We start from the raw sequence: 72089 nt of genomic DNA, 5'->3' as shown, positions 1-72089 counted from the left end.
TCGAGCACGCTGAGGTGGCTTTCGTGGATGAGTCATGTTCTCACTGCGGGAATATGACCATCTCGGAGCTGCGAACCAGGCTCCGCTAGCTTCAGGGGGGCGGAGTCCCGGCTCATTCTGGCGGCCGACAGACGAGAACCACTTCCGGCAGTAGCGCGGATGGTTTGAGGGTCACAGTGGTGGCAAACCCCGCAGGGAACCAACCCTCTGGGGCCTACCACTCCTCTTGCACCTCCGATCCAGTGGAGCAACCCACGGAACGCACTGGGCCCTCTACAGCGAGCGTACCAGTGGTATCCAGTGGGCCTCCCCCCGACCGGATGTCGATCTCAGCATCGGAGGGAGAGCTGTCGGACGAAGATTCGGCTGCGCTGCCGCCCTCTGGGACGGTGGCAAGGCCTGAGTCGGACCCCGAAATGTCAGCTATGCTTTCCCGGGCCGCCGAGAGGGTAGGGCTCAAGTGGAATCCTCCACCGCGTCCCGAGCCCTCGCGGCTGGATGATTGGTTTCTCGGGGTGGCGCGCGCTGGTTCTCAGCGCCCCACCCCAGTGCCTTTCTTTCCGGAAGTGCATGACGAGCTCACCAGGTCGTGGATGGCACCTTTTACTGCCAGAAACCGGCCGGTGGGCTCCTCCTCCCTCACCACCCTCGATGGCGGTGCAGCGAAGGGGTATTCGGGAATCCCGTCGGTGGAGCGGGCGGTAGCGATGCAATTGTGTCCTAAGGCCGCCTCCTCCTGGCGTGGAGACCCGGTGCTTCCTTCCCGGGCCTGTAGGCACTCGTCTGGTCTGACCGGCAGTGCCTATACGGCTTGTGGGGAAGCTGCTTCCGCCTTACACGCCATGGCGTTACTGCAGGTGCACCAGGCTAAGGCACTGAAGGACCTGCACGAGGGTGGTCATGACCCGGAAGTTCTAAAGGAGCTCCGAACCGCCACTGACCTCGCGCTCCGAGCGACGAAGGTCACCGCGAGTTCCCTGGGTCGTGCGATGTCAGGAGCGCCATCTCTGGCTGGGTCTGGCAGACATGAGGGACACCAACAAGGTCCGGTTTCTCAATGTCCCTGTGTCCCAGACCGGCCTCTTTGGCCCAGCAAGTCTCTGCTGCCCAGAAGCAGACTGAGGGGATCCGACACATCCTGCCCTGGCGGGCAGCTGCTGCCTCTACCCACCCGCCGGCCGCAGTGCCCCAGCCTGCTCGTCTCCAAGGGCAGCCCCCTGCATCCGCCCCCGCTCATGCGCCGCATCTGCAGCAGCCTCCAAGTGGTGCCGTGGAGCTGGGCGCAGGCAGGCTGCCCCTCCCGTCCCGGCCCCCGTCAAACTTGGCGGTGAGCAGAAGAGCAAGAGGCCCCGGGACGGGTGACCCGGAGAGAGGTAGCTGCTTTCTGGGGGATGGTGAAGGCACCTCTCCCTCCCCTGGAGGAGGGCCAGGCGGAGAATCTGGAAATCTCGACAGGAGAGCAGTTTTCTTCCTCTCTGGGTCCCAGGAGGGCACGGAGAGTTGCGGACGGCCAAGCTCCGGACCTCACTCATCCTCCTCCTTCGCCAGATGGCAGCAGCGGGCAGTTCGAGAGCGTCAACAAAGGCCCTACTCACGCACCCTCTGCCAACCCGTGGAACCAGGTGAGCCACTCCGTGGTCAGATCTTGCATTTCTCCGGGCAGGGGTGCCCCTAGAGCAGATCTCCAGGCATGCTGTGGTTTACACGGATGCCTCCACCACCGACTGGGGGGCCACGTACAACGGGCATGCAGTCTCAGGGGTTTGGACGGGCCCGCAGCTGCAGTGGCACATCAATTGCCTAGAGTTGCTAGCAGTACACCTTGCCTTGAACCGTCTCAAAGGTCTCTTGTGAGGCAAGCATGTGCTGGTCCGAACGGACAACACTGCGACCGTTGCGTACATCAACCGACAAGGTGGTCTGCGCTTCCGTCGCATGTCGCAACTCGCTCGCCACCTCCTCCTTTGGAGTCAGAAGGTTCTGAGGTCACTTCGTGCCGTTCAAATTCCAGGCCTGCTCAGTCGTACAGCCGACGAGCTGTCTCGAGCAATGCTCCCGGAAGAATGGCGACTCCATCCCCTGACGGTCCAGCTGATTTGGAGATGGTTCGGAGCCGCTCAGGTAGACCTGTTTCGAGCCTTTGCATTCAGTTGAGCTAAAGTTTCTTTCATTGAAAACTCTGCTCCTGCTTGCACTGGCCTCCATCAAGAGGGTAGGGGACCTGCATGCATTTTCGGTCGACGATTCGTGCCTACAGTTTGGACCGGCTGACTCCCAGGTAATCCTGAGGCCCCGGCCTGGCTACGTGCCCAAGGTTCCCACTACACCCTTCAAAGACCAAGTGGTGAACCTGCAAGCGCTGCCCCTGGAGGAGGCAGACCCAGCCCTGGCTTTGCTTTGTCCCGTCCGAGCATTAAGGTGCTACGTAGACCGGACACAAAGCTTCAGGACCTCAGACCAGCTCTTTGTCTGTTACGGAGGCCAGCAGAAGGGGAGTGCCGTCTCTAAGCAGAGGATGGCCCACTGGATTGTGGATGCCATAACCCTGGCTTATCAGGCTCAGGATGTGCCCTGCCCGTTCAGGTTGCGAGCTCACTCAACTAGAAGTGTTGCATCCTCCTGGGCGCTGGCTCGTGGCGCCTCGCTGACAGATATTTGTAGAGCTGCGGGCTGGGCGACCCCTAACACGTTCGCTAGGTTCTATAGCCTTCGTGTAGAACCGGTATCCTCCTGTGTTCTCACCTCAAACGGGTAGTGGCACTGAGAGGCCCCGGTTAGTGTCGGCTTGCTTAAACCGCTCCAGAGTGTCCGTATTGTAGACCCTGTTGAGATCCTCCATCACCCTAAGCAGCTGGACGCAGTGGAACGTCCGGCGCCAGACCTTCATGATGAATCTGTGAGAACCATGGAAGGGTGGGTTCCATATTGAGACCTAAGCGGTACTCATATGTGTATAGTCCACGGTATAGCCTTAGAGCCCGTGCTTCCCCGGCAGACTTCTGCCTTCCCAAGAGGGTTCTAATCACCTCAAATTTCTCTGTTTACTCCTAAATGGATGCTATATGTGTATTTGCCTCCGAGACCTCCTTCAGGAAGGATGGGGCTTCCGCAGCGTCCCGGCTCCAAGCGGACCGGGTACGTTTTCCCAGTGTTATCCAATCTCACCCAGTAAGGTAGTGCTTTGACAATGGTGAGTGGAGCTACTTGTTCTGAGCCCCGGCCTACACCTAATAGGGGCGCAGGTGGCTCGCACAGGGCACTGGAAGGGGCAGCACCCATGGCGCTTTGATAGGGATCCCATATTCGTCGGTCACCGACGTGGCGTCGAGAGTGACCGACTGAAAGGGAACGTCTCCGTTACGTATGGTAACCCTCGTTCCCTGAAGGAGGGAACGGAGACGCCACGTCCCGTCGCCATGGTTGCTGTACCGTCGCTGAGCTGCCGGGTCCCCGGCTCGGCTCCTCAGCGAAAAACTGGTATGCATTGCACCTGCTGCCCTCTTATACTCACGCAGTGATCAGCGGCAGCTGGATGCAATAATTGCATGCCAATGTGCATTGGCTCGTTTAGTTTACACTCGAAGTAGATTGGTCTATCGAAGCGATATCCCATATTCGTCGGTCACCGACGTGGCGTCTCCGTTCCCTCCTTCAGGGAACGAGGGTTACCATACGTAACCGAGACGTTACTTAATGTGCCCTTTATTTAACGGTATTTTTCCGGCACCCCAGCTGCCGGAATTTTACCGTTTTTTTACGGGATTTTTTTTTACAGTGCAGTTAGTTTCTACTCAAAAAAGTTTAACTTGTAAAAGTGCCATTACTCTGTGATCGAAATGGAAGCTTTAGCACTTATTTGGGCATTGCAACATTTTGCCGTTTACTTTATTTCTAGTGTGCCTATGCCTGTATACACAGATCAGAATTCTTTAACCTTTTTAAATTATTTGCAGTGTCCGAACCAAAGACAAAGACTGGTGGTCTTTGTTCCTGCAATCTATTTGTTTGGAAATTCGACACATCCGAGGATCTGAGAATGCGGTAGTGGATGCGCTGTCACGTGTATGATGTGTATTATGGCGCAGCTACCGGATCTTGTATGGTCTGGGAGATGTTCTTGACTTTTTTTTTGTTCATTGTATAATTAGTTATTTTTTTTGTAACAGGGAACTTTGAGGGAGTCCCTGTCTTTTGGGGAGGGGTGTGACGATCCCTACACTTTCACTTTGGAAGCGTGGTGATTGGTTGCCCCACCTATGACTTAGCCTAATGGGCGATTTATTGATTGCACCTGTCATTGTGGCCGGGGGGCACCTCTTTTAAAAGAGATTGCTGGATGAGTTAATTTGGGGAATGAGACTTGGGGTGGAGGTCATTGGAGCTTTCTTTGTTTGTTTAGTTTTGGATTATTTTTGTTCTTGTTTTGATTTCCCCCATTTTGTTTTGGGTTGCTTACAGACACCCTGCATAACATACTGACGAAACTGATGTTCTTTGAAGTATTCTTTATATATTTTTGAAGTTATTTTCTGATTATTAAAGTTTTTGAGCTCAGCTTTGGTTGTGTGTGTCCTTTTTTGTTGCTTCCCCTTGAGCCAGGGGTCATAACAAATTCCACAAACAAACAAACAATAAATAAATAAACAGTAAGCAGCCCAAGTGTTTTCAAATTTAGAAATGTCTCCTGAGCAGCAATTCACGTGATACTTAATATATATATATATATATATATATATTTTTTTTTTTTTTTTTTTTTTCAAATAGAAATCAGTTACTTTAAATTGTAATTATATTTCACATTACTGATTTTACTGTATTTGCGATCTACTAAATGCTGCCCAACAAGAGACTTAAAAAGAATAAGTAATCACTCATCATACATTTTTTCTGTAATTAATTATTAATTGCACATAACATTCATTTGTTATTATATAAAACTGTATTTTTAAACAGAAAAACAAAGTTTGTCTTGACAACTTTCAAAAACCTTCAAGTGAGGGTTTATTCACCTTAAGTTGAAACAAAGACGCTAAATCATAATTTATTTTACTATATAATAAAACTGCACTTCAGAAATCTAAAAAAAATCTATCATATGACCCCTTCGATCTTAAATACATTTCAAGAGCAACTGTTTACATTATTATTTGTATACATGTCAAAATCATAAGTGCAGTCTTTTTATGTGAAGTCCAGCCATGTAATCTGAATTGATAGAGAAAAATCATCAAAATCGTACAGCCCAATCCACCTGTCAACAGCTTTGTGTTCTGTTACATTATATGTCTATTGTATAGCTATTATTACAGCATAATCTGAACAGCTGATTCCCTCATGTGCATTTTTCAGCATTTGTGAGAGGTCACTGTGAACCAAGCTGTTCACAAGTACATGACTCAACTGCTTGGTAATCACTAAAAGGTTACTATCCCCCACGGTTGCATAAAGTCTTAAAATGGTAAGCGGTTTGGTCATACTGCATGCAGACATGTTTCCACCCTGTCTTTTTGATAATGGAACACTTCTGAAAGGAAAAACTTTCCCAATGGAAAAATCTCTGTCAGGTATTTGTACATTTTAATACCTTGCGTCAAAAACACCCTCCCTAGAGAGGCCGCTTGACGTTACAATACATTTTCTCATTATTCAGACTTTCTTTTCGACTCTGCTTTTGACACCACAGGTTATTCTTTCGTCTGGTCAGGACTCTGTGGAGACACACTGGACTTCTTAATCATGTCGCTGACTTTTCTTCAAAAGATGCTGGCTAACCGGGTTTGCTTCTGCTATGAAGGACTGTCACGTCAGACTGGAAAGTTCCTCGATTTGACAGGTGTCAGTCAAGGAAAAAGAATACTGTAGAGGTTAGATAGAATGAAGTGCAGCTCTGTCTCCGGTTTCATTAAAATTATCATAAGAAAGAAGTTATGAAATGTCTAAGAATTATCATTATTATTTATTTATTGTTTTATTATTTATTATTTTTTATTGTTTAAGAAGTGTCTTATTTGTTCTCGTTAATATAAAAATGACAGACTTGTGTTATTTGATTAATGGTGATTTTAGCAGGCACTGGATGTAACGTCACTTTGACGTTGGACATGATGTCATATAGATGTTGCATTTTGGTTGAAAATTAAAAGCGGGCTGACGTCAATTTGACGTTGACTTAACATTGGATTTTGGTTACCAAACCTAAAAACATTCTAAAGAAATGATTTTTAAGACCATAACATTCATTCTTAAAGGAATAGTTCACCCCAAAATAAAAATGTACAAAATGTACTCACCCTCAGACCATCTGAGATATTGATGCTTTTCATGGGAACACATTTGGAGAAATGTATTATTAAATTACTTGCTCACCAATAGATCCTCTACAGTGAACGGGTGCCATCAGAATGAGAGTCTAAATAGCCAATAAAAATATTGTAATAATCCAGAAGTATAAGCAAAAACAGTTCAAAACAAATATGTTGGTGTGAGAGGACAACAAAAGATACTGCTTTTCACAAGACATTATTTGATGGACTGGAGTGCTGTGGATTACCTGTGGATCACTGTGATGTTTTTATCAGCTGTTTGGACTCTCATTCTGATGGCACCCATTCACTGCAGAAGATCCACTGGTGAGCAAGTGATGCTATGCTACATTTCTCCAAATCTTTTCAGATGAAAAAACAGTCTCATATACATCTTCTATGGTCTGAGGGAGATTAAACGTTCAGCAAATTTTCATTCTAGGGGGAACTATTCCTTTATGTTAGAAAATAAGAAGAAAATTGCTGAATTTTATGTTTGCTGAATCTCACTCGTGTTGTTCAAGCAACTGTCAGGCAACATCTATTGACACAATTACATCTATTAGCAATGTGCACCAGTGCATCACAGCAGCCATTCCCACTGCCTTCTTTTTCATTTGTGACAATGCACTATCCCTCTCAATACCCGTTTAGTATTCTGACCCATTCTGTTATTGTCAGCTCTGCAGTCTTTTAGGGAGCGCTGTCCTATGCAACTGTCACTTAGCCTGAAAAAACTTTAAGCATGCCACTGCACAAGTATCTATTTGTCTCCACCTCAAACACTTCCTGTGGAGCAGAATACAAGATGTCTCATCTTTTGCAATAGGAACAGGGGCCGTGAAAGATGAATTATTTACTTTGCTGACTTGTGCAGTGCCTAGGGAAAGAGACTACAGTCGCTGAACGACAGGGGCACAAAAACCTCCTACCTGAAGCGACTCCAGCAACACTACATCTGCAGCCATCTGAACATAGCTACCCTTTACATCTGTGCTCTGCGTATATACATTTGCCAATCGTATTGCTCCGCTCACTCTTGGGAGGTTAAAGAAAGTTCTGAGCAGCTGTTTCTGTATTGTTCACGGGCTTTGAATACAATATAAATATTGAATCACAAATGAAAGGCCTCATGCAGTGCTTCTATTCGAGGAACACTTTTCACTCGCTTGTTTGTTTGCTATGCATTTCCTGAAAGTTTTTTTTTTTTTTGGCAAAAGTTAAATGAACTGTTGAATATGAAATCTAATACAATCAGTGATCCATATATGGAAATAAATGGAGTTTTGCTATTTAATTGTTATGTTTTTAATTTTATTCTGAAGTTGCTCATTCCAGACACGTGCAACTTAAAGGACTGTAAGTAAACTTTGCATTACTTTATATATTATTACATTGTAAAATGTTGTGAATTAAACAAGCTGTAAATAATAATAATAATAATAATAATAAAACGATTATTTGTTGCAAAACGTGTAATGCAAGAGTAAGACTCATTTTCTCTCCATTCAATCTCGATGTTGTCTAGCAGAAATCTCATTTTGTATTTTTCTTTCCTATGGGAGGCATCGATTTACATTACATGAGGATCTTGTGCTAAGCATGGAAGGGAAAGAACCTGTTTATTTCTTCACAATGTCCTGCATAGGTTGATAGGCTACACAATGCAAAGCCTTCCTGTTGCTATAATATCGCCTGACTGAAAGTAGTCCCATAGGACACTGCAACCACAACAGCTGGTGGATTTTTGTTTATAATCTCTCCCTCGGTTTGATCTATGCTCTGTATCTGCCGTCTGCCTGCGAGTTTAAAATGAACAATAAAGCAGGCAAAGATTTAGTCGTGCCGGTGACCTGAGATTCAGGCGAGGATTTTGTAAACAAAATTACTTGCTATTCCTGAAGGGCGCACGGTTCAATTTTTGAAATAATTTTGTGTGTACTCCTACTTTGAATACATTTCCTGGGAGTGGAAGGATTCACTCCCTGACAAATATGACCCAATTTATGCTGGCTTTGAAGTGGTGCAGAGGCTGAAAGACATTCAAAGATCAAGTCAGGATTTAAAATTAGGGTCTATTGAGAAGCAATTATGTCTTCATACCAAAGCTGCATTTTCTGCATCAAATCAATGTTCCAAATCAAAAAGTTGATGTTGGCTGACATATTTTCCGTCCACTTAATTACATGCTTCTAATATCATAAGACGCTGAATGTGTAATGTGTAATCTCCCGCAGGACTCCCACACTTCCACAGAGAGCAAACCACTAGCCAATTAACTCTCCATACATCTTAAATCATTGCCATATGGCAATTTCACTCAGTCTGCTCCTCATTCTTAAGAGTAAAAAAGATTATTCCCTAAGAGATTGATTATAGAAAATTAGCAGCCATACCTGATTTTACAAAGCAGCGAATCTCAAAAAACCTGCCAAGAACATGTGCAGGCCATATTTCACTACAAAATCAAAAGGAACCATTTTTTTGTGCTTTTGTGCATCACTTGTATTGTGACATCTTTCAATTAATAGCATTATTTCATTACCATTTTGGTTGGTCCTCGTTACTTTTTACTGTTTAGTTTTTTCTGCATTTTTCTGAGTTTGAAGATTAAAGATATTAACCACTTGTAGTCTCAGTGTACATTAGGTCAGTGAAGCACAGTTTCTAAAAGCGATATGAGGACATTTATTAACAGAATCCAGCAGGATATAGTTTGATAGAGACAGACATATTAATGAATTTAATATTGCACATTCCCTCACCAGAACTCAAACCCAGGCCATGCTAATGAGAGCACCAAATCCACACCACCAGGAACTGCATGCGTGTATTTCATCTATGAATGAGCTACATATATCTTATTTAAAAAAATAAACAGGTCATACAAGTCATGTCAGAATGTACATGCAGTCTTAATATATATCTTCTGCATTATTTATTCCTTCACACTCTATTTTGTACATTATGACTTCTGAATAGTGTGGGTAGTGGAAGCTGTTTCCATATTTAGAGGACTCTTTGATCGCTATAGAATTGGATAGAGCTTATTTTATTCGCAATTTATAATTCAGGAATGATGTCCATCTTATCTAAAGCACACTGACCTTGTACATTTCCACATGCTTTCACGAAACAAACTGCAGTAGTCAGTCTGGCATCTACAAATGTTCTCTCCAGTCTGACCACTTACCAGACAAACAAACAGTCTGAGGTGAAGAACATCAGCTTACATAATGCATTTCTTCAGTGGCCTACAAAAGAGCAGCGTTGCATAAGTAAAAAATCCTGATCTGCAGTAATGCAATTGTTTGGTGACAGTAAGACATTACTCTTGCGCTCGCCTTGCAGGCTCGTGTTTTTCTACGTTCCCTCTCTGCAGTCTGTCCTGTTTCCAAATGCTGGAAAGGCTAAAAGGTGGAAAAAGGAAACAAACGCATCCATTTAGGGGCACAAATGAAATGTGTATGATGCATTTTGAAAGTCACTCTGTGAATAATTGGTAAAGCACAGGCTGGAGGAGAAACAACAGGCAAAGATGATGTGAGATCAGCTTTGGAAATTTCCTTGGCTTCCTTGAACACTTAAGTTCTTTTTCTTAAAAATTAAGTTATACTTTTCTAACAAAAAAAATAAAAAAGGCACTGTTTGTTTATATTCATGTGGTAGGCTTCATTAATCAGGTCACTGTTCTCCCAATTACAAGATACCACATCAGAAATTATTGCATATGAAACGTGATCTGGACTTAATCTCCAAAGGTTTTGTGAAATGCACCAAAAGACACCACCCTAAAAAGGTATACAGCCTATAGTATATTTCAATTAAATTAAATTAAAAATTAATGCATTTAGCAGACGCTTTTATCCAAAGTGACTTACAGTGCATTCAGGCTATCAATTTTTACCTATCATGTGTTCCCGGGGAATCGAACCACCAACCTTGCGCTTGATATCAATTGCAATTGATAGCACAATGCTCTGCCAATTAGCCTTTCGCCGAGCCCCGCCCCCCTTAGTTACTGTTGCTACTTCCGACAAACAAATGGTCAAACACGACCAGCACGACAGATTGCCATGACGGGAAGAGGTATACCCGTGCGTGTCAGTGACCTTTTTTGTAGTAATACCTCCGCGATATCCTCCAGATCGAGGCAAAAGGGGTTACAGTATGCCGTGGAGGGAAAAAAAGCGAAATCTGAGAAACCCCATGACCTGTAACGTTACCTCAAATGCAACCAGCACAGCCTTGTGTAACAGTCATGCTCTTGCACTGCCGGGAAAGTTCTCTTTCATATGTTATGGTCTATTATTGTCTATTGCGAATAGCTATTTTTATTATTATCTTGGTGAGTAAAGGTTTTAAAAATGATAACTAAATACTAATTGAGTCTTAAATGCATAATGTAGACATATAGGCTAGCCTATATAGGCTAATGTTGGCATTATTCTTTTATTAAATTTCAGCTGCTATGGCGAAGCAAATAAGGCAGTCTTTATCTTAATTAAATTCGTTATTGCCAAATACCCATCTTAATTTAGACTTTATCTTAATTAAAAATTTTAAGAAAGACTCGTTTTTATTGGTGCGTTGGCCTATTTATAGGCTAAATGAGTCTACACCTAGGGCTATTTAGAGTTCTGAGATATTACGATGTCACAGAGGACTTATTTTATTTCTTTGTTCAAACTTCCAAGTGGCCTATTACGTTAGTCATGTATAAATTATGTTAAAACATGTATAAATGACTCATTCTTGACAAAAGGCAAAAGAGCTGTGTGCGTGCGTACATTTGAATAATGTCGGGCTGTAAACGGGTTCGGGCTTTTAAAAAGCTGTCAATCAAAATGTACTTGTCTGGCTCGGGCCGAAATCTGTTGGGCTCGGGTCCTGTTACAGCTCTATTCTAGTGTCCGATTTACAAACGCCGTGGGCGCACCGCTTCACCATCTTGCTTGGAGTCAAAGTTTGTCGGAACTGCCTCACATAGTAACGGTTGCTATGATGTGTGATTGGACAATGGCCGTTTTGGGGGAGGGGCCGGCGAAAGGCTAATTGAGCTACAGGAACACATATATATTAACTTATTTGTTTTTATTTAAAACATTTCATTATAATTTAATTTTTCTATTTTCTATTGCCATTTCATTTTCCTTTATTATTATTAATTATAATTAATTAGTTAGTGATCTGGACATATTCATGATTGTTAGTTTCGTGAAATTATCCAAAAAAGAGATGGCATTATTGACTTATTTGTTTTTGTTATTATATCATTTATTGCATAGTTATTTTATAATTTAATTATATTTTTCTATATATTTGTGATATTTATTATATTATATGTATTATTATTATTTATATTATTACTACAGTGAAATGTGATCTGGCTAGATCATGAAAGTCATCAAAAGAATATATATTCTAGAGCACAAGCTATTTTTCTAATAAAAAAGAAAAAGTAACCCTATAAAAACAAAAACAATTAAAAGTTCAGTTAAACATGGCATAGTGCTTTTTATTCAAGTGACATGCTTCATGAATCAGGTCAGTGTTCTTTTTACCAATTACAAGATAAGCAGTGCTAGCATGTCTTTGATAAAGGACCCTTCATTACTGGTTCCAGCACCCTCTGTTCTGTGTTGTATTAAAACTCTAGTAGTCAGTGTTAGACCCCCAGTGCTTTCAGCAGCACAGCAGTGCTCACACAGGAATATAAATGATGAGAATCTGGGCTGAATGAAGATCCAGGTCATACCGTCTGAATTTAGGCACATCAAGGCCACAGTCTGTCTCAGGCAACTCTCTTTTTTGCCATTCACTTTAAATATATTAGGTTTATAAAAAGAGCTAGACACAGTGCAATGATGGCCCTGTCCCAAACTGCCTATCAATACATCATAATGTACTGTAGATGCACTCCAGTCAATCCCAAAATGCACCGTGACATCCATCTATACATTTTAACCCAGATTTACATCAGACAGTACAAAAACTGTTCAGTATGTAAAAGTAAACGTCATAAAAACCAAACAACAACAGCTATTAATGGCAGCATTTTACAATAAGGTTTAATTTTTTTAACATTAGTTAAATGTAGGATAGATGATTTTAAAAAAGGCTAGATGTAGCAAACTAGTTTTGAAAGCATAAGATCAAATCTTCCCAGGAAATCACTCTCTAAAGCGGGGGTGCAATTGATAATGGGGTGCATTGAAACATGATGATTATGTATCGACAATAGCCAGAGATATTGTCAAAAGCATAAAATTATATTGTCATTATTAAGAGTATTTGGCATTTCTAATTAATGTAGACCTGTTATATTCTGGCTATTTTTATAAGGTTACTTTTTTTTTATTAAATTAATATTATTATTAATTTGCTCCGCAATAATTTCATAGTGCATCACGGCATAACTGACACACAAGGATAATAAAAGATTAGGCTATTAGCTTAGGCTGCTACTCATTGAAAATGTTTTAAAAATGTATTTTAAAACAGGTCCATTATAGCCTACAAAGAAATATAATCCTGTAGCCTATAAATACATTTGTTAACACTTCAGTCATCACTGAAACTTAAGAGCAGCTTTATTTTAAGCACCTACTTTCAAAAACAACCTGTTCAGTATGAAATACGTTTCTTCTCATTGTTTTCACTGTGTTTGGGCCACAAGATAAACATTAAGGAAATAAAATGTGGTATATTACTGCTTTAATTTAAAGTGTAACTAAACCCCTGCTCATGCTCAGAGCCTGACTCCCCTAAAATGGAGAGTGACTGTAGTGACGCAAGTAGCTTTGCAACAGAGCGATCATTTGAAGTAGAGGACTTTTCTCCCCCACTTTCACTTGAAGTGGAGGGTGTCGAGGTTTCTGTTCATATCAATTCGAGCCGCTGGCTCAAACTGCGCTCTTAACTCCCGCACCGCGTCGCTTTTCAGCGCGAGCTGTGTGGAGAAGCCCATTTCCACCTCCATTGCGTTGGAGAAGCAATCCCGTGTAAAATGCAGTTTGCACACTCGAGCTCTAGGCGGGAACTTGCGGTCTTCCAGGCCAAGTGCATGCAACCACTGGCGCTTAATTTTAAAGTCTGCCTGTAAACTACGCAGTCCAGCAGTGCTGTCGCAACCAGCAACACACCTCCGTACCATCCTGACCACTGTACTAAATACAGATAAATCTACGCTAACTTGAAGATCTAAATAACTATATAATTGCTATGCTGAAAGATGCTATAATAGTCTATTCTGGTCGTTACCAATACTCGCAATTCCAGCGCCCGACTCACTACAGTGATTTTGACAGAAAAAGATGGTTTTATACTGCCAAGGGCGTGGTAGGTCGTACCAAGGGGCGTGGTGAGCTGGAAACTGCTTACGTCACCTGCCACAGCAAAATCTAATAGGAAAAATCAACTGCAGTAGCCACCGTTCAACCTGAAGAGGGCAGCACTCAGACGTTTTTACACCATATATTGTAGAATTAAAACACTTTATACTCAAATGTCAAAAAAGTTACTCGAATGAATGAACAGCACTATAAAGCCCCATTCTTATAGATCAGTAACTAAAAAAAGTTGGTTTAGGGTTTAGTTACTCTTTAAGTAGGAGATTTGTCTCTAATATTTGAGAGAATATGCGGCCTAAATATGTGCATTGTTAGATGGCGAAAAAACACTGCAGTTTTTACTTTCAATTTCATGGTGAAAGATGTTCACCGGCATAAGTCTTGCATAAAGTTTGCAAGTTGTTTGTATGATCTCCACTGGCTCACCTTCACCGTTTAAAACAGAAACGCACCCCACAACATTAGCTTTCTATGATAGCTTTGTTTGAGGAACATATATACTGTACAGCAGTTCACAGTAGAATTTCTTTATGTAGGCCAAATGCCCCAGTAAAGAACCAGAAAAAAAATCTTAGGAAGAGACTCAAAATGGGCGACCTAATTATGTCATACATTCAAACTCATTTACTAGATTATGTTCTTCCTGTTTCCTAAAAAAGTTTAAATTAATGTAAAGATACAGCTTAATATAAGTTACTTACATAAAACAAGCATATTCTGAAATAGGCCCAGGTCATTTCATTCCAGCGATTAGATATGAAATAACACAGCATACAGAGCACAATAAAATACAGATAGGGTGTCCTCTCCACAGTTGGGCTGCATCGTCATCAATTTTGCGGTTTCCTTTTCTTATTTGTACATCAAAGGTGACAGGGAACCGTGAAAGAAATATACAGCCCACTTTACATACAAATAAAAAGCCAATGACAACAAATAAGGCATGAGAAAATAACACTGAAAAGAATGGACATTCAGCGACGGAGCAAATGAAAACACAAATAGCCGGCTCAGTTGACTTTGACTGCATTATGCATGTGCATCATAAAGAGATGCAAGCTGAAGTACAGCAGTGAAAACCATGCGCTTTCAGAACAAAAAAGGGCCAGTGCCTTTTCAAAAGGTAGCCTACTAATGTGTAAGGTAATATGTAACATTTAGAAGTAAATAAGGTGCAATGGTGTACTTTTCACTTTTATAGATTAGTATTACGGACACAAAATAGATGAATCAATTAAAATCATGTTTCAATATATATATATGTGTGTGTATTTATGTATACATACATATGCAAATACACACAATACACACACACATATATTATCTAAACACATAGTTTTATTTTAATAGCAATTAATCACGATTAATCGGTTTTACAGCCCTATACTTAAGATACTGTCCCTAAGAGGGGGCATTTACGCAACCCCATTTTCAACTAAAAATGGAAACCTTTGCATTTTGAATGTTCATTTATATGACAATGGTGTTTTGAAGGCCTGGAAATGCAGACTTATGAAACAAGGTGCAATTTTTTTTTTTTTTTTCTATGATGATGATACTATCATCTCTGTGTAAATTATAAAAATGTCAATTGCCAACTACTCCCCTGGCATGAAGAATACTGCAGTTTTAGTCATTTTGCTGATCTGTGTGAAAAGGGATTGTTTTGACAGATTTGTCTTACATATACAAAACCTTTCTGTTTTTAGTGCAACGTAGTCATGTAAATGTACCCTAAGTGCGCTCACATGCACAGAAAGTAGCTATATCAAGCTTATTTCTAATTTAGCCTCTATATTTCCCATCCAGCTCCTGATTTATGAAAGCAGCAGGTGGCCTTAAACACAAGTGGTACAATGAAAACTCCTGCCAACTTGTAACAATGCACGTCTTCATGGAAGACCAATTGGTTCCTAAAACCCAATGAACGTCTGGTCTCTCACCACCAGAACGTCTGCTGCTGACTGACAACAACACTATTTTAATGTCTCATATATATGCTTTCTGTGCTCCAAATGCATCTACTATACTTCTGTTTTCTTGACCAACCTCTTCTGTCATCATCTTTGATGATGACTCTATACCCAAATCAGCTGATGCCGTACAGTTCCAGTCTCTTTTCAGCCTATCGATAATTAAGCAACCATAATTTACTTGTTGTAGTCTGTACAGTGGCAATTAATATCTGTAATGAGTTGGTAATTAGATTTGGCCTCTCTAATTAACCTGATTGTCTGGAGGGGATTATCTCCATATGCAATAACCAGCATAGCCTACAAGTCCTATAGCACTGATTAGGAGCTGGATCTAGGCGCTGAGATAAGAAGAATTAGAATAAGAAGTTCCCTTAATGAAGCACGAAGCAACAGACGCGTTTTCTCAATTAACAAAATACCCCAAAGCCAAAATAATGGAATAAATTTATACTGTGCCAATTACAAGAAATAAAAAAATTTGTTGGCACCTAACAGAAGCTTTTTTTTTTTTTCTCTTCCTTCATGGAAATCATTTGCTCGCTTGATCACTTCTGAATGAAACATGCTTCATCAGTTAAAAGACATGTGCCATTCAGTAAAGTGCAGAGAGTGCTCATCCAAGGACTTAAAAAAAAAATTAGCAAAAGAAGATAATGACTTTCCATGTACCAGAAATTCTCTTCCTGGTAAAAATAATAATAATAATATTATCCTAATCCTTGGACACAGTTTGCTTTATCTCTCTGTCTGTATTAGTGATTGGCAGATGCTGTGATTTTCAGAATCCCCACTGCTTTTTATTATTATTAGCTATTATTATTCGTTGTACTTTCCCCCCTGTATCTTTTAGTAGTTTGCAGGAAACAATAGCCCGAGTTTCTTTGTTATACTGTGAGAGAGTCCGTAATGATCTCCCACAGGACTAAACCGCTGCATATTCCTTTACATAATGCTTTTTCGATTTCATTTATTTTTGTTTTATTCAATGGGAATAAAATTTGGCTCTAGTAGATGGTTTTCACTGACATTCATTTCAGTAATTTGAATAATCTGACCCACTGACAGTGATAAACCACAACATGTGGGTATTTATTGAAAGCATCCGTTCTCAATCGCAGTGCATGTGAACCGTTTCCTGTCCACTTCATTGAGATGTTTTTATTGCGTTGTCAATAGAGACAGACCTTGACTGCATGGTTTTTCATAAAGCGAAAGCTTCGGTGAAGGGCTTTTTTTTTTTTGTAAACTTGTGGAAGACCAGCAACAACAAGGTTTGGGGAAAACATCACAAGAATGCATTTTTATTTACTATTTACAAAAATATCACAACATCACCAGGAGGGGAGGAAAGGCAAAGCATGCTGCCTCAGATACAAAGAATTTTTCTCAGAAAACGAGGTCTCCTTGTTAACCTCTGGGCAATGCTGGATGGAAAATTACTTACTAAAACTGAATTGTGGACATATGTCAGAACTCTCTGGCACTGAGATAAAAAAAAAAAAAAATCAATAGATGCTGTGTCATTTTTAGTGTAGATAGGTCTAGGCAATGCATTGCATGGAGAGATTTTTCTCATTGCCATATCCTTTCCTCTTCTGAGCTAACCTGCAAAACATTAGCAATGCATTGTATAAAATGTTCTAAAAGAGTCATTCACCCTAAAATGAATACCCTGTAATCACTTTTATGTCACTTCAAACCTGTATGTCAAACTGTACAGTAGGAAAATTGCTGTATTTAAATGTTCCTCATCCCTAAAAAACAAACAAATTTCTCCCCACAAAATGTTTCTCATATGTAGGATGTCTCCGCATTTGTGAATTAAGTTTTAGAAGCATTATTAGAGGCATCATTTGCAAACAACTGCTATGGCCTAAAAGCATAGGGGAGGTAAAGACAGAAGGAGGTTTTGTAAAAGAAAGTTATAAAATGCATTCAGCTTTTGCACAGACTCAATAATGCATAATTGTAAAAAAATATATATATTAATGGTTTTAAAAGTCTCTTATGCATTTATGATTTAAAAATGCAGTTAAAACAGCAATATTCTATTTGAATATATTTTAAAATGTAATATATTCCTGTGATGCAAACAGGAGCAGGAGCGAGGCCGGTGGAGTGATTGGAGATGAACGACACCTGTTCGACCCACCGGTCTCGAGTCTCACGCAGGAGATGGAAGGATATAAAACTGGAGCGACGACAGTGAAGGATGAGAAAGGACCAGGCCTGGACTTTATTTTGTGTTTGCTTTTTATTTGTGCGCAACAGTCGTCCGCAAGGGGCTGTTGCGCTGTTTTGTGTTTATTTTGATTATTAAAGTTTAATTTGATTGTCCGCCGGTTCCCGCCTCCTTCTTCCCGATGATTAGGAAGGTTTATTCATTACAGTGGTGCCGAAACCCGGGAGAAGGAGGGACACGGTGCCATCGAGCAGGCGAGGAGGTGTGCCGCCATGGAAGCTCGAGGCGGTGGGCTGGAGTGAGTTGCCGGGTTTGCGTGATGTGGAGGGGCGGCTGCCGTCCGTGAAGGAGCGGAGGAGTCGGCGTCTTTCGCCAGGGGGCCGGAGCCTGCTGCCATCCGCCAGAACGGGGGACTCCTGCCGGCTGCCCAAAACCAGAGGAGCCGTCGCCGTCCACCGGGCGGCAGAGGAGTGTCGTGCCGTCCGCCGAGGGCCGTCCAGTGCCACCGCCAGGCACCGCGGAGGAGATCACCCAGCTGGTGGAGGGCCGAGCAGCAGTGCGTCTGGGAACCAGAATTTTTAATTAATTTTTTTCTCTCTCCGATCTCTCGTCTCTGTCGCTCCTCCTTCCATCTCCTCTTTTCTCGCCTCGTCTGTCCTACCCCCAGGTTCCCGCAGGTCCCCTTGAGCGGTCCCATGCAGGAGATGGAAGGATATAAAACTGGAGCGACGCCAGTGAAGGACGAGAGAGGACCAGGCCTGGACTTTATTTTGTGTTTGCTTTTTATTTGTGCGCAACAGTCGTCCGCAAGGGGCTGTTGTGCTGTTTTGTGTTTATTTTGATTATTAAAGTTTCATTTGATTGTCCGCCGGTTCCCGCCTCCTTCTTCCCGATGATTAGGAAGGTTTATTCATTACAGAAAGAAAGAAAGAAAGAAAGACTTTTATATGCTTTATATGAGTTATGCAAAAGTTACAGTAGAAATGTTCATTCTTTATTTATACAATATTGCTAAATATTAGCATACTGCTGCAATTGATCAATTAATACAGTAGATTAGAGAAATAAGATTATGTTAAATAAATTAATACATTAAATAAAATAATGTTTTAATATATAATACTTAATTTAATGTTTTATAAAATATTTATTTACTTAAGAAATATCTATTAAAAATGATTTTATTTCATAATTGTCCTTAAATGCTGGGGGGGGGGGGTATATCTGAACTTACGGTTCCATTGTAAGCTATACAGATGCCATATTTCTTAATTCTTAGAACATATGTATGGATATATAATACTCTAGAGAGTTTGTCCTGTTGAAGACAAAGGACCATGTGCACCAGAGGTATTCATAGCCAGTGCTCAGGGCTTTTATGTGCTGCTGTAATACTAAGCCTTTGACTATGAAAAATGGTGGGCATGAAAGATTTGATTTGATAATATGGAAAAATCTGTGTCAAAAGACACTTAAAGTGCATTCCATCTATAATCGTAAAAAAAAGGGCAAGGTTAAAATATGTCTACAGGCTGGAAAGTGATATATAGCCTTCTGAAATCATTGGATAAGCTTTGTATGAGAAACGCAATTAAATGTAAGTCACTATTGGCTGAAAATTTTCCACTTTACAGTAGGTTTTTTTTTTTTAGATACTAATGTTATATGTCATATACAGTATTTGACTTCAAGAGGACAAACTCTCTAGAGCAATATCCATACATAAATTCCAAGAATTATTAATGTAGTTTCTGTATAGCCTACAATGCAACGTGATCTCATGAGAATACGTATGTATTTTTACATTTAATGTGGTTCTACCACACGTACATTTACATACGTTTTCATGCACATAAAAACGTACAACTTCGACGTATTTATAGCAGTGTAATGATAAAAGACTTCCTAGTCATCGTGAAGAAGGAGGCGGGAACCGGCGGACAATCAAATGAAACTTTAATAATTCAAATAAACACAAAACAGCGCACCAGCCCCTCACGGACGACTGATGCGCACAAAATACAAACCAAAACACAACTAAAAGCCCAGGCCTGGTCCTCTCTCGTCCTTCACTGTCGTCGCTCCAGTTTTATATCCTTCCATCTCCTCCGTGGGCCTCGAGACCGGCGGGTCGAACAGGTGTAGCTCATCTCCAATAACTCCAGTGTATGTATCCACGTCCGTGAGGGAGCGGAGGAGTCTGCGCCGTTCGCCAGGTGGCCGGAGCCTGCTGCCATCCGCCGGAACAGGGAACGGGGGACTCCTGCCGGCTGCCCAAAACCGGAGGAGCCGTCGCCGTCCACCGGGCGGCGGAGGAGTGTCGTGCCGTCCGCCGAGGGCCGTCCAGTGCCACCGCCAGGTACCGCGGAGGAGATCACCCAGCTGGTGGAGGGTAGTTTTGTAGGCAAACATTAATGCCTTGAATTTTATGCGAGCAGCTATTCGAAGCCAGTGCAAATTGATAAACAGAGGTGTGACGTGTATTCTTTTTGGCTCATTAAAAATTAATCTTGCTACCGCGTTCTGAATTAATTGTAAAGGTTTGATAGAATTGGCTGGAAGACCTGACAAGAGGGCATTGCAATAGTCCATTCAGGACAGAACATTACTTAATAGGAAATAACATTTCTGTGCATGCTACAATTCGGGGGATTACATAATGTTAAACGAGACTACACTTTGAAACCTTAAAATAAATAGAGTTTATGTAATTGTTTAACCATTTTGTAATATTTTGCTGTGCGATTTTCTCCTATCCAATGACTGACAATTCAACCATAGATACACAAAAGCACAGCATAAAATTACAAATCACATCCATTTTATTTGTTTGCTGTACTCCAAATCATTAGAATCCACATGTTTGCAAGGAACATATCCAAATTCAGCCCTTTATCAATCGATCTTCATCTTCATTCTCAGCAACAGCGTCCATCACAGTCAAAGCCCGCGCTCGTTATGATTCGAATTTGAAAATAGCGCCAGTGCGCCACCCTCGAGAAACTTTACGACATGGTTTACGGCACTGACATCGAACGCTCATTGGTTCACACCTAATTCATCACAGATTGCGACATGTCGTGTTTCAGTTGATAGACATTTGAAATCAGTGAGTACTGAGTACTGCGCCAGTGCGTCTTCACGGAGAGACGACAGATACATAATTTCACAGATTAATAAATTAAATTCTGCTCTGTACCCTATAAAAACTAGAGGACTGCGACTGGAACTCATTATCATTTGAACTACTTTTGGTACCACTTTTGATATTTTCGCAAAAAATAAATGATTAACGTTACGTTTGTTTGTCTGTTATTTGTTTATTTATAACAGTTACGTTATGTAGTTTTAAGAAATGGTTATGGGTAGGTTTAGGGGTAGGTGTAAGATTAACATTAGTGGCTCAAAATAACGTTTTAATGTTATATTTTTACTAAAATTGTTTTATTATGTTTTATTCTTTTAACAGTCTGTATAAAATGAGTAGGTTTAGGTTCGGGTGGGGTATAGGGATCTTACATTTATCAAAAAAAATTATAAAAAGGGACAATATACATAAATATTAAAAAAATTAATCAGATACGCATTGAAAAGCAGCTTCATGAGCACATTTCTATGGATAACTGACTGGTCAGAGAACACGTTCTATCTGTACGTATTTGAGGTTGTTTTTACGTAAATTTAGATACGTATCGAACCTGTAATTACGTCCAGATAATACGTAAATGACACTGTAAATACGTAAAGGCACATACGTATTGGACAGTTTTAATTTACGTCTAAATATGTACGTTTTGATTGTTAGATCAGGCTGTACAATGGAATCACAAATTAAAGTATTTTTCAACATTACATTTTATATATATATATATATATATATATATACATAATGTCTAATAAAACATGTATATGTGCTTTCTAATAAAAGTAAATAACATTATTTCCTCAAAAAACTGTATTTATGATTCAGAGCAATATACCAATAAATACCTGACAAATGTTATTAAATTCAATCACAGGTGAAATTATGAGGCATAAATGTAAATTGTTTTTTGGTTAAATATATAAAGCACACTTATCAAACAGAGATCTATTCTGTTGGCTTTGAGTTTCATTTTTCCAAACCAGGAATAAATTCCCCCATATAAAACCACCTTGACAGAACTGCATATCTAAAAAGATTCAAATTTCACACATGGAATGGTTTATTCGCACCACTGGTCGCAATGTCAAATATGGGGGCATATCAAGAGAGAGTCTGAAATTCAAATTATCATCTGCTGATCTGATCCACATGATATCTGCATGTCCTGGAGGGCTTGAGAAGGGAGCAAATCACTTGCTCCCATATTGAGGTTCCTGTCTGTCTTCGTGTATCTTTGTTTGTGTTCCACGTTTAAGACTCCTCCAAGGTTTGAATTGGGGATTAAAACCCCTTTAGCGTGCTAACGGGAATCTGTATTGAAGTACTGCAGATTTATTTTTTTAAATACCATGGGTCCTATTACAAAGTAATCCTTAACCTTCATCAAATCCCAATCTAAAAGAAAATGCTAAATTTTAATTGTAACCAGCAGCTGTAATTATAATCACAGATGTCAGAATCATGCCAGTATGATTTTAATCCCTTAAAAGCTGGTTAGTTATTTCTGTTGCTAGTTCACCACAAAAAAATAAATAAAATAAAAATAAATCTTTGTTTCAGATTTATACATTTAAATTGAATATATAATTTCCATCTATTTAGATTATAGAGTTACAAACTAATAAACTTGATGCCATTCATTAATGAGACAGCTAAGAATTCTAAATAAATAAATATTGTAAGGGAAACAGGTCAATTTAGCTCAAAGGGAATCATTTAAGATTTTAAAGTGAATTTGAACTGAATCACTGTTTCACGCTTGATCACTGAGATGCCCTGCGATTCACTATATATTCACAATAATTGCATGCCAATGTGCATTGGCTCGTTTAATTTACACACGAAGTAGATTGGTCTATCGAAGCGATATCCCATATTCGTCGGTCACCGACGTGGCGTCTCCGGGAACGAGGGTTACCATACGTAACCGAGACGATACTTCTCTTTTCAATATGAATAAGGCTTTATTAGATAAATCTAAGACACATAAACTAATCTAGCACATAAACGCACGCACTCACACATTCACACATGTTGCAGGAAGATCGGAAGTTAGGGAAAGATGAGTTTAAGAAAATGGAAATGTGGAATCCCAAGTTTACAGCAATACGTTAAATTGCATAGACATGAACAACCATCATTCACTTAATTAGCCCTCGCATTGAGTTCCTCAATGAGGTTAAAATTATATTAGATACACCAGTAAAGGTCACAGTCTGGAGGTAAAGTTACTTGCGTCTCCTGTGAAAAGGGAGTCCCCTTTGTTGTCATTGAAAGGGGTTTACTGATGTCGCTGATTGGCTGGAAGTTCAGTAGTTGCTGAAGTGACGTCTTGGGAAGCCCGTGGTTGGACGTTGGCTGAAGACGCAGAGTTGTGTGGCTGGTTGAAGTTGAAACTGGCACTCGAGGTCAGACGTCGGAGACTCGATGTTACAAAACTTAACTCAGAACACGAAACTCTCAAACGGAAAAGAAAAGAAGTAAAGTTTGGCGAGACTAGGTGGTGTTTCTTCTCATCGTGGCGTCTCAAGTAGCAGCAGGTGTGCAGGCCGAAGCACGCTGGAACAGCGCTCAAAGAACAGTGATGACTAACAGCATGGCTAAAAGCTAAAGCTTAGAAGCAAAGCTAAAAGCTAAAAGCATACTGATAGCAAAAGCAAAGCTAAAACTAAGAGCAGGCATGACTAATAGCAGAAGCATAGCTAAAAACTAAAAGCATACATGACTAATAGCAGAGCAAAGCTAGAAGTTAAAAGCAAGATTTTATGGTGTCCTAAGTATTTAAACTGGCCTGTTGGCCTCAAATGTTGTCTTGACCAATCAGATATTGTCTTGGCTCGGGGGTATCATAAATCATATGTTATCTTATCAAGCATGGTCCGAATTTTCCCGCTCTTGCAGGGTCTAATTTTGGACATGATTCCTATAAAAAGAATATGATACATTTGACAAATAACTGATGGTCATGACTGTTTCAAGCAAGCAGATTCAAGCACATACATATGAAACATGAATATGTATCCTTAAGCTATCCAATAGTTATTAAAAGACATACACAATAAGGGATTATAAACATAATAGTCAAATGTGTGGGTTACATATAAATGAATATGGAGTGAAGCGATGGACTGATATTCATTTATAAGTCTTTTTGAGTTAATTTTTGTCCATATATATATGTAGAAAAGACTGTGCCATTATCTGACAGAGGTTAAAAGGCCCCCCTTAGGAATTTCAGTCTGGTTCTGCTAGGTGGGGGAAGTCAAAGGATCTTGTGTAGTTCTCTCATGGGTTTACAAGTGATGTCCAGTGTTGCCTATCAATTACGAACAACAAATTTGACAATTTCTTCTCCGAATTGAAATTGTCAATAATTGTTCTAGTGGTGTTAATGTTGAAAGCTGTTCTGTGAAAGTGTTGGTTGGTTGGTTATCTTGCTTGGGACATGTGGCACAGAATGTTTTATGACTTCTTGTTGCCTTACTGAGGAATTCGGCTCGTGTTTCAACCACAGTCCTAATCGACTCTTTAATTTGTCTGATTCGAGTCAGATCTGCTACAATATCTAAGAAAAATAATATACACAAATTTATTTTGAATAGTCAAAGGAGAGCTACGGTGCTCAATGGGACAGGAAAGGCTAAGCATGCTGGTGGTTATGAGGATTGCGTAGAGCTGCTGCGCAGCCTTGACTTCACTGACACGATCGAAGAAATCTGGCTTCGCTAAATCTCGAAAAACACCAATATAATGAAGCAGCACTAGCGCAGTAGTAAGAGTGACAATATGCCTAGGTTAAGTTGATCTGGTTTAGATTTAGCTTAATTTTTCAGACATTTGCTATTGAATGTTGATGTTACATAGCTTGATGTTAATGTTAATGTTGAGTTATTACGATAATACGTTGTTATTTTTATTTATGTTCAATAAAGGCTGGCTGGTTACGTCACTTCTTGGTCTGTATTTTTGCGCTGCAGCATCAGGCCCAATTTGGTCTTAATCCAGTCCTGCTCGTGGGGGGGGGGGTCTTTTTTGAAGTTTAAAATCATTGGTTACCCGTAAGCCAATCACATAAAGTTTTGTTATGACGTGTGTTATGCACCGGCTCAGCCGCCTCGAACACAGGAATGCTGCGAAAAAAAAACCATCGAGCGAAATACCGGAGTGAACATGGCAGTTCACAATTACAATTATCACCTTGCCAGACTTTGGCCTCCCCAGTTTCTGGCTAACAATCGTAACAGTTGATAAAATTAACTTTTCCCAAAACCTGGCCACAACTCCACCAGAAGATAGTTCGCTATCTCGGACTAAATACAGAAGCGAACTGATGCCATGTTCCAGGCAACCCATAACCCGTGTTTTTCCAACCTTAAACCCATGAAAGTGCACTGGAACTGCAGTCAAACCCGTGACTTCCCACCCCTGAACTCGTACTAGATCGATGCACTCAGAGTTCCGAGTTCTGAAGTCACACAGCACGCGAAACAACGGAGGCAGCCCCTACGAATAATATTGCCTTTGGATGCAGTGATTATGCAAGTGGTTGAAAAAACAATTTTAGGACAATGTAAAGTTGCAATAAAATTAATAATCTAGCTACAATTCCTTGTGCTCAGGAAGTTTGGCGTGACTTGCCTGGAATGGTAAAAAAAAGTTGTTAGTCATGGTTTGAAATTGTGATTTACAAGTTCAAAAACCTGCCTGGAACACAGCATGAAATTGAGCAGAAGTACGAAGTCTGACGTAGTCAGGCTAGAAAAAGGCAAGCGACACATTGAATAAAATTTTAAATTCTGATGTAGATAGATTGAAATATTGTTTTATTATTAAAAAATAATAATTGTATTTTTGAACATGGTTATAATATTATACATATATTAGGTTATTGTATGTTTAAAATGCAAATGCAGTCAGTTTATAGGTACTAGAGATCTTACCTGTTTCATTCATGACTAAAAAAAAGGATGGAAAATACATAATGTGAATCTCAAATCTTTTAATATTTCAGGAGTGTTAGCTTTATATTGCCCTCATCGTGTGCATTCTTTATGACTGACATTGATGCCAACGGAAATGAGTCTGAGTATTTCTCTTTTATTCTCTTTTATTCTGTATCTAATGAGTGGATCTCCATTAACTAGTCTCATTTAGCCAGTTAATAAAGCTAGAACTAAGTGCAATGGCCAGGGCGGCAGCCATTCCTCTGTCTCATTGACAAACTCATTTTAGTGCACTAAAAGATTCTCAGTGAAACAGTGAGCCTTAGCTGCTCATGTTCACTTGAAGAAACACTGTCATCTTCTTTATCCTCCTAAGTCGGAAATGTAGGAAGAGCATCTCAACTTTGTCTACAACTATAAAAAGCAAGTTCAAAACCATGTATCTGACCAATTGTCATTGTTGTTGTTTACACTAACAATATATAATTTAATTTCAAATATATGTCATAGTGTACTGAGCTGTTGATGTTTAAATATTAATACCTCTTCCACCGCAGCAAAACAGCACGAGTTCAGTGCAAAATGAGACAAGGAGGGCATCTATTGCAGGATTTCCCGAGTTATGAAATTGCTTCATGAATTGAATTTATCACCTGAATTTTCTGATTTAAATGACACAACCTTGTCACTCCATTCATCATTTCTTTTTCTCACGCTCTATATTTTTTCCTTTCTTACCAACCCTTATACTGATAATTCTGCTTGTTTTGCCACTTAAAATGTAGGATTTTGCATAAGCCCAAGAGTGCCAGAATAATACATTTATTTCACACCTTTTTTGTACAGGTGTTTACTCAAGCATTGGACATGCAAAAATCAACGCTACTGCATCAGCACCATGTTAGCAAAAACATGCTGCATCTCTGGAAACTGTAATATTGCAACTTCAGGGAATGAGGGTTAAATACGTAACCAAGATGTTCCCTTTCAGTCGGTCACTCTCAACGTCACATCGTTGACTAACGAATTGGGATCCTCTACCAATGCGCCATGTATGCTGCCCCTTCAAGTGCCCTGTGTGAGCCGCCTGCACTACTTTTTGGTGTAAGCCGGGGCTGGCAACAAGAAGACCACTCACCGTTGTCGGAGCATTATCCACTCAGTGAGATTGGATAACACTTACAAAATGTACCTGTTCCACTTGGAAGAGGGACGTTGCGGAAGCCCCATCCTTCCCAAAGGAGGTCTCGGGAGCAAATATGCATATGAACATACGTTTAACTGCTGCTGAGCCGCATCTAGCTGCTGAGGGGATGGAGCTCGAAAGGGTCTACAGAACAGACACTCTAGAGTAGTTTTAGTAAGCTGACATTAACCGGGGCCTCTCAGTGCCACTACCTGTTTGAGGTGAGAACACAGGAGGAGAACCAGCTCCACATGAAGGCTATAGAACCTAGAGAACATATTGGGGGATCACAAAGCCCACACCATGAAGCCATGATCCAGTGCCCAGGAGGATAGAACACTCCTAGTAGAGTGAGCATGCAACCTGAGCAGGCAGGGCTCACCCTGTGCCCGATAAGCCAGGGTGATGGCATACACAATCCAGTGGGCCATCCTCTGCTTACGAACACCCTTCCCTTTCTGCCGGCCTCCATAAATGACAAAGAGCTTATCTGAGATCCTAAAGCTTTGTGTCCGGTCTACGTAGCATCTCAGGACTCGGCAGGGACAGAGCAAAGCAAGGGCTGGGTCTGCCTCCTCAAGAGGCAATGCTTGCAGGTTCACCACCTGATCCCTGGATTACCTGTGAGTCAGCCAGCCCAAACTCTAGGCATGAATGATCGACCGAAAATGCATGCAGGTCCCTTGCCCTCTTGATGAAGGCCAGTGCAAGCAGGAGCAGAGTTTTCAATGAAAGAAACTTTAGCTCGTCTGAGTGCAAAGGGTCAAATGGGCCCTGCTTAGTGTTTTAAGCACTAGAGACAGGTTCCAAGAGGGTATGGAGGGGGGCCGGGGAGGATTAACCTTTTGGCCTTCTTAAGTAACCTGATAAATAGGTCATGTGTACCTACTGACTTCCCTTCCAAGGGGTCATAGTAAGCAGCGATCACAGTGATATAGACTTTCATGGTGAAAGGGGGACAGCCTTCGCTCCAGCTCTTGCTGCAAAAAGGAAAGCACGACCTTGATTGGACATCTTCAGTGTTCTTCTAAACGAGAACACCTCTCGACAAACAAGTTCCACTTCAACGCGTAAGCATGTCTTGTAGACGGTGCTCTCACTGAAGTGATGGTGTCCACCACTCCTTGGGGTAGGTCACCAAGAAACTCTGCATCCAGTCCAGGGACCAGACATGAAGTTTTCAGAGATTTGGACATGGGTGCCACGGGGTGCCCCATCTCTTGAGTCAGTAGTTCCTTCCTAACAGGAATCCACCAGGGAGGGGCTGTCAGTTGGAGAACTAGTTCTGAGAACCAGGTCTGAGTGGGCCAATACGGTGCCAGAAGTAAGACCTGCTCCTCTTCCTCCCTGACATTGCAAAGCGTCTGAACTGTGCAATCTGCAGTATAGAACAACTGGCAGTCTCTGGAGAGGCAAAGAGGTCTACCTGAGCGGCTTCGAAATGGTACACCCTGCTGGGTGTTGTTTTTTTTTTGTTGTTGTTGTTTTTTTTTGTTTTTTGAAGGGTTCTTTAATTAATCGAAAGTTCAAAATAATAACATTTGTTTTTAAATCTAAATCTTCTGAAACCATGTTAAAGTCATTATTGTCACTTTTGATTAATTGAATAAGTCCTTGGAGAACAAAAGTATTCACTTCTTTCAAAAAATAGAAATAAAAAACTCCAAAGTATGGATGTCTTATTGGTTATTTGCAACATATCCAAATTATTTAATGAAATGATTTACTTCAGTGCTTCTGATACTGGTTATTGGTCCATGTACACATAACAAACTCTTGTGTGCAATTGTGTGTCTTTAAAATTTATAAAAATGTAATTAAAAATTTAATTATGCATGTTACAATCCAGAGACAGACATGTACTTGGCTAACGTATGGTCAAAAATGTGTTTAATAATGACAGTAATCAAATAAACCTCACGACAAACAACACTTGTGTCGTGACAGTTGAGAGCACAATTGTGCAGTCCTGTGATTTCAGGTTCAGCAGTCAATATGATATATTGATTGCTCTGCCTTCCTAATGTGATTGCACTTTTATTGCTTCTCACACAGGAAAATTATTCCCCTTCAGAAAGGCAAATGAAAAATCCTGACGCTGAAGATGAAAAGACTCATACGGTCCGACTGAGTTTGCAGAGTGAGATATGGCCAAATGAGAAGAGACTGATTGTATTGACTGTCCTGCTGCTAATATAAACTTGCCCTGTAATAAAACTTGAATTGAGCCCAACTTCTCAACACTTTACCAGTCCCAACACACTTCAGCTTCACAGGATTATGACTGTAGTTAGAAATATCGGAAAGAACCTGAGATAAAGTAGGAAAAGAAAGTTTTACGCACAGTTAACTTAAAAGGGCTGATTGTACCTGCAGTGTTTCAGTTCTGTTTCAACAACATAAATTGAATTTCAATGAGCTTCTGCCATTCCATGCTGAAATGAAACCTCAAAAGTGACAGAACTGGAGCGCTTTACATAGGGACTCGTACATCATACAAATTGCATTCCTCACACAAAGGGCAATATACCTTAGTCAGGGTAGTGCCATTTTTAATTTTTGACAGGAACAAAAACAAGGCTGAAAGAGATAGAAGTACAGTGCATTCAATGGATTGTTCTGTTTTTTGGGGGGTTTTTTTACTTCAAACTCATTGTTTAGCTGAGGAAACAACGTTACGAAAAAAACTTTCAGTACACAGAAACTGTAAAAAAAATTTTTTTAGTTGAGTAGAGTTTAACTGTGCAAAAAGTTGCGTGTGCCATTGTAAATACTGTAAATTTATCTCTCACAGCCTCGTTTTCATCCGTGTTAAATTCAATATGGTGTCTAACCTCACTGAACTGAACTGAACTTCCACAAAACTATGGACGGCTGTTTCTACCGTGGGAAAAAAAAAGAAATGTAATTGTGACTTTAAAGGGATACGGGATAAATAATAAACTCAGAATTGCAAGAAAAAAAAATCTGAATTATATCTTCATACTTTTTTATACATACCTCCTGCAGTGAATCGATGCGTTTTTGTAAGAAAAATATCCATATTCAAAACATAATAATTACTTTAATGTAGCTTGTGTCAACACAGGACACGGCATCATAGTATGGTAAGGGGCGTAACATTTCTATCAAACGCTTGAGGTATTCGGCCAATCACATCGCACTGGGTGTCTAGACTTTGCAGTTGCAATTTCTCATTGATTCATCTATTTGAATGATGAATATGCTCTGTCAAATTAAAGTATTATCATGATTTACACTGTCTGACCCAGCCAACCATCACTCTTATTCACACCTTCTTAAAAACACCATCGGCTGATTGGATGTTCCTATTATGCAAAGTTCATACTGCTCGCTCTTAATGCAAGTTACAGCTAATAGATTGTAGGTCAATAACACAAGACATTTATCATGAGCATTTGAACCTTTTTTATTTTATTAAAGACATTAGACCACTTCATTCCAGATTGCATAGTATTTAACCTCGTCACACACTGCAATGTCAAAAACGTTACAAAAATCACAACAAAAGCAGCTGATCGCAATCAATGTGAGAACTGGGCCGAAAAAAACAGGATGCTTAATAGTAATGCAGTGTTATGTATCATTATTAATACTTTTATTATTATTATTATTATCATTATATATTTTAAAACTATTTAATATTTATTAAAAGCATTTGATTCAAAAATATGTAGCGAACAAATCAAATGGAAACAAATAATTCTCCATAAGAAGCTCTCAAACCGATACTTGCCAAACGAAAATGGATCATCTAATAATGTAGTTAGTTAGCTTAGTTTTTAATTTAGTTCATATACTCATTTGTAAGACGCTTTGGATAAAAGCTTCTGCTAAATGACTAAATGTAAAATATAAATATGCTGTGTAAAGCAGTAACACTGATTCTTGATTATGTTACGATAATAAGAACATTTTAATCATTACGAAGCATCCCTGTTGTCAAGGGAAAAGATTTTCCTATAGATACCTATAGAAATGTTCAACTTCTTTAAGCAGCTCCTCTGTAACTCACACCTACTGTATGTCCATTTGACACACTTCAGGAACCTTCATATAAAAACCGTGTGGAATCTGAGGACATCAGAGAACAATGCATATGAAAGAGAGAAAATAGGTGCTTCTGAAATGGAATGTAAACATTTGCATTCCTATTGATAAATCGTTGTTTCCCAAGTGCTTCAGAGGGATCTAATACAGCAAAATTCACATAGATCACAGAGAGGTCGGCACTCGCAATGAAAGTCCAAGGAGATTCCTTTGCAGTGCTTTTAGCTTTGCATACATTTCTTTTATTAATTTTCAGTGTTAATTTTATTGTTATTTGTATAGCCTATAGTTTAATAATATTTAGAATTTGGTTTAAGATTGTCATTTGTATTAGTTATATTGTATTAGTTAATATGAATAAAACTGTTATTTATTTATTTAATCCTTTTTGTCATTAGAGGTGAAACATTAACACAGAACACAAAAAGTAAAACATTGGTAACTTTAATGCATGTACATACTGTATGTCTTTGAATTGTCTAAAGAAACTAAATGTGTCCACTCAACTAGAAAACACTACAGAGAACAAAATGTTGAGTCAGCAAGGAAAATGTTGGAATCCAAAGGGGAACTGTTAAAAATATTTTAATGGAAAAAATGTGTGTGTGTGTGTGTGTGTGTGTGTGTGTGTGTGTGTGTGTGTGTGTGTGTGTGTGTGTGTGTGTGTGTGTGCGTGCGTGCGTGCGTGTGTGTGTGTGTGTGTGTGTGGCAATACCAAAGTGCAATTTGGAAAATCTCTCAGGCCAAGCATATGGAAACTGATCCTCAGTTGGCTTGAAGTCCTATGCTGCAGGAGAAGATACAGGTTGGCAGCGTGATGTGCAGCTGCACAGAAAAGTTCATCAAAAGGTAATGTTCTTTAGTTGAGACATCTGACATTTCATATAAAGAATCAAGATGTTCACCTTGGTGTTCTGGCCAATGGTTTTTGTTGGCCTTCCTTCACCAACTTAATCACATCATTTGTCTATAGTCCTAGACATATGTTCCTATGGTATGCAGAAAACTGGGTGTCTAGACTTTGCAATTGCAATTTCTCATTGATTCATCTATTTGAATGATGAATATGCAATGTCAAATAACAGTATTCTCATGATTTACACTATATGCACCAGCTAACCATCACTCTTATTCACACCTTCCATCAGCTGATTGGATGTTCTTATTATGCAAAGTTCACACTCCTCGCTCTTAATGCAAGTTACAGCTAATAGATTGTAAACTATAAATGAACTGTTCCTTAATATGATTTATGAGCTAAGCAGCCTTCAAATTTGTCAGAGTAAGTTTTAAATATTTCTATATTATTATTAAGTTTTATTTTATTTATTTTTTTTATTTAAAGTTTTGTCTCAACAAAAATGTTTAAATTAGCATGAAATTCAAACTTTCTCATCAGTGTTATTTATTTTAGTTATAACGTATCAGATTATATTACAGTTTTGGTAGTATTATAAATTATTATTATTATTATTATTATTATTATTATTATTATGGTTTCACTTCATAATTTAAAAGTTTTCGTCTTTTTTATTTTATTGGTTTAATTTGTATTTATTAATTTTTATTCATTTCTATGTATTCTATGTATTAGTTTTACGATCTAATTTTATTAGTTTGGTTTTCATTTGTTTTCATTTTTAATCAATCAAATACATTTCTGATGCATAAAAACAAATAACTTAAACATTTTTTTTCACCCAGCTATAGGAAACAAATATCTCAAACTGCGAATTATTTGTGGCTAAAATCATAATCAGCTCTCCAAAAATCAAGAAAGCTTGGCGACCCTCAGGTTATGGAACACAGCGTCATCCTTTCCCTCCTTTAAACATTTCCGGATCCAATTTGCTGTCTCCGTTATTGATAGAAGCTGTGCAATACTTTAATTCTGCCCTCATTTTAGCATATTAGCGCCTCCAAGCACAGCAGCTCATTAATCAGTGTGTGCAGATGCTCCTAGCAGCCCGCAGTACTACTGTTCTTACAGGGCCGAGTCAATGGATCACTCTGTAGGAGGCCGAGAGAGAGCGAGTGTGAGCTGTGAGGGCTCACTGTGAGAGAGAAGAGAAGGGGCATTGAAAATTGACTGGAATGAGGAGCTAGCAGAATGATAAGAGGGTAAGGGGCTTCACATGGCCAAAGGAGACCAAGAAGGAACTCAGCTGCTCTGCACAGAAAGCTGAAGCCAGGAGAGAACTGACAGTCCAACACAGTTCAGCTCAGGGCAGAGAGAGAGACAGAGAGAAGGAAGAAGACAGAGAGGAAGAGAGAAAGGGGCTGATCCCTGCGCTTGATGCCATCTGGCCTCTCTCACTCATCCAGAACGTGATACTGACAGGTGGAGGAGAAATGAGAAGGAAACAAGGGATGAGCAGGGAGGTGAAGAGAGTAGAGAATCAAGAAGCAGTTAAAAAGAATGTCATTAGTTTGGTCAGAGTGTGGACAATTGATAAGGCTTTTACTTACAAGGTGAAGTGGGCCATTTTTACAATGTGAAAATACAGTAGTTTTAAGTGAAAGTGACGTGACATACAGCCAAGTATGGTGACCCATACTCAGAATTCGTGCTCTGCATTTAGCCCATCCAAAGTGCACACACACAGCAGTGAACACACGCACAACGTAAACACACACCCGGAGCATTGGGCAGCCATTTATGCTGCGGTGCCCAGGGAGTTTAAATCAACGGATTACCAAAAATCAATAACTCACCAGCATCACGTTCTAAATCCGTATTGCTTTATTCTGTGAAAGACAATTTTTTTGTGTGTGTGTGTGTGTGTGTTCCATGCAAGTATTATTATATTATATTATATTATATTATATTATATTATATTATATTATATTATATTATATTATATTATATTATATTATATTATATTATATTATATTATATTATATTATATTATACAAACCCGATTTTAAAAAAGTTGGGACACTGTACAAATTGTGAATAAAAACAGAATGCAATGATGTGGAAGTTTCAAATTTCAATATTTTATTCAGAATACAACATAGATGACATATCAAATGTTTAAACTTAGAAAATGTATCATTTTAAGGGGGAAAAAGTTGATTTTAGATTTCATGGTATCAACACATTAAAAAAATAAAGTTGGGACATGGCCATGTTTACCACTGTGTGGCATCCCCTCTTCTTTTTATAACAGTCTGCAAACATCTTGGGACTGAGGAGACAAGCTGCTCAAGTTTAACATTACAATATTGCATTACTCCCTAAAAAAGTAACTAATTATGTTACTTAGTTACTTTTTATGGAAAGTAATGTCTTACGTTACTTTTGAGTTATTTTTAAATATGGACAGGACTTGCTTGTTTGTTTTTAATATTAAAAGTTCTTCTTTTAGAAATGTAAAACTCCTTTCACAACTAAAGTAAAATGAATATGCCTGTAAATTCATATCTGTACAGTAAAAGGCACAGCTCAAACAAATTGAATGAAGGATATGATGCAGGAGAAGTTCAAAACTATTCAGCAATAACTAAAATGAAACACAAATGTGTATTAGTCATATTTAGTGAAGAACTACAGCAACATTGTGTTTACACAGCAATCACAATGCCTCTGCACTAACTCCCGATTTCTCTCAACATGACAACGAGAGAGCTGTCAGTCAAGACATGGGAAACAAAGTAACTGGTGTTACTTATTTGAAAAAGTAACTCAGATATTTCCCTTTATATTAAATTGTAATGTTTTACTTTACTACTACTTTTAATACCTTTGTTAGCTGCTCTTACATATAGCTGCACATTAGAGTTTACATGCAAACAGTGTTTTGACCAAGGGTGTCAAACTCAGTTCCTGGAGGGCCACAGCCCTCCACAGTTTAGATTCAACCCTAATTAAACACACCAGCTAATCAAGTCATTTAGGCTTATTTGAAAACTACATGGTATGTAAGTTGGGGCAGGGTCGGAACTCAACTCTGCAAGGCTGCAGCCCTCTCTGAACTGAGTTTGACACCCCTGCTTGAGCAGTAGTGTATAAAGTACCTGAAAGCCATAATCAAGTAAAAGTACAGATATCTTACCAGAAAAATGACTTGGGTAGAAGTTGAAGTCAACATTTAGAATATTATTTGTGTAAAAGTCTTAAAGTATGTGATATTTATTGGTCTTACTGAAAGTACGAAAAGTATTTTTAAAATCTTAAACGTACTTAAGTATTATGTAAAAGTACAAGTAAAAGCAAAATTTAAAAATAGAAGAAAATAAACAATATTAAAAATGTTTATACACAGCTTGAGTAGCAAGATTGTGTTCGGTTTTAACTCTTTCTTACATTTTGTATTTTTGGGTAAGAATAAGAAGCACTTCATTTGGTACTTAGTGTCTTTCTTTCCAGCACAAGAAAACATTTCAAGAATCTACATCTGAAATAGCATTTGGATGTATATACACAGTTTATGTATCTCAGAGGGGACATAGATGCATTTAAACTGCAGTTATAGATGCATAAATATGCTAATGTTTTGTTTTTAACATAAAACATTGAATTGAAAAATAGTTGAAATGTGAAATTAAATGCATGTGACCATTAATGAATGATTCATTGAGATTCAACAGATTCATTCATTCAGAAACAATTGATTTCACTGTGTTAATGAGTGAATCACTTAATCATTTATTTATTTAACTGATTAATTAAAAAAGCTGATTCATTCCATAAGTGAACACTGTACATTGCTCAGAGATTTTTCATTTTCGTTATCAAAATTTAGCAAAAAAAAATTATATATATATATATATATATATATATATATATATATATTATATCTAAATGTAAGTTACTTATTGCTTTACTGAACTTGTATAAAAATGATAATTAAATGTGTTTATGCTGATATCTGCAGAAAAACGGTATTCTTTGTGTGATATAGATTAAGTTAACTATATTAAATTATATAAATATAAGAATACAGAAGCTTTTTTTCCGTCTACAATTTAGAATTTAGAAAAAAAAATTTAGAAAAAAAAAATTAAGTGTACAGATAAATTATTTATAATAAACACTACAGTATTCCATTAAAAATTAATAATTTTTAATTTTGATTTCATGCTCACTAACAGATCTGTCTAAAAACAGATAGAATTCTTTTTAATAATCAGATAGAATGGTTAAACAAAGGAATTAAAATGTATTCAAAAAGTCTTATAATGATTGTTTTTATATAATTTGTAATAGAAAGTTTTATTATAATAAATATTAAAAAATATTATAATACTTTCTTGTTTGCCATAAGCATTCAGCAAATAAGCATTTATATAATTTAAACATATCTCTGAATGTCTAACAAACATATAAAATTCAAAAACCTTGCAAACTCCAGTTGTGAGATCTTGTGAAGTGTGCATGTGTATCTTGCATGATCGCGTGTTCTCTGTATGATGGTCGATCCGTGTGTATCGAATGCTGACAGGAGGAGAGTTCTTCTTGATTAGAGACGCGCATGATTTCACATTATGCTGCGCTTTATGCATTTGCCCACTGTCATATTCATGTCATTTTCACTGTGGGATGTTAGTAAAATTAGTGATACCTAGGCTTTATTTGAAAAAATATAATTAATGCACACAAACTTCCCAAAATACATCTAAAGTATAATTATGTTTATTTAACACATTTATGTTTTTAATAAATTTTCAAATGATTTCAAATTTCTAAAATATTAATTAAAATAAATCATGTCTGCTTTTTATCGGCCATTTTCCATCCTGCTTTCCAAGACATCAGCATCGGCTGTCAAAAAACCAATATCAGTCAACCACCTGTTCAGACAATACACGACTGCAAATTTCAGTCATTTTTCAATCTAGATGGAAACGAATAACAGAAAAACAACTGAAAAGGTGAGGAGAGTATCTCACAACTGAACTGAAAAACTATTTGGGACAAAGGGCCAATTATCATTGGTGGCCTTTTGAGCCAAGTAAATTACTTACCACACCTGAGGTGCTTGGATTCACATTTTATGATCGATTTTAAACACATTTTGACGTGTAACCTTTAATAATGCTGTTGTGTGTTCTGTATTAGTTCATACTAATTGGATTTTTGGCATTTGTAGCTGCTAAATGGTTCACTTACAGGGACCTCAGCAAGCATTCTCACTCTGATGGTAATTTAATAGTTTCTGCCTGCTGAAATTCACCTCATGAACCGTAATTGTGTCATGTTGAGCCAGCAATCCTCTGGTTCCAAATCTCACTTGCTCTCATTTAAAGGGACATATCGCCAGCTATCTGAAAGATACAGCAGTACAAATAGCTTTTTTCAATTCAAAGAGTCACTGAGTGGGTTTAATTTACCACTGTTTGTCTAGTGGCCTAAAGGAAGCTTGTTTCTGCCATTTGGAATTTTGTTTTGAAATGATATTTTTCTAGATATAAACTGAGAACTGCAAGTAATAAACAGAGAAGAAAAGTATGAAATTAAAAATCAAAATTGTCAGATATAAACGCAAAAAAAAGAAAAAATAGATATATGTAATTGCATTAAAAAAGTCAGAATTGTGAGACAAAAAAGTTGCAATTACCTTTTTTATTTTTTATTCCATGAAAAAAAAAAAATTAAAAGAAAAAAAATATTAAATATGCATCGAAATGTAAAGTAAAATGCAGAGAAAAAAGACAGAATTGCAAGATGCAACCTTGGAATTTAAAGTAAAAATTCAGAATTCTGAGTTTATATTCTGACTTTTTTCCTAACAATTCCAAAAATTTGAATCATGAGGAAAAAAAAGACTTTTTACTTTTAAAAAGTCAATAACTTTTTTAATCCTTAGCAGAAATAAGCTTCCATACTAACATAGTAAGCCCATTTAATAACTCAGCATCTGTTTTTGTTTAGTTTATTTGAGAGACTCAAAAAATCAATTCTGGCAAATCAAACATCCCCTCCAGACTTAGTTTTTAAATCTGAAGACTAATTAAAATACTAAATATCAGGGGTCTGATTATACATCAGGTACACCTAGAGTGCTTGCGGCTCCATCTTCATGATGCAATCCAGCTCTGACAGCATCAAAGCACACTGCTTATTTACCCACCATACATCAGTGATTGCGGCTCAGTGCTGAATACTTATGATTGCCAATTGTAGTCATTCAGAAACGACATGTAATCGTTTACACTACACTTCTCAAAAGTAGGTGCGAAATGTGAGCTGTTTGAAGCTCCTATTATGAATGTAAGCCACTTATTGTTGCTGAACATACTGCATGAGAAGTTGAATGCACGTACACACAAAAGAAAAGAATGGCTCAGAATAATGCGGAACAGCAACTGACCATTATTCTTCACATTGTTGTTTTCGGATCCATTTTTACCATTCATTTTCTCCAAAAAGAATTCAGAAAACATTAAAGGGGGTTATATGATGAGATTTCAAGTTTTACTTTCTCTTTGGAGTGTCACAAGCTGATTGGGCATAGATAAGATCCCTGAAGTTCCAAAGACTAAAGTCTCAAAACCAAAGAGATATTATTTATCAAATATAAGACTTTGCCACACCCCCCTAAAACAGTTTGTTCTAACACACCCCCACATTTCTACGGCACTATATGGAAATATTTGGGTAATGCCGCCTAAATGTCACGCAAAGAAAGAAAGTGTGGTTTCAGTAACCTCAGTTAGTGATGAAGCAGCCATGTCAGGGAGATGCTGTGTGTATCTAGGCGAAAGCAAAAGCACTTTATTTGGCCTTCCAAAAGTAGATGCATTTAGGAATCTTTAGGATTACTAAATGCATTTCTGACAAGTGCTTGCAGTGTTCGCCCAATCATAGTGCACTGGGTCAGTTGGCCAATCAGAGCAGACTGCGCTTGTCAGAAGGAGGGACTTTGTAGAAAACGATGCATTTGAGAGAGGCGGGGCATAGAGGACCTAAAAATAATGTAAAGTACTTGAAAAATAGTGTTTGTTTTTTTGTTTTTTTACATTAAAGCATGTCAACCTATTCTGTTACACCAAATACACAAAATAATGATCGTTATATATACTGTACATTTATTTTATTAAATTTGTTTACATATTATTTTCATCAAAGAATTCTGAAAAAAATAAAGTTTCACAATTTAAAAAGAAGAAAAATAATAATAGTAATAATAATAATAATTCTTACTCTTAATTTCTTGTAACAGTTGGAACAAATACAGTAACAGTTTACAACCCGAATTCCGGAAAAGTTGGGACGTTTTTTAAATTTTAATAAAATGAAAACTAAAGGAATTTCAAATCACATGAGCCAATATTTTATTCACAATAGAACATAGATACCGTAGCAAATGTTTAAACTGAGAAATTTTACACTTTTATCCACTTAATTAGCTCATTTAAAATTTAATGCCTGCTACAGGTCTCAAAAAAGTTGGCACGGGGGCAACAAATGGCTAAAAAAGCAAGCAGTTTTGAAAAGATTCAGCTGGGAGAACATCTAGTGATTAATTAAGTTAATTGATATCAGGTCTGTAACATGATTAGCTATAAAAGCTTTGTCTTAGAGAAGCAGAGTCTCTCAGAAGTAAAGATGGGCAGAGGCTCTCCAATCTGTGAAAGACTGCGTAAAAAAATTGTGGAAAACTTTAAAAACAATGTTCCTCAACGTCAAATTGCAAAGGCTTTGCAAATCTCATCATCTACAGTGCATAACATCATCAAAAGATTCAGAGAAACTGGAGAAATCTCTGTGCGTAAGGGACAAGGCCGGAAACCTTTATTGGATGCCCGTGGTCTTCAGGCTCTCAGACGACACTGCATCACTCATCGGCATGATTGTGTCAATGACATTACTAAATGGGCCCAGGAATACTTTCAGAAACCACTGTCTGTAAACACAATCCGCCGTGCCATCAGCAGATGCCAACTAAAGCTCTATCATGCAAAAAGGAAGCCATATGTGAACATGGTCCAGAAGCGCCGTCGTGTCCTGTGGGCCAAGGCTCATTTAAAATGGACTATTTCAAAGTGGAATAGTGTTTTATGGTCAGACGAGTCCAAATTTAACATTCTTGTTGGAAATCACGGACGCCGTGTCCTCCGGGCTAAAGAGGAGGGAGACCTTCCAGCATGTTATCAGCGTTCAGTTCAAAAGCCAGCATCTCTGATGGTATGGGGGTGCATAAGTGCATACGGTATGGGCAGCTTGCATGTTTTGGAAGGCTCTGTGAATGCTGAAAGGAATATAAAGGTTTTAGAGCAACATATGCTTCCCTCCAAACAACGTCTATTTCAGGGAAGGCCTTGTTTATTTCAGCAGGACAATGCAAAACCACATACTGCAGCTATAACAACAGCATGGCTTCATCGTAGAAGAGTCAGGGTGCTAACCTGGCCTGCCTGCAGTCCAGATCTTTCACCTATAGAGAACATTTGGCGCATCATTAAACGAAAAATACGTCAAAGACGACCACGAACTCTTCAGCAGCTGGAAATCTATATAAGGCAAGAATGGGACCAAATTCCAACAGCAAAACTCCAGCAACTTATAGCCTCAATGCCCAGACGTCTTCAAACTGTTTTGAAAAGAAAAGGAGATGCTACACCATGGTAAACATGCCCCGTCCCAACTATTTTGAGACCTGTAGCAGAAATCAAAATTGAAATGAGCTCATTTTGTGCATAAAATTGTAAACTTTCTCAGTTTAAACATTTGCTATGTTATCTATGTTCTATTGTGACAAAATATTGGCTCGTGTGATTTTAAAAGTCTTTTAGTTTTCATTTTATTAAAATTTTAAAAACGTCCCAACTTTTCCGGAATTCGGGTTGTATAACAGTATTACAGTTTTTACTGTATTTTTTACACTTTATATATATATAGTTATCATTTTTTTAATTATTTTTTTTATTTTAGGTTGACACATTATCACTGCCACAAAACCAATCATAAAGAGGTGCAGTTACAAGCGCTGACTTATATTACTAAATGAATGTATTCTCTGTGCAACGTGGAAGTTGACTTTTTCTTGACTGAAACAATATTTGATTGAGGTGTCAAGCTTTTTTTCCAGTGCTTGAGGCAAACACTTTGAGGGCAAAGCAGATCTGAAGTTCCTTTTCTACTGCATTCACAAGAAAAGCGGCGGGCTATTGGGGGGTGGGGGGGTGGAGGGTCATAAAGAAAGAGGGGCATTTCTCACACAGAGCCACAAATACCTCAGAGATGGTTAAAGATGATAGCATCAATCGCCACCCCCCAGTGACACCCGAAAGGTGCTCCAAAGAATGCTGACATTCCCACTGATTTGAGGGTGGTGTTTGTAAACCAGCCCATATTCTTATCACCATAAGAGGGTTTGTAAAACTGGATACAGATCAAATCACAGCAGCCAAAGTAAAAATTGGTTGCAGACAGGGATGGAAAGTTCACAGCAGAAACTATCTTTCAACTATCACTGAACCAATGCAATATGCTTTTCAAGAGCAGTTTGATTGATTGTCATAGTTGGCTTTATTTGTCAGCTGTGTTCTTATTGTATTGTATCTGTCATACATTATTTTAAGTATGTGGAGAGATGAATGGATGGATGGATGTTCTGTTCGGTAATTAAATCGAGCATCTGCAACAAGCTAAATGAATCACAAAAAATAAAAAATAAAAATAAGTCAAAAGAAATTACTCTTACTACAATTTCAGCAAGAAGTGTTGGTAAGGGTAAATCACATCATAACCTGGGGCCCATTCACAAAGAAGGTTAAGTGAAAACTCTGAGTATGTTAACCCTGAAATGAGGGAAACTCTAGGTTTTCTGTTTCAGAATGGGAGGTTTGTCAAACCCGAGAATGTAGGGTAAGTCAAGCCCATTTCTGAAAGAGAGCTAACTTATACTCAGAGTCAGTTACCATGGTAACTTACTCTATGAACCTAACCTGGTCAGGAGCAGATTTTCTTCGATAAACCCAAAAGTTTCTTTCGGTCTCCTCGCCCTTTTTAAACACTCCATTAATGCATGCTGGAAAAATGCTCTTCTTACTAAGTGTTTTTTTTTTTCCTTCTTTTTTTTCCCTCAAGTACAAATATTAAAAAAATAATAATAATGAAATAAAGATTGATTTTCTATATAAGAAAATGATATAAGATACTAAGTCTTGTTTGCTGGGGGGATCTAAATTAAGTGCATTTTACTTGAGTAAAATTATATGCCAGTGTGGTAATAAAAATAATCTTAATGCAAATGGAAGATTATTCTGAGTGTCTATTACTAAGTGCAAATCTACTGTAGCTCCGCCCTCCCTCGACACATAAGGTTAAATATGACACATGTGTATAACGGCTTCAGTGGTGTAGGCAGTAATGTTTTGGGCACAGAAAACTAGCTTGTAACGCGATTGATTGGGTTAGAGTCCGGCTTTTGTCGAGCTCGTTCTTCTCACTTTTCCCATCACGTCACTTTAGAATTTATTTTCAATAAAAATGAACAAAATGTTCTAATGAGTGTTTAATAATGATTCAACTATTTATAATTGTAATAAATATAATAATTTACAATCTGTTATTATTGCATCCTGTTAATGTATAACAACACTGAGTGCAAATGTATCTGCCAGTATAAAGTATAACTAGCATCTAATTATTATTTACATTTAGTCTGTTGCAAAGAACTGCTACTTTTACAAGGTAAATAGAATATATCACGATTTTCACTGTACATTTTTTTCTGTAAATAAAGAAAAAATAAAGTATGTTAATTCCACTTAGTGTAAATAGCCACTGCCGTATTTTTCTTACTCTATTGGCTGATCATTTTTAAAATAAGAAAAATGCACTTAAAATATTATCATTAATGTCATTATATATATATATTGCCCATGAGATACCATAAAATTATTAGCTATTAGTTAATTAATCTAACGTGGTGCTCCATTGATAATGGCTTTTTATAGTCGTGGTGCATGCGCTTAACTCAGAGTCAGTCAATTTAGAGTTGATTAAACCAACTAATTTCAGCTGTTCTGTAACCGAAAACTCAGAGTTTCCCATCTCAGGGTAAGTCAACTCAGAGTTCAAGTTTAAACTCAGAGTTGGTTGAACCTCCTTAGTGAAACGGGCCCCTGGTCACATTTCATCTAAACATAGACAGGAAAGACCAAATAAAATTAGATTATAACATTGTTTTTGTAACAATTTATAACACATTTACTATTCATTACCACTTTCAACAGTTCTACTAATATTATATTTTAACCTAAAAAGAAAAAAGAAAAAAAATAGAACTAATGATTTTCTGAAGTTCTTTTCTGTTTAAATATTTCATAATGAGAATATATCCATGATATTATATTTAACTAAAATTATTTTACTAAAATGATCTTTACTTACAAATAATTGTAAAAATAATAGTGTATATATGAGTATATATGAGTGTGTACTGTGTAACACATGCATGTATATATTTAAGAACAATCTGTTGTTTATATACTAACTATATTTATATATAATATAAAATAAAATGTAATAATATAAATACATCTAAATATTTTCAAAATCTATACAGAATTTGTGTGTACTTATGTATGCATAATAAACAAACAGTACACATAAATATATTATGTGAACAAAAACTTATTTTGATGTGATTAATCGTGATTAATTATTTGTTTGAGAGCACGATAGATAGATAGATAGATAGATAGATAGATAGATAGATAGATAGATAGATAGATAGATAGATAGATAGATAGATAGATTGATTGATTGATTGATTGAAAAAAAAATCCAGCAATAGGCATTATTTGTTTTTTGTTTTTTAAGAAAAAATATTTTATTATTTTCTCATGTTCTTTTGATTTTGGGTGAAATTCATTTGCAAAGCATCTTAGCAGAGTCCACTAATAAGCATGCTCAGATAACTTCAAAGGCATGATGTACTGCATTGGATCACCATTCTGTGCCTGCTGGGGCAAAATTAGCTTGGCACTCATGTTGGAAGTCAAATAATTGTTGCATACGTGTGGAAATGATCTTTTTATTCATTTCACCATTTTTTTATGGAATAGCTCTAAGAGATGGGCGACTGTGACTGGAGCTGCGACCTCCAGCTGTTTCAGTTTACTCTCTCTTTTACAGTTTTAATTATCTTTCTTTTCTTTTTTGTTGAACGTAAACATGCAGAACTAATAGAAGTTACTGGTGCATATAGCTTTTCTGATATTCATAATGACAGTTTTGTCAAGGGAGCAAAAACAACAAGTTTCACGATGTCTAGGCAGTTGAATATGCCAGTAGTTTTTTGTCTAATGTCAAAATATACTTTGTATACTACACACACACTTTTCTAGTTTTGTGCATGATTAACATTATTTAATCATCACAATAATATTTATAAAACATAATTCATTTATTCATTTATAATATGAAATCAAATTTATTTGCATTTACTTACTGTGCATGGTTCATCAGTGTAGGTTATTCCAAAAAAGTTTAGTCGTTATAATATTTAATCATCAGAATGCACTATTTATATAATAAATAATATATTATTATTATATTTACAAAATTTTAAGTATCTACCAATTGACAATCAATTGCAAATACCCACTAATTATCAGATAGATAGATAGATAGATAGATAGATAGATAGATAGATAGATAGATAGATAGATAGATAGATAGATAGATAGATAGATAGATAGATAGATAGATTAAAGTAAAGTTAACATTCCAGTTGTGATTGCCAAGGTGTCTCCTCCTTCCCGCTTTTTCAGATGTGCAGGTCCTTGTGTGTCTTTGACAGACAGCGGGGACAATATGCCAGTCACGTACTGGAGCGAGACCAGCCCAAGCATGCATTAATTCCTACATTAGACACAGGCCCAGTCACACAGCTCTCATGCTGTTTGAAGCTCCCTCTTTGCTAGACCACAAGTTCTTGTGCTGCTCTTCTCTCCCATGATTCCCTGCTGCAGCGGTTCAAGCCTGGCCTGCCATCATCTGTCACTCAAACAGAGTCCAATGTGAAGCTGTATGTAACTCTCAGGGGACAAGAGCAAATGGTAAGACAGGAAGTTAAATAATGCACAGTAAGTAAAGTCGGAGCAAAAACTCTCCAGTGACATCAACACAAGGAAGCAGGCATTTGTCTCTGAGTATTATAGTGCTTCACATTAAAGGTCAGAAACTCTTTGGAAACATTGTTGAAAATGGATTCTGACCTCATCATAATACTTTGCTTATATTATTTATTTTATGAAGTAGCAAGACTGAAATAGCATTTCTTCATTTCTTATTAACAACTATGAAAAGCATTTTTGATTTAAATTTTAAATGCTGTTAACTTTCTACTCATCAAAGATTGTAGAAAATAAGTACCAAAAAAAGCAGCATTGTTGTTTTCATAAATGATGATAAAAATGTTTTGCATCATAGAATCATTATATTAAAATGATTTCTGAAAAGAGCACGTGACACTGAAGACTGGAGAAATGATGATGAAAATTCAGCTTTGATCACAGACAGATCACAGAATTATATGTTAGCATTTAAAAAAAAAAAATTAAATTAAAATTAAAAATTAAATTTTATTATTATTATTATTAATTAATTAAATGCATCTGTATCTGCCTAATTAGAGTTAACGAAAATTTAAAAAATTACAAATAATTGTATTTCAGCTAGTTGTAGAGGTAACTTTTCTCATTTTTATTCTATTTTTTTTAGTTTAAATTGAAGTACTAAAATAAGTTACTAAACAAAATAAATAATAAATCAAACAAAATCATAAAAAAACTACATGGACATTACAGCTGAAAAAAAAAACATTACTAAATTATTTTACAAAAAAAAAAATAAGGTGAAAACAGAAAATATAAAAATATTACCCAAAACAATAATATTATATTAATAATACTAAAGTTACTGATCCGAACGACTGGAAAAGTCATGGAAATCACACACATTCTCTCTGGCGTATAGATGATTTCCCGCCAACCACCAGCTATATTACAAACTCATCCCACCCAGCTTTTAGTTAGCGATTTAGTTTTTTCTTCTCCCGCATGAAGCACTTCAACTTCCCGGCTCCAAACAAGTGCCATTTCCACAGCCAAATCGTCCTTTCACAATGTGTACAAGTCAGTGTGGTCTATAATTTAACCATCACGACCAGCCCTGTGTCTTTTGTCCCCTGGGGTGATAACCATCTCTGCCTCTGAGCAATTTACAGCCATCAGTTCCAGGAAGAACAGCATTAGCCTGAAAATGATCTCCAACAGCTAGCCAATTCACAGCAACTAAATTGAAGATGCACCTTGCTGCCGCCCCGTCTATGAATCAGTGATAACCCCACCGCTGGGCTTAAATAAAAAATAATTTTTTTTGAGATTACTTAAGACTTGTTGAATGACATCAGCTGTTTATTTCAAAAGAGGGGTTGAAAAGGGAGAGAGGAGGCGCTCTGTCAGTTTGAAGTCTGTTCCAGATCAGAGGTCAAGTGAAAATATCAAATTACATCCCCAAATCCACATGTTATCAGCGCAGTGGCATGAATGAGTTTAAGAGCCAACTTTGAAGAGCTCTGCAAAGACTTTTTTTCGGGGATGCTGATTCTTGTGATATAGAATCTCCTGACAACTTTCTTTAAAAAGGCTTTTTTGCTGTGACACTTGATCCCTTTTAAAAAGATGAGCAAAGAGAGAAATGAGGATGAGAGAAAAGAAAACAGAAATGTTTAATGGTTTGAATCATCTCTGTCATGAACCGAACGCTTTCACAGATGAAAATGCAAACATTTGAGTTCTTTGTTTTGCCAATAAGGCTTAATTAGACTCAATGTCAGCTCTTTTATGTGAACGCAAATGCAGAGTTTGGGTCTCTGTAAAAGGAACCGAAAGACTCACCATGTGACTTGTATGCTAGTCTTCTGAAGTATTGATCTTCTCCTCTGCAGTAGCTTTCACATCACAACTGCATCTTTCACATGTCAGAACCATGTCAATGAAATCAAACCTGCCGCAATGCATCTAAAGGTAAAATACATGCAAATGAGATCTGGCAGGGAAAGGTAGATATTATTAATGAAGCACAGCTTATATTTTGGCCTGTTTACCACACAAAGCTATTTTATAGCTTTAAAAGGAACATTTTAAAGGAAACAGTTACTTAATGTCAGCATTTCAGTTTTTCTACTTATTGTCACTACCATTTCTTTGTCATTGATGACTTTTACAAGCAATTTCTCCTGCTCTTTGAAACTAGCAAAACTTTATAAAACTTATAACTTTATAATATATATATATTATTATTATTATTATTATTATTATTATTATTATTATTATTATTATTACTACATTTTATAACAAAACAGAGAAAATTGAAATTGAATTGCAGCTTTAATTTTAAACTTTTTTTATTATCAACAGAAAAACTGTAATTATTAAAAGAAACATAGTTTCATGGCTAATATTGCTTGCTCCTTGGTGTTCACTTTCTTGCTTTGGACAAAAGCATCTGCCTAATGAATACTGTAAATGTATTTTCAGCAGCAATACTAATAGATAATAATAGTTACTATAATAATATAATAAGCTGTTTATAATAATAAGTTGTTCAAGTTTTATAAAGTTTTGCTAGTTTCAAAGAGCAGGAGAGGGGAAAGACAAAAGAAGCCCTGGTCTAAACATGGTTAGATTTTTTGTTACCTGCACCTCTCTTTCTCCTTTTATATTCTCTCTTTCTCCTGTTCTTCCTCTTTCCCAGAACCTACTAGGAATAATAACCACAACATATAAAATGGTGAAGCAAATCAATCAGAATAACTTTAAAATGCCGGAGGGCTTTTGGGAATATCAATGCACAGCGGGATAGAAGCTGAAGTCGATACAGTGACCTCAGCTGTCATTAACGGTGGCTCTGGTCAATCAGACATAGGGAAGCACCTTAAAGATGAGCCATGTATAATTAATGACACAGACTGCATTAAGTCACCCTCTCATGGCATTCATTCCACTAGTTAGGCACTACTGTCTCACATACTGGTGAAATAACAACACTTTTGTGGATTATCCATTTATTTTTGAGGCTAGAAGTTGTGATTTGATAAATACCTAACACTAAACATTATATTTAATTGTCATTTGTCATTTGCCACAATTAATTGTTTGCACTATTACATAACACTCACATTTAGCCATTATGTAAATGTTTTTTATTTTATTTTTTTTATTTTATAATAATAAATGCATTTAATATAAATGTATATAATATAAACTTGTAATAATAAAACCTTCATAATCATCGGGAAGAAGGAGGCGGGAACCGGCGGACAATCAAATGATATTTTACTAATTCAAAATAAACACAAAACAGTGCATCAGGCCCTCACGGACGACTGATGCACACAAATAAAACCCAAAACATAAAATAAAGCCCAGGCCTGGTCCTCTCTCGTCCTTCACTGTCGTCGCTCCAGTTTTATATCCTTCCATCTCCTACTTGGGACTCGAGACTGGTGGTGGGTCGCAGGTGTCGCTCATTTCCCAATCACTCCGCCGGCCTCGCTCGTTCCCACATCCCTCGGCCCCGCCCCACTCGTCACATACCCCCATCGCCCCTCGCAGGCCGGGGGGTACTCCCGAGACTGCGTTCTACTCCCCCCCCCCCCTCCCTCCCTCCGGGGGGGGTACCGCTCACAGGGACCTGCGGGAATCTGGGGGTAGGACAGACGAGGCGAGAGAAAAGGAGATGGAAGGAGGAGCGACAGAGACGAGAGAGGGGAGAGAGGGAAAAAAAAAATTCCGGTTCCCAGACGCACTGCTGCTCGGCCCTCGACCAACTGGGTGATCTCCTCCGCGGTGCCTGGCGGTGGCACTGGACGGCCCTCGGCGGACGGCACGACACTCCTCCGCCGCACGGTGGATGGCGACGGCTCCTCCGGTTTTGGGCAGCCGGCAGGAGTCCCCTGTTCCCTGCCCCTCCGGATACCTTCACGGAGGCAGCAGGCTCCGGCCCCCTGGCAAACGGCGCCGACTCCTCCGCTCCCTCGCGGATGGCAGCCGCCCCTCCACATCGCGGGCGGCCGGCAGCGAGCTCGCCCGTCCCCGGCAACTCACTCCAGCCCACCGCCTCGAGCGTCCATGGCGGCACACCCCTCGCCTGCTCGATGGCACCGCGGATTCACCACAGCGGCGAGGGATCTTCAGCAGCGCGTCCCTCCTTCTCCCGGGTTTCGGCACCACTGTAATAATATAACCTTCATAATCATCGGGAACCGGAAGACAATCAAATGATATTTTAATAATTCAAAATAAACACAAAACAGCGCATCAGCCCCTCACGGACGACTGATGCACACAAATAAAACCCAAAACATAAAATAAAGCCCAGGCCTGGTCCTCTCTCGTCCTTCACTGTTGTCGCTCCAGTTTTATATCCTTCCCTCTCCTCTGTGGGACTCGAGACCGGTGGTTGGTCGCAGGTGTCGCTCATTTCCCAATCACTCCACCGGCCTCGCTCGTTCCCACATCCCTCGGCCCCGCCCCACTCGTCACAAAACTATTTTCATTTAATTGCAAACATGTGATTTTCAGTGTGAACACAGTGTAACTGGACAGTTTGATGTGTACTGTAACCTCCAAAAACATGTTTGTGACCTCTGGTTGTTCACGCATCAATTTAACTGCCAAACTAGAAACTTCCATTTTGTCTATTTGCGCTTAACACATTGGAGGGCCTATAACTCAGGAAAGAGGTCATTCATCTTTCCCAGTGCACTACAATTTCTCTTTGACCACCAGCCTTCAAAGCAAACGAACACATCCACACATTATTCCTCTGTCTGGTCAGAGAGGAACCTGTTGTGAGTGTGAGTCGGCCATGATTGAAGAGCTCCCTGCAGAAAAGGCAATTTCACTATACTGCCTCACAAGCTTATGAAAATATTAATTCATATTTTCCTTTAGTCATATGGAGAGCTGTAACCCTAAAAATATTATTTCATGTGTCATGAGAATTTTTACCCTTTGATTTTGTTTGATTTATTTATTTATTTATTTATTAAAAATAACAAAAAGATTTTTAATTAATATTATGGAAAAAAATACATTAAACTAAGTACAAATATATGTATACTTACATTTTTATTCAGATTTATAAATAAACACAAATAATTGTTCACATTAGTTTTTTAGTACAAAATACTTTTTCATAAACATAAATCACGATTTAAACCAGTGTTTTTCTAGTATAAACTGTTTTGACTTATTTATTTTTATTTTTTATTTTACATTGTCCTTTAAATTTTAAGTCATGTATATTAGATTTTTTTATGTCTAGATAGATTTATTTCTCTTTATTATTTTTTTATTAATTTAGTGCATTAAGTTCAAATTCGAGAAATGTGTGTGTGTATATTATATATATATATATAATTTTAGTTTAAATTTATTTCAAGTAACATTTTTCATTATTATAACTATATCTATAATAACCTTGATATAAAATATATTTAATTTTCTTTATATGCAATTTAGCTTTTATTATAATAATAATAATAATAATAATAATAATAATAATTGTTATTATTATTATTATTATTATTATTATTATTATTATTATTATTATTATTATTTTGAAAGTGATGACCCAAAAATTTCTTTGTAAGATTCACCTATTTTTTGCTTGTTACAAATTGATACAGTATATACTTTCTGTACATATTGATTTGTCCTAGAATTGGACTCAAATTGGTCAATAAATACAAATATAAAGTTGTATACTTCAACTAAATGCTTAAAGACACCGTTACAGTGGTGGAGGTCAAGGATACATGTGCAAGTGTGTAAGAAACAAGATTGCATGATTGCAAATGTGGACACTCCAAAAGACAAAAAATGTAGCCATAATTGATTGTTTTGTCTCCGTTTCATTAACTCAGCCAGAGAAAAAAATAAGATTACATGACCTTAAGTGTATTAATTTTCCAGTTTTTATTTTCCAGTGTGACACGTTCATAATTCAGCACACCATCTACCTGGAAAGTTAAAATACTTGAAAGTGGTTCTGACCTCAGAGTTATTGATCAGACATGTCTGAGAGAGCTGGGTCACTCCTTACAGTGATGTTCCCACTATTACACCATCTCACTTTCACAGTTGCATGTCCTTGAACACGTTTTTTTCAAAAAGGGCTTTTTTTCTTGAACAGTTCTTAAAGGAATAGTTCACCCAAAATTGAAAATGTACTCAGGCCATACAAGATATGTCACGTACAGTGTTACAGGAAACACAGGAGAGGGAACCAATTGCAGGTAAGTCCTTTATTTAAGGGGTAATCCAAAGGGGTAAACAGTCCAGGCAGGGTCAAAACCAGAATATCCAAACAGAACATAAACAAGACACGAAGACAAGGTAAGGCAAGGCAAGACAAGGCTAGAAGCGACGGACGTGAATAACTATAAACATTAAACAAGGACTCCGTCACACAGACTCAGACAGACCGGGTATAAATACACAGAAGGATAATGAGGGAACAGGAGACAGGTGGGGAACAATCAATTACTCAACAGGAGGAAGGTGACCAAATAAGGGAACAGGAAGTGATAAGGAGACAGACACCGTGAGAAAGGAGGACACCTAGTGGAAACCCAGGGAGCACAACCCAGACACTGTGACAGGACCCCCCCCCCCTCTACAGAGCGGCTCCCAGACGCTCCACGACAAGACACGACACAGACCAGGAGGGAGGCGGACAGGTGGAGGCTCAGGGGGAGGGACGGAGGGCCAGACTCACTGAGGGGAACAGACAAAAACATAACAGAAACCAAGAAACACAAAACAGAAATCCATGAAGGACATCATGTGGCGCCCCCCAGGGTGGAGCAGAAGACCACCACAGCCGTGTGGTCAAGGCGGAAGCCCCCCAGGGCGGAGCAGAAGACCACCACAACCGTGTGGTCAGGACGGAAGCCCCCCAGGGCGGAGCAGAAGACCACCACAACCGTGTGGTCAGGACGGAAGCCCCCCAGGGCGGAGCAGAAGACCACCATGTCCTTGTGGACGAAGCCAGAGTCCTCCAGGGCGGAGCGGAAGCCCCCCACAGCCGTGTGGTCAGGGCGGAAGGCCCCCAGGGCGGAGCAGAAGACCACCACAGCCATGTGGTCAGGACCAGAGCCCCCCAAGGCGGAGCAGACCTCCGTGCGGCTGGACCAACGGGACGACGAAACTCTGGTAATTCCCTGGTGTCCTTACTGGACTCCAGAAGATTGGTGCTGGCCTGACACTGCTCATGAAGATCATTGGTGACTTGTATTTGCTCATGAAGATCAATGGTGACTTGCCTTTGTTCATGAAGATCAGAGGTGACTTGCCTTTGTTCATGAAGATCACCGATGACTTGACTCAGTCCTTGAAGATCACCAGTGACTTGACTCAGTCCTTGAAGATCACCGGTGACTTGACTCAGTCCTTGAAGATCACCGGTGACTTGACTCAGTCCTTGAAGATCACCGGTGACTTGACTCAGTCCTTGAAGATCACCGGTGACTTGACTCAGTCCTTGAAGATCACCGGGGACTTGACTCAGTCCTTGAAGATCACCGGGGACGTGACTCAGTTCTTGAAGATCACCGTGACTTGACTCAGTCCTTGAAGATCACCGGTGACCAGCCCAGTCTCTGGAGGATCCGCGGTGACTAGCCCTAACTCAGGAGGATCAGCGGTGACTAGCCCTGACTCTGGAGGATCAGCGGTGACTAGCCCTGACTCTGGAGAGTTCACTGGCACCTGACTCGACTCTGGCGAGTTCGCTGGCACCTGACTCGACTCTGGAGAGTTCGCTGGCACCTGACTCGACTCTGGAGAGTTCGCTGGCACCTGACTCGACTCTGGAGAGTTCGCTGGCACCTGACTCGACTCTGGAGAGTTCGCTGGCACCTGACTCGACTCTGGAGAGTCAACTGGAACCTGACTCGACTCTAGAGGGTCAACTGGAACCTGACTCGACTCCGGAGGGTCAGCTGAGACTCTCATCCTGTGCAGCGGCGCTGGGCAAGCAGCCATCTTGGGCCATGACTCTGGATAGGTGGCCATCTTGTACTGTGGTGCTGGGCTGGCGGCTATCTGGGGTTGTGGCGCTGAACCGGTGGCCAATGTGGGCATCGGCGCTGGGCTGGCGGCCATCTTGGGCTGTGGCACTGGAACGGTGGCCAATTTGGGCATTGGCGCTGGGTTAGCGGCTATCTTGTGCTGTGGCGCTTGGCTGGTAGCCATCCTGGGCAGTGGTGCTGGACTGGCGGCCATCTTGGGTTGTGGCGCTTGGCTGGTTGCCATCCTGGGCAGTGGTGCTGGGCTGACGACCACCCCGCCGGAAGAGACAGAAGTGGCTGGGGCATCCCACCGAAGCCGATGCTGCAGGTAGCGCACAAATTCCCAGAATTCCAGTGTCTCTAACTGTGCCATCTCCTCCTGAGACACTGGATCATCCAGCCCGCCATTAAAATAGTCCTTGAGGGCCGCATCGTTGTAGCCCATGCCCTCGGCCAGGGACCAGAACACCTGAGCCAGGGCCCCCACTTCATTGCCCTCTTGGCGGAGGGCGATCAACCGAAGGTACTTGGTTCGCCGCTCCGCCATCTTGGCTGGGGAACGGAAAAACGACATACCGCTGGTTCCCTGTGTGACGGAGTCCTTCTGTCACGTACAGTGTTACAGGAAACACAGGAGAGGGAACCAATTGCAGGTAAGTTTATTTAAGGGGTAATCCAAAGAGGTAAACAGTCCAGGCAGGGTCAAAACCAGAATATCCAAACAGAACATAAACAAGACACGAAGACAAGGTAAGGCAAGGCAAGACAAGGCAAGAAGCGACGGACGTGAATAACTATAAACATTAAACAAGGACTCCGTCACACAGACTCAGACAGACCGGGTGTAAATACACAGAAAGATAATGAGGGAACAGGAGACAGGTGAGGAACAATCAATTACTCAACAGGAGGAAGGTGACCAAATAAGGGAACAGGAAGTGATAAGGAGACAGACACCGTGAGAAAGGAGGACACCTAGTGGACACCTAGGGAGCACAACCCAGACACTGTGACAAGATATAGATGAGCTTGCTTCTTCATCAGAACAGATTTGGAGAAATGTAGCATTATATCACTTGCTCACCAATGGATCCTCTGCAGTGAATGGGTGCCGTCAGAGAGAGAGAGCCCAAATATCTGATAAAAACATTGCAATAATCCACACCACTCCAGTCCATCCGTTAAAACCTTGTGAAGTTAAAAAAACATTCATGTCTCAAAGGAAGAAATCCAGCATAATGGTGTTCTAACTTTAAAGCATTATTTTAGGCCCAAATCGGACTTCATAATGCATAATAATGCTTCATACATTGGAAAAGTACAACCTCTGTTGCCATCTCACATTAAAATCTATCTGCATATTAGGACAGATCTTGCTTTCATTGCTTGATCTGTGCATATTTCTCTCCTGAATCTGATTTAGTGAATCTTTTATTATTATTATTATTATTATTATTATTAATATTAATTAATTAATTAATTAATTTGATATTTTTAATCTGTCAAGAAAAGCTCAATGCACCAAAATATTGAGATAGCCCTAATGAAAACATAGTCAGGAGTGTTCAGAATCTCAGACTGGATAGAAGGTTCACCTTCAAACAGGACAATGACCCTAAGCACACAGCAAGAGTCAATTATAGACAACTCTGTGGATGTCCTTGAGTGGCCCAGCCAGAGCTTGGGATTGAACAATCAAATATTTCTGGAGGACCTGAAAATGTGTGTCTGCCCCCATCCAACCTGACAGAGCTTGAGAGGTGAAGAGAATAAGAGAAGACTGGCAGATAATTACCAAATGCTGATGATCAAAGCTTGTAACATCAAATAAAAAAGACTTGAGGCTGTAAAGGTGTTTTAGCTAAATGTTAAGTTAAGTGTATGAATAATTGTGCAATGTACTCATTTCAGTAAATTAAAACTAAAATATCTATAAATGGATAGATGGATGAATCAAAACAACACAACTAAATTAGTAAAACTTTAAAACACAAAATATTAAATAAAATCATATCAAAATCTATAATGGTTTTTATTATTATTATTTAATAGTATCAAAATGTTAGTTTCTCAGTGACACTAAAATAAACACTGCTTTCACATTATGAGGCCAGTGCAGTCGAGTGCAGCTGAAAATCCTGAAGGTCTGCAAACCTTTCTATTTTACATTTATTTAATCTCAGTATATTTGTACATTGCTTTTCATAATACATATTGTTCCGCAGCAGCTTTGAAAAGAATCATGCCTTCAGGACCCTGGAGAGCAGTTGAATACAACAAAGGTATGAAAAGCTCCCTGAGAACAGTTGTGAAATTAGTGGAGAGAGACGAAGAGGCAGACAAACAATACTCTTCGAGTTTCCACAAAAGGCTTTTACTTTTAATGGAGCTTCTCCCTGAGTAGGCGATAGGTCCTTAAGTGCTTACCAAAGCACCAGCCACAGCAGCAGATGGAGCTCACAGAGCACAGACATGCCTTTGGCTGCTTACAGTTCTGGTTGCTCCCATGTGGGGTCCATGGGACCCAAGCAGATGATGGACCCCATTCTTTGGGGAATTAAAGGGTTTGCTTTTTGTAGTGGTCTCTTATACAAACCCGATTTCAAAAAAGTTGGGACACTGTACAAATTGTGAGTAAAAAAGGAATGGAATAATTGACAAATCTCATAAACTTATATTTTATTCACAATATAATATGGATAACATATCAAATGTTGAAAGTGAGACATTTTGAAATGTCATGCCAAATATTGACCCATTTTGGATTTCATAAGAGCTACACATTCCAAAAAAGTTGGGACAGGAGGCCGGAAAAGTTAAATGTACATATAAGGAACAGCTTTGCAACTTATTAGGTCAATTGGCAACATGATTGGGTATAAAAAGAGACTGTGAGAGTGGCAGTGTCTCTCAGAAGTCAAGATAGGCAGAGGATCACCAATTCCCCCAATGCTGCAGCGAAAAATAGTGGAGCAATATCAGAAAGGAGTTTCTCAGAGAAAAATTGAAAAGAGTTTGAAGTTATCATCATCTACAGTGCATAATATCATCCAAAAATAACAATCTCTGTGCGTAAGGGTCAAGGCCAGAAAACCATACTGGATGCCCATGATCTTCAGACCCTTAGACCCGGAATACAGGAATGCTCAGTTCAGAAGCCTGCATCTCTGATGGTATGGGGTTGCATGAGTTCACTTCCACTAAAATATGAGTCCTATATTCATAATATTGATTAAAAATATCAAATTAATCAGATTCAGGAAAGAAATATGCATGCGTGTCTAAAAGTGGATTGAACACAGCTGATGATGACACTTATTGGCATCATCGTGTGCTAGTGGTAAACAAAAAGAACATGACAGATCACACTTTAGCAGCTGTATATTTTTATGTGTGCTGAAAAAAAAGTTGAAGAAGCAAAAGAGGAAGGGATAAGAGCATGAGGTAAGCAGTTTTATGTTTTAGTGCTATGTCGCGTTGATTTAACGTCGCATTTTTATTAAACATGGATCATATCAGCAAACACAATGTGTGATGATCATGCTGTACCGTAGGCTTTGGTTGCCAAACCATGACAACCACCATCTTTGAAAATCATGACAACCATGATTAACCAAAACCAAAACCATGACAACGACCATCTTTCATTGTAGAAATCGCCACGATCGTTTCACAATGCCAATCTTTTGTCTGGGACAGCGAAAATCATGCAGTGTGTTTAGGGCTTAAAGTCCATGTGAACCGGAAGCTGCTGCCGACTTTATTTCAGTATGATGACATTTTCCACTAGAAACAGAATATTGAGTAAAGGGCAGGGTTTTATTTTTGTGCTCCTCCTCTCAGCTTTCACTCACAGCATACGGTTAGAGGGGCGTGGTTAAACAAATTCTGCCCAAGTCATCAAACATCATCAAAGAAAGAATGCCATTCCTGAGAAGAAGCAAATTATCAGATTCTGATTGAAGATTACCAAAACAATTTTTAAAGGATTAACTTGCAAGGATTAATTGTTCACCTTAAGACTAACATTGTGCACTACCAAAATCTAAATTGTAAATTTTGATTTCATGCAGACTTTAACTCCTCATATTTACAAGCACACATACCAGATAAGTTTCTTTTTTCTTCTTTTTTTTTAATTAAAGGATTAGTTTCCTCAAAAAATCTAAATTCTGTGAACTGAAAAGGCAAATCATTTAGTCACCTTCATGTCATTGTAAAATCATTTGAAAGAAGAGATACTGGTACTGGTCTCTCATGCAGTTAGTTACATCAAACTCTAGGTGCGGTATTTCTTTTAAAAAGAACACATCAGAAGCAGCCCATTCAGTTTGCATGCAATATTCCAAGTTGCATGTGACAGCTTTGTGTGACAAACAGACCAATATTTAAGTTGTTCTACACTGAACGTCTTGACACCCGCCTAAGCAGATGTCAGAATTTCTCCTTTAGTGTTCCGCAGAAGAAATAAAGTCCTGGGGTTTGAGAATGACATGAGGGTGAAGAGATGATGACAGAAATTTCATTTTTGAGTGAACTATTACTTTAAGGATGGAGTTGTGGGTGTCTGGCTCAATATCAGCACTTAGCTTAACGCCTCAGGCTTGCCGCTGTTACAGACTGACTCAAATGCCTTCGCTGCTTGAATAAACTTCATGTACAACAGGCCTGTGAAGAATTGCACAACACTTTCCCCGATAAGGTTGTCAATAACTCATAAAGAATATCTAATGTCACTGATATTGGAAAATTGATCTTTTGTAATACAATTCTGAAATGGCTTAACTCGCTTTGCAGGTGCTTGTTGATATCAGGAGATGACACATTAGGATCGGGATAGAGAGCCCAGAAAGTATGTAGCTTAAGCAAAAGCTTTCCGATCAAAAGCAGACACAACCTTTGTGACCTTGCAGGAGAAGTGAGCACAGAGGAATTTATTCATGTTAATGAATGCTTTCAGTCTGACGTGTGACGGCTCTGGATAGGACTCAACTGCCCCGAACGAGGCACTCTGGTTCTCCCACCTGACAGCCTTTTTAAGGCACTCAGCCTGGATTTCGACAGGAACTGATGCAGTTGTCTGCCTCCTGCCTGACAGTATGTAAATTCAGAAACAGGGTGCTGATGGGTGATGCTGTTTTTCTTACAAAAATAAGAAATTGCACTTTATCCATTTCATTTTCATTTGCATTTCTTAGCGTGCGGGGGGAAAACAACCACAGAATATTCATCAGATGCAAGAGAATTTCATGCCATGAACCTTTAAACTCATGGAAAATCCAGTGGCTCCTTCATCTCCCTCACTGTAGCAGCCTGAGAACATGTAAACAAGAATTTAGTTTCCAGTGAACTGAAAAATGCACTCTTGACTCCTGAGAGCTCTGTAAAGTCAACCATTGTCGGCTTATGAAAACTCATTACAAGTTACCCTATCTAAAATGTAATAAGTAGTGTAACTGTTTCAATTACTTTACTAAAGTAACATAACTGATTACATTTCATTACTTTTCTAAATTTCTAATGTTCTCAACTGTTAATCATTTTCAAACATATAAACCAGGCATGGTTAATCTTACAGTACTCAACACTGATTAGTCCTTCACTTGAACTAAGATTATAATAATTTAATTTTAAAGCACAGCTACCACAAAATAAGACTTACTTTGATGCCATTCTGAGGTTAAGTACAGATTTAAAACCATAACAAGAAACAGGTTAGTAGCTATTATACTGTTTTTATAATCAGAACTTTGCATACAGTAGTTATGACAGGAAACACTGGCATGACTCCAAATAGTAAATAAAACAGTTATCGACTAAGCATGTGTCCTATCTGTCCTAAACTCCTGAAACATTGGTGTCTCGTATTTTAGAGCAGTCAATGCAATTTAGGAAAGGAATCAATTAAATCTGTATGTGTGTAAAAAATATTCAGATGTGACCCCCTTTGTAATCATTAACATTTTCATAGGTAACTGTCAATTAATTACACTTTTTTTTATCACTATCTGTAACTGATTACACTTATATTTATTTTGTAATTCAATTATGTAACTTATTTACCTGTAACTAGTTACTCCAAAACACTGAGCAGGATATATACAAAATAAGAATTCCATTCATTTTATCAATGGAAAACAACAACAACAACCTTTAACAGTAATATGTAAACCTTTCTACATTCACTCTCATTTATTTCTAAATTTTATTATATACTGCATATATATATATATATATATATATATATATATATATATATATATATATATATATGTGTGTGTGTGTGTGTGTGTGTGTGTGTGTATGTTATGGTTCATCTCAGCTTAGTATTCATTATTGAGAAAATGTATAAAATCTCCAAGAGGAAAATGAATGGGAAAAATATTTCCATAACCAAGGCCTCTGAAAAAGTTGGCCATCACTGTGGGAGACTGTATATGCTTCAGACATAACAGCTCTATGAACAGCCCATGAAAACAAATGGGATACATAAACCATATTCAGGACAGGAGTGTATGCAAATATTGATAAATTATGCAAAAATAAATAAATAAATAAATAAAAAAGACAAGACAAGCCCTTCAATATCTTTAATATCTTTAATATCTTTCTTTTTAAATGGGAGATACCTCAGCACAGGAAAAAAAATTATGCTGTTTTAAGCACTAATATTGTGCTTAAGAGATCATTCTCGAATAATTCAGCTCACAACAGAATTTTAACGAAAGAAAAAGGAGTTCAAAGAGTCACTAGGAACACAATTAGAGTCACAGCTGGCCAATCTGACATTAAGAGAGATGGTCAGGCAGTGTTCTTCTTGAAGCTCAATTCATCAATCTGCCCTACAAAGCGTTCTCCCAATTATCGATCGGAATCCTTTTCATTTGCGCTTTTCTTTAAGTAAACTGTTTGAAACTCCAAAAGCCAATAACCACTCGCAGAAAACATGAAAAACTGATGTTTCTAATTCAGCCCCAATTTGTCTTATTGAGTCAAGTTGTGGGAACAATTTGAATTATTAATCAGGGTTAAATGGGTTCTGTGGTCTGTCTGTTTCTGGATTCATGAGCAGACTCGTTTGTAAAGTTTAAAGAAAGAATTCACTCACAAGATAAAAAAAATCAATTTACTCACCTACATGTTGTCCCAAACCCAAATGAGTCGTTCTGTAACTTGTGAGACAAACAGACCCAGATTTCTTTGGATTAATATATATCTGGTAGAAACACAAAAACTCAATCAAACTATGATTGAATCTAAACATCGTAAATATTTATTAAAAAAAACTGTCTCAGGTTACGTATGTAACCATAGTTCCCTGAGTAGGGAACGAGACACTGCGTCCTCTAGGGGCCACTATGGGGAACACCTCGTCGTGACCCGTGTCTGAAGCATACATTGAAAAAACACCAACTTGTTGGCCGGCGACAGCCTCCGACGACACTACCGGCGTGACTATAAATCAGCACCGGGAGAGCACGTCACTATCTTCTTCGTCTGAAGCTTGCGTCCGAAGCATGGCAGGGAGCTAGAGGACGCAGTGTCTCGATCCCTACTCAGGGAACTATGGTTACATACGTAACCTGAGACAGTTCCCTTTCGAGGGACCTTCGAACTGCGTCCTCTAGGGGCCGATATGGGGAACAGTATACCCACGCCGCCATGCTGAGGGGAGTGCAGGCCAGAATCATGGCGAGCACTAAGTACCAACTCTACCTTTCCATGGGAGTTGCCCCTGGGATGTTTAGACAGCTGTCTGTGACAGTACCCCTTACAGCCAAAAGGCCTAAGCTACATACCCAACTTAATTGTTAGGGCCTCGGCCCAGGGTAGAGCTGAAGGCTTGGAATCAGGAAAGATTTAAGAATTATGAAGGGGAGGATAAAAGCAGAAGTTAACCCTCTGAAGTCGATTAACGCATATACGCGTTATGAGGCTATTGTCTCCTGATAACCTTTAAGGCTCCAGAGGGTTAAAAATCCCCAAAGGGAATGAGTAGATACCTCGGTATCACTCTGATTCGGACGAGAACGCTGCCTCGTCTAGATCATACCCCTTAGGTTCTGCTTACCTCCTCGTGACCCACGATTCCTCTAACCCCTACCCGCAGGTGGGGGAGGAGCGCGAGTTGCGACACTAGCCTTCTGTGCTTGTCTTTGATTCTCAGATCGAGACAGGCCAGGACCCCTATGATGTTCGGGCTCAGACCTGGACCTTCGTGGAACGAAGGATCTGAAAGCAGCAGAGTGCGCCTTCGTCTCCCTGAACTTCTCAAATCGCCGTCTCAACGGAAATACCAAAAAGCTCAGAAGGCGAAACCTGAACATCGAGAAGAAAGCATTTTTCTTTCCTCCCGATGTCTGCCAGGTTCATCCACAGATGTCTCTCCGCTGCCACCATGGCCGCCATAGTCCTGCCCATGGCGGAGGCGGCCTGCTTGGTAGCACGGAGAGAGATCCGTGGTGCGGCGCAGCTCAGCTACCAGATCAGAAAAAAGGCCCCTGCCTCTATCCAGGTCTCCTAGCAGATCAGTCCGATATGCTTGAAGCACCAGCATTGTGTTAATAAAGCCACAGCCTGACCTGCTACTGCGTATGCCTTGCCATTTAAGCGATATGATTTTCTGAAGGGGCTTAAATGGCAAGGAGGGAGATTAAGAGAGGATGTTTTCCCTGCAGAAAGAAAAAATTTTCACAGATAAAAATTATTTATAAATTATTTATAAAAAATTTTGCTCTCTCTACAGGGGGCATTCCCTCATAGCCATTTGGCGCATCACCTCGATGTCGGCAGATTACTTTCATGCTGAAACCAATGGATGCGAGAAGAAAACGGCATCTTTCATTTCTCTTTAATCTCTGTATGGAGATCATGCAGAAATAAAAGTTTCACCTGAGCTGAAGGGTTATGGTCAAAAGGTAATTCTCGCTCAATAACCTCCAACAGCTCTACATACACAGGGCAGGAGAATTGAGAAGGCTCCGCCTCAGCTTTTTCACCATCCTCAAATATCTCCTGCTTTTCCTGGGTCAAAACCCAGCAGAGCACTAAACTCAGTATCAGAAAGTGTTAAAGATATAACATCATCCTCCCGAGGCTCTCTCTCATCCGCCGCCCTTTTTTTTTTTTTTACGAGCGGGAAAGGGAAAGTCCCTCTTTAAACCATTCAGACAGATCCACCTGTATTCTCACGAGCTCATTCACTTCTATGCCTCAACGCAGACATGTCCTCAACCGCGGTAAGCAGATGGCTACCTTTTTTTTTTTTTTTTTCAGAAGAGAGACGAACGAGAGCGGAGCTTTTTTCCATTGAAAAAACGCTCACAATGCACGCAGATTGCCTCCTCAAAGACATCGCGTGCGTGCTCTTCACCCAAACAAATGAAGCAAACATCGCGTGTGTCATAGGGTGTCAAATAACGCAGACACGGATGCACACATCGTCTAAGCGCTTGCTAGTTGTCACCATGATACACAGAGAAAGATCGCCCTTACCGGTTCTTTCAGATGCGCGCTTCAAACAAAACAGTCAGTGAAGATGAAGAAGATAGTGACGTGCTCTCCCGATGCTGATTTATAGTCACGCCGGTAGTGACGTCGGAGGATGTCGCCGGCCAACAAGTTGGTGTTTTTTCAATGTATGCTTCAGACACGGGTCACGACTAGGTGTTCCCCATAGCGGCCCCTAGAGGACGCAGTTCGAAGTTCCCTAGAAAGGGAACTTAAATTATTTGGTGAATCAGTTTGTACTTGTTGGAGAAAACAGCTTTTGGAAATGTAATACCATTTTGTTGATGCTAATGGAAAATGTTTTCATTCAACAGTGTCACTCATTTCACACATTTGCCTCACACACTGTGCAAGGAATAAGAATTATACATATATATATATATATATATATATATATATATATATATATATATATATTAAAAAATTATAAAAAAAATAAACACCAGAGGTGGTGATGCAGCAACGTCATGAAATGTGCATTATCTTATCAGAATTCATTGGATTTGAGTCAGTTATTCTGTTTATACTATGGTTACCTCACCTCAAGACAAAGTTCAGATGTTAAATTTCAAGACATTTATCAGGTTTATGTACAGAGCAAATTTCTTATGCATCTCAACCCATGACTCAATTGCTATTTCCAAAATGTCACTTTAGAGCTAATAACAGTGGTTTGAGATTTTAATAGCAGTTAACAACTAATGCAATTATTAATCTAGTTATTATGAGAGAGAGAGAGAGAGAGAGAGAGAGAAGTGTTTGTATGAACTGTGAATTAAATTTGTGCATCAGCAGCAGCATTTACTAATAAGTTTGTAATTGTAAGTTTGTCTGCTCCAAGACCAGTGCTGTTATTACCTTGCTAGTGTGACATGTCATGTAGTTGTTAAACTATTTTGCTGATAAAATCGTCAGAGCAGTGGCGACAACACATTTGTGTGTGCGTGCATGATGTTTAAGTTTCAGTGTGCCTGTTGTGAGGGAGTGGAAGTAAGAGAATATGTGTGTCGTTGGTTCTTTTGCTGTTGCAGGTTGTAAGGACCTTTGGAATAACTGAAATCATTTTGCATAGTGATATGGACATGTAAAGTGGACAAGACCTACCTGGACCTACTTTAGCCATGTGTTATCTTAAAAATAATGAAATGCCTTAGAACATTTGCCAACCAATCAAAGTTAAGCATTCAACAGCCCCATAGTATAGATTTTATGCATCCATCTTTGGAATTTTGTATTTGAACTTCTGTTTTTGCAATAGTTTTATAGCTTCACAGCTGAAGAGTAATTAGATAGTGAAGTGGATTTATTTATTGTAGTGTTAACTAAAGTTATCATATGCATTGTAATGTTCAAAACAGATGTCATAACACATGTCAGAAGACCAGGAAGATTTTTGAAAAAAAATGTTTTATTTTTTCATTTGTATGGCCTTACCATCATGCTGTGGAAATTCAGAGGACTATGAGCAAAGTGCTGAAAACAGGAGAATATGGAAGGATATTCTAGACTATTTTCAAAAGGAATTGCAAATTGAATTTTTGCGTCATTTTTTTTTTTTTTTTTTTTTTCTGCATTTAACCTGCCAAAACTCAAATTGAATGCAGTTCCTTTAGCATTTGAATTTGTGAAGAGCTTTTGGTTAATGGTGAATATTGACCTATTGTGCATACTGTTGTGGCTCCCACTAGTAGCAGTGGATAGTCACTGCATTTGGGTTAAAAATTATGGAATTATTTATTGTGTGAGGTGCCAAGAATGTAAGGACACCCAGGTTGCACTGTCTGTTCATTCACATGCATCTATTGGATTGGCATATACTTTTATTGGTGCCTTCACCGTTAGCACCATTATTTAAAGGATTCGGCACAATCGTCTGTGAGTGATTTCACCTCCCAATACTAACATGATCAATAGTATAGTCCCACCTTGACACTCATAGTCAGGTTTCTGTGTAAAGCATTTGAAAATGCTTTTGCATTCAAATGCATTTGAGTTTTGGCCGATTACATGCGCAACGCAGAGAGAGTGAAAAAGCAGACGTGGTAATTAATATTGCTATTTAAATATGACATTCTCGTAACTCATAAGACATGGGAAATACAGTTGCAAATGGACTGGTTTTCCATTTGAAATCTGCCAGTTACTGTCCATTTGCAAAAGCAAAAACGCAAAATGCAAAATTTGCAATTGCACTTGGATTATATCACAATTTCTGCATCCACATATAGAAAATGCAACTGAAAATAAAATTTTCAATTCCTTTTAAAAATGGGCCGGAATATCCTTCCATAGATAGAGCCCTAAAGTCAATAACTAACAATAAATAACATATTTTTTTCCGACTGAAGTGCTGGTTAAATGCAAGCGACATTTGGCAGTTTGTTTGAAAATGTGCCCTAAAACTCAACCGCTCAGTTTGGTATTAAGCATTTTTTTGTCTGGCTGAATGACAGTGTTTCTATATGGTGGACACTTGGAGTGTATCATAGATGTCTAGGAATAGCTCAGGAGAATGACATCATTAAAACCAAGCAGGGGGTGGAGGATGCCAAATGACAGGTGTGGAAAGGTGGAGAGCATGAAATCCAAGTCATCTTTCCAACCTGAGCTGCAGGTGGCTTACACATTTGACAACAGCCCCATAGTACAGATGTCTAGGATCCAGGAAAAGGGGGAATTGTGGGGGAGCACAGAGACGTCAGGTCTGTTTTTAACAATGGGCCGCCCTTGACAGAAAGATGAGTGGACTGCAGTGATGATAAAAGGGGACAGAAAACCATCAATTTATGTTTAACATGTAGACGCGGTCGAGGAGCGATGCGTTTCGCGCCGCTGGCTCTTCTGACAGCTCAGCCGGTGTGTTTCTGCATGAGTGGGAGACTCTAGGGGGCCTTTATCCTGGAAGTCAAGAGCAAAGAGTTACACATATGAGATTATATACTGTGGACAACTATGAAAACTTGATTTCTGTGTTGGAGTTTGGGAATGGGAGTTTTGCTGGTTATTTAAACTGGCTACTAGAGTGATGTGGTTGGTTGGTTGCTTTATAGTGTCCTGTATGAATTCTAAGCATTATAGATGGTTGCTGGGCAGTTGTTAAGGCATTCTGATTGGTTGCCAGAGAATTGCTAGGGTACAGTAGATGCCTCATTATCGACTGTTTCTATGGGCCGCGATACACAAGTCATCCAACATTTTTGGATTGGTCTCCAAATCTTTGAGCGCATTGATTGTTGCATCTACAACAGCAAGTAATAAGCTTATATATATTTGAATATTCATTGATTATTATAGTTAATGACGTCAAGTTGATCATTCAAAGATGGCGGATGCGTCAACGTATCTGGAGCGGTCAAATAGGGCATCTATACATATCAATGGTTGCTACTTTGTTCTGGGTGATTGCCAAGATGGGTGATCTGGGTGTTTGTTATTGTGTTGCTAGGCATTTCGAGTGGTTTCTATGAGGCTGTCAGGTCTCTCCACCACAATGCAAATTTTCAGGCATCAGTCTAGTTCGTAAAATAAACAGGTTGGATATATATGTTATTACCTCAGGCCAAGGGTTCGTTCAAATCACTAAAGCAAGGAATGAACAATAGTAATGGTGATGCTCGCATTAGCACAAACCATTAATTAATAAGCATGCCATGCCAGCTAATGATTATGCGTTTGATGATTTTAATTTGTCGGGGTAGGTCAGGATTTAAATCTTTTGCTGTGAGTGCTTGGATCTTTAATAGAGTAACACTGTTCAAAGCAATTAATTAAGGTATTCTACTTTCTCATATTCCATCTCCTTATAGGAATGAAGAGGGAACAGAACACAGTAAACAAACCTGTGGAAGCACTGAGGTTCAACACAACATTCGCTTTTGTTCTGCTTTTCAATGCCACAGAGCACGACATGATTCCTGGATGGATTCCTCTTCATTGCAATATCGTTCTTTGATGCGCATTGCTTCTCACGTCAAGATGTGAGCATGACAGTTCAATGGACAAAACAAAACAGTTTTTTCATACTGCTTCACCACCTGCAAATGATACAGAGAAAAAAATCTATGTAGTCCATGACAAAAATCTTCAGGATAATTCAAATCTTCCTTTATGCTCTGCTCTTTATAGTCATGTCTAACTATAATCTTGTCTCATTAAGTCACTGGGGGAATCTGACATGATGAGCATTTGCTTTTGCGTGATTGCATAGTGAAAAGTTATCTCATTGTTCCATTCTTGAAAGCAATTTCCATATAGTAGTGACAACTCATGTCTTTCCAGCTTCAAAAAGGACAAAAAACACCATTAAAAACATCATAAACAGTCAAACATGAATTGTGCTCTATATCTCAAGTCTTCTGAAGTCGTGTGATAGCTTTATATGTGGAATGAGTAATGACTTTGGTGTCAATCTAGGCATTATCCATCAATCTAGCTTCGTCATTTGACACCATTTCTACACTATAGATTAGGGCTGTGAATCTTTGGCAAGGCAGCGATTCGATTCGATTACGATTCATAGGTTTTCGATTCGATTCAAGAACGATTTTTTTCAAATTTAGAACGATTCGATTCGATTCGATTCACAATTAAATTCGATTCGATTCGATTATAACGATTCGATTCTGCATTCTTTAAGTGCATTCACAGGATTATTTAAATGCTTCTACTAAATTATTTAAATGCTTAGTCAGGGGGCAAATTACAGTAGCATTTATGGTTAGAGAACCATAGGTAAAAAAAAAAAAATAAATAAATAAACTTTTGTCCATTTTTAAATGCTAGTTTAATGATGCGACATGGCATACGTAAAAATGTATGTAAAGAGTATTATGTATAAGCTAACATTTAGTCACACCAGGGGCGTAGCCATAATTTCAGAATTGACAGAAATGTCAAATACAATAATTTTATGTATGTAGCCTATATAATAGTAATAATTATTATTTATTTTTACAAGGAATTATCTTCTTTTTTAATTACTTTTAATTAGCTGTAATAAATCAAATACACTGCTGGACAATAATCAATCATTTGTAATCAATATTTTTTTCCTAATGGCAATTTTATGATTGTTTTATATACTAGGCTACATTTAATTAGCAATTATTGAAATTTTCTGCACAGAATAAGGTAGAAAATATACTTTATAGTTTCTGTATTGTATTAAATGTCAATTAGCACTGCATCATTCATAAATTGTTTTTTTTTTTTTTAGTTTCATCAGTTCATTCTGCTTTTATTTAGTTTAGCTGCAGATATAGCCTGGCACGTCTATGAGAGCGAGATCGCTTCTCTTTCAGTGTGAAAACGTCTTCATCTCTATTTAACTTTTCCTCTCCATCAGCGAATGATTCTGAGAGAAAACGCGCCAGATGTCTGTTTGCTAATGAAACAAACGCTACTTTCATGCATCTGATTATCAGATAAATCTCGCGCTCTTATTTCAAGGTCGTTGTTAATGCTGTGGTTAATTTTAAAAGTTTCCTTCGTATATTCGGTTCATCCGCATTGTTTAAAAACATTTATCATTCAATGGATCTGTGCGTATGATTTAGACACTTACATTTCTGCTCCGTCCATGCAATAAATACAGCTGTCGACGGCTCCGGTAACTCCGTCGGTAAGATGCAGAGAGCCATTGACAAACTACAGAAAAGTAAAACTACTTCACGTTAGCATTACTGGCTACGAGTCCTATAGATCACACGTCAGCTGCGTCAGAGACGAACGGAGCGCGAGCGCAATCCTGTGACAGTCTCAGTCGGTAAACAGTGGAGCGCGTGAAGGACAGATAAGAGGCACGATTCACGAACACTCTTCAAGGTCTCCATTAATTCGTGCGTGTAGTAATTTAATGTGTATACATTTTGAAAGCATTGAATCGCTATAGAAATCGCGATTCATTCGATTCTTAGCATTTTGAATCGATTGCTGTCCAAGATCGGTGATTCACGATTCAAAAATCATGTTTCAAGATCGATGCATATGAATCGACAGGGTTTGTAATCGATGCATCGAGAAAACGAGTGAATCGTTACACCCCTACTATAGATATGTACAGGTAGATGCCACATTCGACTGCTCCAGAAAGGTCAACACGTATGCCATCTTGAAATGATCTACATGCCATCACTTAAAATAAAAATCGACAAGTTTCAAGATGCAACAACATTGTGCAAGCATCTGATTGTAAAAACCACCTAAATTAAATTCCTGAAGAAACTGGATAAACTTTCGCATATTGCATAAAATATTTGCAAATAAGCACCATCGTTTCCATCCTAGAGGTCAAAGAGAACAAAACCATCACTTCCTGATAAACTTGCACTAAATATTACTAAGAAAAGTTAGAGAAGCCAGTGAATGTAATCATTTTCAAATATAAAAAATTACTTGCACCTCAGAGTGAGCAGACGAAACACAAAAAAAATGTATGTTGAAAGTCATTGCTTTAGGAGGTGGATGCCCACACGTGACTTTTTTGATGCGCATGGAGAAATTTATTCGCCAAACATGTTTCCATGTCCAGTTATTCACATGAACTGTTTTTTGCACAAGTCAAAAATGACCTCAAGTGAGCGTGAACACTTTTTAGGCTTAGACTTGTCTGGTAAAAGGTGTTGCTAACATCTAGCAAAATGTGAAAACAGAAGTTGTTCAGGACATTTAAAGTTATCACCAGAGGTGGGTAGTAACGAGTTAAATTTACTTCATTACATTTACTAGAGTAAATTTTTTGGGTAACTAATACTTTTGGAGTATGTTTAAAGATGGGTACTTTTACTCTTACTTGAGAAAATTTTGGGGGGAAAATCTGTACTTTTACTTCGTTACTGTGGGTGACGCTCCTCTCGTTACTTTATCTTAATGCAATAAATGTTATAAATGCTTCAGTTTGATCCAAACGCGCCGTCTACTTTTCTCTTGGCAATGAGCGATGCCTATTCGCGAATGATTCATTCTTTTGAGTCAATTCTGTTCAAAAGCTTGATCAAACCAATTGGCTAACCAGTGAGTTGATTCATGAATCAGTTTGAATGATTCGTTCAGTTCCCGCCGCGAGCTCTGAGCATCATAAGTGGTTCACTCAACGTTTAAGAACAGAAAGAGTGTTGAAGACGTGGCTTAGATCCCCACTGAATTGAAAGCAAATCTGCAAAGGCTATTATTTGCTAGCGATGAAGATCTGTATTAGATGAACACCACGTGCGCTGTCTACGGTTCAACTTAGGCTACACTCGATTACAGTATGGCCTACCACTATGACATTAGTTTGTTGTATGAATGCAGCTTCCAAAAGACAAAAAATAGCCGATTAATATTTTCTATATTTGATACAATCACACCAGCGTGAGAGCGATCAGCGAGTCTATCATCAGCTGCTAAATTCAGATCTGCATCCGCTGGCTGGCGCTGAGCCAGAGATAGATGCGTTTTTTACAGCACTGCTCATTATAACCAATCACACACGATTCTGTTGAGCTTATTAAAGCATTAGCTAATCAGAGGTGTTCCAATGAATCATCGCTAAAATCCCGGTGCTTCCTACACTCTTGCACTGACTGAAAACCTTTTTCTGGAGAATTTTCTTGTCAGAAACAACAAAGTGCAGATGTGTGTACGAATCTGTAAATAAAATATTGATTTCACAGTGTTAACAGCTTCAGTGATTTTAATGGGAGTTTCTGAGAGTGATTGAACTGACTGTCAGTGAAAATTATCTTTGATAATGTAAATGTTATTTGCTCTCTTTCTGAACAATGAAAGATTAGTAGCAGTTTCATATATCACATTGACTTTAAATGTTAAATTCAAATCTAATATAAAGTCAGTCGTATTAAACAGACAGGTTTTTATAATAAATTACATAACTAGGCTACTTTGACCATCGCATATTATCATTATTAACAATCTATGTAATGTGAGAATCGAGTTATTTCATTGTATAGTTCATGCGTCTGGGAATGTTTCTAATAAAAATGAAAAAAAAATTAAATAAAATAAAAATAATGCTTAATAATAATTTGCCAATATGCTGTGGCTGCTGTGTGTCACATGACGACCCCCCCCCCTTTGCCTTGACACAATTAATATTGATATTTCCACAATATTTACACTTGCAGAAATATATATTTGTTTACATTTTGCAGAACAGACGTAAGAAGAATAGTCAGTGTGCATTTGGTTCGTTATGTTCGGATGTTCAGTAACAGCGGTCATGTGAGGAGTTTATTTATACATATATAATATATACTTTAAAATATAATTTATTTCGTGATGCAAATCAGAATTTTCATTAGCTGTTACTCCAGTTTTCAGTCATAATCCTTCAAAATAGAAATCTAATATATTGATTTATTACCAGTGCTGGAAACCGTTTTGCTGCTTAATATTTTTTTTTAAACCTGTGACATTTTGTTTAGGATTATTTGATGAATAGAAAGATAAAAAGAACATCATTGATAGTAAATCAACATATTGGAATGATTTCTGAAGGATTATGTGACATTGAAGATTTATAAACACACACACATACATTACATACATTTTATCTATATAGACTCGGACCCACTTTATATTAAGTGGCCTTAACTACTATGTACTTACATTTTAATTAATAATTTAGTACAATGTACTTATTGTGTACATACATGTTTTTACATTGTACTTATATTTAAAAAAAACTACATATAATTACATCTGTTTTTAATTTCTGTAATTACATTTATAATTAAACTGGTGACCCATACTTTACACCTTAACCCACCCTTAAACTTACCCATACCTCCAACCCTCTCCCTAACCTTACCCCTATCCCACCTCAATAGCAGCAAAAGTGTTTTACAATACAATATGAACACAATAAGTACATTGTACTTATTTTTTTATGTAAGTACATAGTAGTTCAGGCCACCTAATATGGGACCCATGACCCAAAGTAACTAGTAACTAACTACTTGAGTATATTTTTTATCCAATACTTTTTTACTCTTACTCAAGTGACTATTCAGACAAGTACTTTTACTTGAGTAAATATTTCTATAAGATGGTAAATGGACTGCATTTATGCTTTTGTATTTGTGCTTTCAACAGACCACATGGCCATCCAAAGCGCTTTACAATTTGCCTCACATTCACCCATTCACACACTGACTGCGGTGTCAACCATTCAAGGCGCCATCCAGCTCGTCGGGAGCAGCTGGTGTTAGGTGTCTTGATCAAGGACACCTCGACACTTGATCAGGTGGAGCCGGGGATTGAACCACCAACCTTCCGGTTCGTAGACAACCTACATGAACCACTGAGCCACTTATCACAGAGGACAGGTAAACTTATCTACTCATTAGTCTGCTTTAATTGTTTGTAATCACAATCTTGC

The sequence above is a fragment of the Carassius carassius genome, chromosome 5, assembly GCF_963082965.1.
Source record: "Carassius carassius chromosome 5, fCarCar2.1, whole genome shotgun sequence".
Taxonomy (NCBI): Eukaryota; Metazoa; Chordata; class Actinopteri; order Cypriniformes; family Cyprinidae; genus Carassius; species Carassius carassius.
This window is presented reverse-complemented; position numbering follows the sequence as displayed.